Consider the following 71,931-nt stretch of genomic DNA (forward strand, 5'->3'; position numbering starts at 1 on the left):
CGTGTTTCCTGTAGATCAGTCTGTCAGTTGCTGGTCTTCTTCACCTATCCTTGACATAAAATCATGATTTCAGTCTTGGAAAATAGTTCATTCTCTTTTCCCTATTAAAATCTTAAAAAGCAAATTCTTCAAACTGTTCTCTTAAATTTCTATAACTGATCAGATCTTTACAAATGATCAATATCAATGTATTCATTATTCCTGTGTCCAGCTCCTCACTTTCAGGACAATGTAGAATTATCTTCCTAAAGTCTTTATGATTGTAGAACACACATTGGGATTTTTTTTATATGGCTATTCCTTTAAGGGTCCCTGTGTATGTATTGCATTTCATATTATTGCCTCTAATCTCACAGTAACCCTATAAAATCCTACAAACCCTACAAGCCCTACAAAGGCAGAGCAAGGACCATCATTTCTGAGGTAAAAAATGGGAAAAGTCACTTGCCTTATATCACAGAGCTAGTAATTGATAAAATTAGGTCTAATACCCAGATGGTCTGACTCCTGAATCCAAGGCATTTTTATTTAGATTTTACTGCAAGTAGATATAACTCTGGTGACTGAGGTTTGGAAAGATGTACAATTTGAGTTGCTTGTCTACCAATGGAAATAAAATGTCTTCTACAGGCAGGTCATTTTTCTTCCTAAAATAGCAGTTTCCAACTCCATTTCCCAAAAACCTATGAATAATGGCAGCTGGTTTTAAGGATTCAGGTAAATGAAGTGAGTCTTTCATTATCTCAGAGCTCTGATCTGCCACTGACCAGTTCACTTCCATTAGATATTTTTAGCATTCACTGTGTTCCTGGCACAATGCTAAGGCATTAAGAAGGTTCACCTAAAAATGTTTTTTCCTCTATGTCATGGAAAAGGCAGTCTTGCTTGGTTTCATTCACTAGTGTCACAGTTTGTGTTTTTCAAAACTGGTCATATTAGTAGCCACAGTACACCCCCCCGACCAGGAGACTTAATCAGATTCCCCATTTGAAACTCAGCAGGGGCTGTAACTGTTCTGATGAAGAGAGGATCCAGAAGTGATGGTATGTGATTTCCTGGCTAAATCATTAGAAGGATGTCATTTCCTCCTGGCTCTCTGCCTCTTTAAGGAGGCTCATTCTGGGGGAAGCCAGCCACCATGCTGTGAGGAAGACCAAACTAGCCCATGCAGACAGAACACATGGAGAAAAACTCAGCTCCCTCCTCCCCCAGTTGACAGCCAGACAGATGAATGAACAAGATTTCAGGTGAACCTAGTCCCCAGCCTTTGAGTCTTCTGGCTGAGGACCCAGACAACATGAAGCATCACAGTCTGAATTTCTGATCCACAGAATCTATGAAAAGAACATGTAGTTGTCTGTACATTAAGTTTTGAGGTAATTAGATATGCTACTTTTGACTAAACACTAAGACTAAAAACACTCTGCAAAGAGCACAAGGTACATTTTCAGTGCCTCCAAACTCTGCATCAATTTAGCTTCCTGATGAGAGCATTATAAGAAGATTATACACTTACAGAATCCTAGGAATTGAAGTAACTGAGGAATGGGTGGGTATAGCCCTCTGTTCCAACAAGTTGGAACTGAAGCAAAGATGAAGCTGAAGAGACTTAATAACAGTGTTAGCAGAGGCAAAGATGAAACTGAAGAGATTCAATAACAGTGTTAGCAGAAAACAGGATGTGTTGATGAAAAAAAAAAAAAAAAGGAAACCAGGCATTCCTAGAAGCCGCAGATGTAAGAGTTTTAAGCGTAGTCCTCCAGAGTAATAGCCAGATTTTCTGCAAAAGAACTAGACAATAAGGAGAACATCCAGGTATTTTCTGGGAAAAGACCTAATACTGTCTCTGAGAGGAAAAGAATATGTTGTGGCCAGAACCATCTCGTGTGGTTAGTTCTAGAAGACCTAACAGTGCAAGGGGATTCTCTGAAGAGGCTGACAGGTTATCTGACTTGCTAAGTGCTGGTTCCCCTGATGCATAACATTGGCAGGGGGGATGAGCTGAGGGATTATTCACTGGATGACTACAAATATTAGGCTTGATATTTTCTCATCATTTCTAATTCACAATGCAGCAAGTTTTAATTATCCTCATTTTATAGATGAGGAAACAGAAGAGAGATGAACTAAGTTGTTCAAAACTGTATCACTTGCTAACAGTTTACTTGGCTTCAAACACTGAGCTGTTTGCACCTGTGAAAATTAATGTAAAGAAATCTCATTTAAAATGGAGTCAGGAGACATATCTTGAAAGAAGTTGCTGTGGCTGATATCGAAGAGGTTACTGCCTATATTCTCCTCTAGGATTCTGATGGATTCCTATCTCACATTGAGGTCTTTTATCCATTTTGAGTTTATCTTTGTGTATGGGGTAAGAGAATGGTCAAGTTTCATTCTTCTACACATAGCTGTCCAGTTTTCCCAGCACCATTTGTTGAAGAGACTGTATTTTCTCCACTGTATATTTTTTCCTGTTTTGTCAAAGATTATTTGACCATAGAGTTGAGGGTCCATATCTGGGCTCTCTACTCTGTTCCACTGGTCTATGTGTCTGTTTTTATGCCAGTACCATGCTGTCTTGGTGATCACAGCTTTGTAGTAAAGCTTGAAATCAGGTAATGTGATGCCCCCAGTTTTATTTTTGTTTTTCAACATTTCCTTAGCCATTCGGGGTCTCTTCTGATTCCATACAAGATATGTCTCCAAAAGCAAAGGAAACAAAAGTGAAAATGAACTTTTGGGACTTCATCAAAATCAAAAGCTTCTGCACAGCAAAGGAAACAGTCAACAAAACAAAGAGGCAACCCATGGAATGGGAGAAGATATTTGCAAATGACAGTACAGACAAAAGGTTGATATCCAGGATCTATAAAGAACTCCTCAAACTCAACACACACAAAACAGACAATCATATCAAAAAATGGGCAGAAGATATGAACAGACACTTCTCCAATGAAGACATACAAATGACTATCAGGCACATGAAAAAATGTTCATCATCACTAGCCATCAGGGAGATTCAAATTAAAACCACATTGAGATACCACCTTACACCAGTTAGAATGGCCAAAATTAGCAAGACAGGAAACAACATGTGTTGGAGAGGATGTGGAGAAAGGGGAACCCTCTTACACTGTTGGTGGGAATGCAAGTTGGTGCAGCCACTTTGGAGAACAGTGTGGAGATTCCTCAATAAATTAAAAATAGAGCTTCCCCATGACCCTGCAATTGCACTACTGGGTATTTACCCCAAAGATACAGATATAGTGAAAAGAAGGGCCATCTGTACCCCAATGTTTATAGCAGCAATGGCCACGGTCGCCAAACTGTGGAAAGAACCAAGATGCCCTTCAACGGATGAATGGATAAGGAAGATGTGGTCCATATACACTATGGAGTATTATGCCTCCATCAGAAAGGATGAATACCCAACTTTTGTAGCAACATAAACGGGACTGGAAGAGATTATGCTGAGTGAAATAAGTCAAGCAGAGAGAGTCAATTATCATATGGTTTCACTTATTTGTGGAACATAACAAATAGCATGGAGGACAAGGGGGAGATGGAGAGGAGAAGGGAGTTGAGAGAAATTGGAAGGGAAAGTGAACCATGAGAGACTATGGACTCTGAAAAACAATCTGAGGGTTTTGAAGGGGCGGGGGGTGGAGGTTGGGGGATCCAGGTGGTGGATATTGTAGAGGGCACGGATTGCATGGAGCACTGGGTGTGGTGCAAAAATAATGAATACTGTTATGCTGAAAAAATAAAAAATTAAAAAATATAAATAAAATAAAAAAATAATTGGGACTTTTAGACTGCTCCTCTGAGGGACATTGCTCCAGAGGCTAAGCGGGGGGTGGAGCCCTCACAGGGACAGTGGTCTCAGGACCCTTGGGGGTCACAGAAAGATCAGGGGTGTTTGAGTGTGGCAGAGCTCCCAGGTATCACAGTGGGGAAGCCCACTGCAGAGACAGAGCCGAGAAGGTGCTCTCAGCTCGGGGTTACCTTAAACTGTGATCTGTGGCACAATCAGGCCACTGCTCTTCAGGTGGAGGCCACACAAGTGGCAGATCCAGGGAGACTCCCTCCTTTCTCCTCTGGGAGGAGTGGCACGGGAGCATGCCACAGGAATCTGTTGGGTTTGGAGACTCCAAATGGGACACGTGCCAGAGATAGAAATGCTCAGTCACAGGCTGGGTGAGCTCTGAGTGCATCTGAAGACCAGGGAGACAGGAGAGATTGACTGCTTTTCTCTGAGGGTGCACTGAGGAGCAGGGCCCAAGCTCTCAGCTCCTCCAGAGCAGCTCCTCCGGGGAGGCCACCATCTTCATTCTCCTCCTCCAAAGCCCTACGGCAAGCATTCAGGGAAGAAAATCTCCCAAGAGCAAATCCAAGCAGATTACTTAGCCTGGCCCCAGCAATGGTGATACAATTCTGCCTCAGACAAAGACCTTTGAGAATCACTGCAAGAGGCCCCTCCCCCTGATCAGCAAGATCAGCAAGAACATCCAGCCAAGCAAATTTACTAATCAAAGAGAACTGTAAAACACCAGTGCTAGGGAAATAAAACACATAGAATTCATGGCTTTTCCCCCATGATTCTTTAGTCTTTCAAAGTTAAATTTTTTTAATTTTCATTTTTTCTTTTTCTATTTTTTTAAAATTTTTCCTCTTTCCTATTTTAACCTATATTAACTATTTTATCTTATCAATACCCTTTTAAAAAATCTTTTTTAATCTTCATTTTTATAGTCATATTCTATCCCTTCATTGTATTTAACCTTATTTTTGTATACATATAAGTTTTTCCTTTCTTTAAAATTTTGAGATACAGTTTCTTCTAACAGACCAAAATACACGCTAAATCTAGCATATGGCTTTGTTCTAATCTCCAGCCTGATCACATTCTCTCCTTTTTTTCCTCCTTTTTCAACCAACTGCTTATCTTATCAATTTGTTTTTTAAAATATTTTTTAGTTTTCTTCTTTACAGTCATATTCCATCCCTTCATAATGTTTACCCATACGTATATATATGTGTGTGTATGTATGTGTGTGTGTGTGTGTGTGTGTGTTTCTTTAACATTTTAGAGGACAGTTTCTTCTAACCAAAATACACCCAAAATCAAGTGTGTGGCTCTGTTTTATTCACCAGCCTAATCATATTTTTTTTCCTTTCTTCTCCCCCCACCCATTTCAGGTCTCTTCTGATTTGGTTAGTGTATACTTTTCTGGGGTCATTGTTACCCTTTAAGCATTTCATTCTCTCATTCATCTATTCCTCTCTGGACAAAATGACAAGGTGGAAAACCTCACCTCAAAAAAAAAAAAAAAAAAAAGAACAAGGGGCAGTACTGACTGCTAGGGACCTAATCAATACAGACATTAGTAAGATGTCAGAACTAGAGTTCAGAATGACAATTATAAAGATGCTAGCTGGACCTGAAAAAAGCACAGAAGATACTAGAGAATCCCTCTCTGGAGAAGTAAAATCCCTTTCTGGAGAAATAAAAGAACTAAAATCTAACAAAGTTGAAATCAAAAAAGTTATTAATGAGGGTTGAGCCTCCATTTTTTAGTGCACCTCATTAACAGCTTTTTTTATTTTTCTAAGATTTTATTTATTTATTTGATAGACAGAGATCACAAGTAGGCAGAAAGGCAGGCAGAGAGAGAGGAGGAAGCAGGCCCCTCACAGAGCAGAGGGACCAATGCAGGGCTTGATCCCAGGACCCTGGGATCATCACCCGAGCTGAAGGCAGAGGCTTCAACCCACTGAGCCACCCAGGCGCCCCTAATAGCTTTTTTTAATTTCAACTTAGATGGCAGAAGACATGAACAGACACTTCTCCAAAGAAGACATACAAATGGCTAGCAGACACATGAAAAAATGTTCATCATCATTAACCACCAGGGAAATTCAAATCAAAACCACACTGAGATACCATCTTACACCAGTTAGAATGGCCAACATTATTGGGACAGGAAACAATGTTGGAGAAGATGTGGAGAAAGGGGAACATTCTTACACTGTTGGTGGGAATGCACATTGGTGCAGCCACTTTGGAAAACACTGTGGAGATACCTCAAAAAATTAAAAATAGAACTACCCTATGACCCTGCAATTGTACTACTGGGTATTTACCGCAGAGATACAGATGTAGTGAAAAGAAGGGCCATCTGTACCCCAATGTTCATAGCAGCAATGGCCACAATCACAAAACCGTGGAAAGAGCCAAGATCCCCTTCAACAGATGAATGGATAAAGAAAATATGGTCAATATATACAATGGAATACTACGCCTCCATCAGAAAGGATGAATACCCAACTTTTGTATCACAGGGACGGGACTGGCGGAGATTATGCTGAGTGAAATAAGTCAAGCAGAGAATGTCAATTATCATGGTTTCACTTACTTGTGGAGCATAAGGAATAACATGGAGGACATTAGAAGAAGGAAAAGAAAGATGAATTGGGGTAAACCAGAGGGGAGACAAAGGATGAGAGATTGTGGACTCTGAGAAACAAACTGAGGGTTTTGGAGGGGGGAGGAGTGAAGGATGGGTGAGCCTGGTAATGGGCATTAAGGAGGGCACATATTGCATGGAGCACTAAGTGTGGTGCATGAACCTTGGAACACTGAAAAAATAAAATAAAATAAAAAAGAAAAGGGAAAAAATGGAGGCTCTTATTGCTATGATAAATGATGCAGAAGAGAGAATTAGTGATATAGAAGACCAAATGATGGAGAATAAAGAAGCTAAGAAAAAGAGATAAATGACTACTGGATCATGAGGGAAGAATGTGAGAGATGAGAGATACCATAAGATGAAACAATATTAGAATAATTGGGATCCCAGAAGAAGAAGGGGGAGCACAAGGGATATTGGAGCAAATTATAGCAGGGAATTTCCCTAATTTGGGGAAGGGAACAAACATCACAGTTCAGGAGGCACAGAGACCCCCCTCAAAATCAATTAAAATAGATCAACACCCAATCATTTAAGAGTAAAACTTACAAGTCTCAGAGACAAAGAGAAAATACTGAAAGCAGCATGGAACAAGAGGTCTGTAACCTACAATGGTAGAAATATTAGATTGGCAGCAGACCTATCCACAGAGTCCTGGCAGGCCAGAAAGGACTGGCATGATATATTCAGAGCACTAAGTGAGGAAAATATGCAGCCAAGAATACTATATCCAGTTAGACTGTCACTGAAAATAGGAGGAGAAATTAAAATCTTCCAAAACAAACAAAAACTAAAAGAATTTGCAAACACCAAACCAGCCCTACAGGAAATATTGAAAGGGGTCCTCTAAGCAAAGATAGAGCCTAAAAGTAGTAGACCAGAAAGGAACAGAGACAATATACAGTAACAGTCACCTTACAGACAATACAATGACACTAAACTCATACCTTTCAATAGTTACCCTGAATGTAAATGGGCTAAATGCCCCAATCAAAAGACACAGGGATCAGAATGGATAAAAAACAATACCCATCAATATGCTGTCTACAAGAAACTCATTTTAGATCCAAAGACACCTCCAGATTTAAAGTGAGAGGGTGAAAAACAGTTTACCATGCTAATGGACATCAAAAGAAAGCTGGGGTGGCAATCCTTATATCAGATAAATAAGATCTTTAGGCCAAAGAATGTAATAAGAGATGAGGAAGGACACTATGTCATACCTAAAGGGTCTGTCCAATAAGAAGATCTAACAATTTTAAATATCTATGCCCCTAACATGGGAGCAGCCAACTATATAAACCAATTAATAACAAAATCAAAGAAACACATTGACAATAATACAATAATAGTAGGGGACTTTAACACCCCCCTCACTGAAATGGACAGATCATCTAAGCAAAAGATAACAAGAAAATAAAGGCTTTAAATGACACACTGACCCAGATGGACATCACAGATATATTCAGAACATTCCATCCCAAAGCAACAGAATAAACATTCTTCTCTAGTGCACATGGAACATTCTCCAGGATAGATCACATCCTGGGTCACAAATCAGGTCTCAACTGGTACCAAAAGATTGGGATCGTTCCCTGCATATTTTTGGACCACAATGCTTTGAAACTAGAACTCACAAGAGGAAAGTTGGAAAGAACTCAAATGCGTGGAGGTTAAAGAGCATCCTACTAAAGAATGAATTGGTCAACCAGAAAATTAAAGAAGAATTAAAAATTAAAGAATTAAAAATATTCATGGAAACAAATGAAAATGAAAACACAACTGCTCAAAATCTTTGGGATGCAGCAAAGGAGGTCCTGAGAGGAAAGTATATAAAAATACAATCCTTTCTCAAGAAACAAGAAAGGTCTCAAATACATAACCTAACACTACACCTAAAGGAGCTGGAGAAAGAACAACAAATAAAGCCTAAATCCAGTAGGAGAAGAGAAATAATAAAGATCAGAGCAGAAATCAATGAAATAGAAACCAAAAAACCAGTAGAACAGATCAACAAAAGTAGGAGCTCGTTCTTTGAAAGAATTAATAAGATTGATAAACCCCTGACCAGAATTATCAAAAAGAAAAGAGAAAGGACCCAAATTAACAAAATCATGAATGAAAAAGGAGACATCACACCCAACACCAAAGAAATACAATTACAAGAACATAAAATGCCAACCCTATGTCAACGAATGAGGCAGTCTTGAAGAAATGGATGCATTCCCAGAAACATCGTGTAAGGGCCTGGTTAGCCAGAGGAACTTACTTGCAAACCCCAGATCATGGGGCCAGCCCCACAGGATGGAGACATCCAATCAGTGGGGCACACATATATTTACTGTGGTAAATTGAAATTCAATTGGTCACCTGTATTGCCAACTGAGCATGACTGTGCAGTTTTCCCTGTGTATTGCAATCTCATTGGCCACCTATGCATAGCCAGGCTCAACCCCACCTCTATAAAAGTTAGTCTGTGAGGCTGAGAAGGATAGTCATTGGGAGCATCCTGTTGGGACCATCGTGGTCATCGTGGTTATCAGGAGCATCGTGTCAGGAGTGTCGTGGTTGTCATGGTCGTCGGGAGCATCACCGTTGGGACCATCATATTGGGAGCATCCTTGTCATCATAGTCGTCGGGAGCAGCGTCCTTGGGGTCGTCATCCTCATTGTCGTCACCTCCTCATAAGAGATGGCCCCGACAGGTGAGTTTGATTTTTGATGCTTGGCGCAAAATAAAGCTTTGCTTGACTTTCGCTTTGTGGCGGTCTCGTTGCTTTGATCACAGACCCTAACATTAGAAACAACCAAAACTGAGCCAGGAAGAAAAGGAAATCTGAAGGGACCCCTAATCAGCAAGGAAATTGAAGCAGTCATCAAAAACTCCCCATGAAACAAGAGCCCAGGGCCAGATGGTTCCGTAAGGGAATTCTACCAAAGATTTTTAAAGAATTAATTAATACCTGTTCTTCTGAAACTTCTCCCAAAAAATAGAACTGGAAGGAAAACTTCCAAACCCTTTTGATGAGGCCAGCATTACCTTGATCCCAAAACCAGACAAACACCCTACCCAATAGAATTACAGACCAATATCGCTGATGAATATGGATGCAAAAATTCTCATCAACATACTAGCCAATAGGATCCAACAGTACTTTAAAAGGGTGATTCACCACAACAAAGTTGGATTTATTCCTGGGCTGCAAGGGTGGTTCAACATCCACAAATCAATCACTGTGATACACTATATTAATAAGAAAGAACAAGAAACATAGGATCCTCTCATCCTCTCAATTGATGCAGAAAAAGCATTTGACAAATTACAGCATCCTTTCTTGATCAAAACTCTTCACAGTGTAGGGACAGAGGGCACATACTTCAATATCATAAAAGTCATCTATGAAAAACCCACAGCAAATATCATTCTCAATGGAGAAAAACTGAGAGCTTTTCCCCTAAGGTCAGGAACACAGCAGGGATGTCCATTGTCACCACTGCTATTCAACATACTACTAGAAGTCCTAGCCTCAGCAATCAGACAACAAAAAGAAATAAAAGGCATCTGAATCCGCAAAGAAGAAGTCAAACTCTCACTCTTTGCAGACGATATGATACTTTAGGTGGAAAACCCAAAAGATTCCACTCCAAAAGTGCTAGAACTCATAATGAAATTCAGTAAAGTGCCAGGATAAAAAAAAATCAATGCACAGAAATCAGTTGCATTTCTATACACCAACAAGACAGAAGAAAGAGAAATTAAGGCATAGATCCCACTTACAATTGCACCCAAAACCATAAGATACATAGGTATAAATCTAACCAAAGAGGCAAAAAAATCTGTACTCGGAAAACTATAGAGTACTCATGAAAGAAACTGAGGACACAAAATTGTGTCTTTGAAAGAAAGAAATCAAGGAGACACAATTGTGTCTTTGTGAAGATACAAAGAAATGTGAAAATGTTTCATGCTCATGGATTGGAATAACAAATATTGTGAAAATGTCTATGCTACCTAAAGCAATCTACACATTTAATGCAATACCTATCAAAATACTATCAATTTTTTTTTCAAAGAAATGGAACAAATAATCCTAAAATTTATATGGAACCAGAAAAGACCTCGAATAGCTAGAGGAATGTTGAAAAAGAAAGCCAAAGTTGGTTGCATCACAATTCCAGTCTTCAAGCTCTATTACAAAGCTATCATCATCAAGACAGTATAGTACTGGCACAAAAACAGACACATAGATCAATGGAACAGAATAGAGAGCCCAGAAATAGACCCTCAACTCTATGGTCAACTAATCTTTGACAAATCAGGAAAGAATGTCCAATGGAAAAAAGACAGTCTTTTCAGCAAATGGTGTTGGTAAAATTGGACAGCCACACACAGAAGAATGAAACTGGACCACTTCCTTACACCACACATAAAAAATAAACTCAAAATGGATGAAAGACTTCAATGTATGTGAGACAGGAATCCATCAAAATCCTTGAGAAGAACACAGGCAGCAACCTCTTCAACCTCAGCCACAGCAATTTCTTCCTAGAAACATCACCAAAGTCAAGGGAAGCAAAGGCAAAAATGAACTATTGGGACTTCATCAAGATCAAAAGCTTTTGCACAGCAAAGGAAACAGCCAACAAAACCAAAGACAGCTGACAGAATGGGAGAAGATATTTGCAAATGGCATATCAGATAAAGGACTAGTATCCAAGGACTAGTATCCAAAATCTATAAAGAGCTTATCAAACTCAACAAATAACAAATAATCCAATCAAGAAATGAGCAGAAGACATGAACAGACATTTCTGCAAAGAAGACATCCAAAAGGCCAACAGACACATGAAAAAGTGCTCAACATCACTCGGCATCCAGGAAATACAAATAAAAACCAGTGATATACCACCTCACACCAGTCATAATGGCTAAAATTAACCAGTCAGGAAATGAAAGGTGTTGGCCAGGACATGTAGAAAGGGGAACCCTCCTACATTGTTGGTGGGAATGCAAGCTGGTACAGCCACTCTGGAAAACAGTATGGAGGTTCCTCTTTTTTTTCTTTTCTTTTTTTTTCTTTCTTTCTTTATTTCCTTTCAGAGTTCCAGAATTCATTGAAAAGTTGAGAATAAAGCTACCCTACAACCCAGCAATGTGATCCAAAGGGGCATGTTCACCCAAATGTTTATAGAAGCAATCTCCACAATAGTCAAACTATGGAAAGAGCCTAGACATCCAACAACAGATGAATGGATAAAGAAGATGTGAGATAGAGATAGGTAGAGATAGAGATAGAGATAGAGATACAATGGAATACTATGTAGCCATCAAAAAACCTCAAAATCTTGCCATTTGTAATGACGTGCATGGAACTAGAGGATATTACGCTAAGCGAAATAAGTTAATCAGAGAAAGACAATTATCATATGATCTCACTGATATGAGGAATTTGAGAAACAAGACAGAAGATCATAAGGGAAGGGAGGGAACAATGAAACAAGATGAAGCCAGAGAGGGAGACAAACCATAAAAGACTCTTAATCTCAGGAAAAAAACTGAGGGTTGCTGGAGTGAAGGCAGGTGGGAGGGATGGAGTGGCTTGGGGAAGTATGTGCTATGGGGATGCTGTGAATTGTGTAAGACTGACAAATCACAGACCTATAGCCATGAAACAATAATACATTATATGTTAATTTTAAAAATTAAAAAAGAAGACATAAGACTTCATTTAAGATCTACTTGTAAAATTATAATTATGCATAAGAAAAGAAGTCCTCTCAATATTATGTATGCAAAAGAACCACATTTGAAAGGTACCATGCAGAAAGATTACTGCAAAGAGGGATTGGTGGCCCCATATGGATGTAAAAAGTATGGATAAAATTAGTTTCTCCAAATGAGTTCAAGTTTTTTAACCTTCGACAAATTACCTCTCAAAACTGATTTTGGAGAAAGTTAAGTTTCTTAACCTTCAACAAATTACCTCTCAAAATACTGAGACACCTTCCAAGTGAGAACCTGAAACTTTATTGGTAATATTTGAAAATTTGAAAAATCATGGGAAATCTAAGACATAAAGAGACTAGATGGGTATAAGCATCAGGGATAATTTTCATACGGTCTGAGTTGATGGAAATAAGAAATAGTATCTCTGGGTTTGAAGTGAGCATCCCAGCATTTGAAATATATGTACCAGGATTTGAATTCAAGAGCTGTTTTAGCTTGCTGATCCTTAAAATAACTTATAATGTCCTTGAAGACTTTAAACAATCTATATCTCTGCTATTGCACAATTAGCTATTATATAGCAGAGAATTTATTATTATTTGTTGCTGTTTGTAATATCATTTATAAGGCTTTCTGTATTTCAAATTACTGAGTCATCCTGTTTAGTGCCTCCTCCTCCTCTTTAAACCAGTAAATATTAACTTCATTTATACAAATCTATCCTGAGAAAGGTACGCCTGGTGCATCCATGACAGCTAGACATCCTTGCATTGAGTGACTTGCTTTTCCTTCCCCTTCTTTACTGGTAGTTTGTGAAGCTGACTCCTTTTCTGATGGTTTGAAATACTGTAAAACAGGCTACTTATGTTTATTCCTCTGGTGAGATATGTTATGAGGAAAATAATGGGATTTGATTTAAGAAAACACATCCTTGGGGAGCCAGGAGGACTCAGTTGGTTAAGTATCCAACTCTCGATTTTAGCTCATGTCATGATCTAAAGGTCATGAGATTGAGTCCTACATCAGTCTCCACACACAGCGAGAAATCTGCTTGAGGAGACTCTCTCTCCCTCTCCCTCCCCCTGACTCTAAAATAAATAAATAAATCTTTTTTAAAAAAAGGAAAGAAGAAAAGAGAATACATCCTAGTCTTTATTGCCCTTCCAAAGAAGTTAGGCTTTATGGCCACTAGTGATAGTTTGGGTTTAGCTAATGAGTATCACTAGAAATTTTTTATGCGTAAAATTCTCCATCCCCATCCTCCATTCCTGCCAACTGTTCTAATAATTGTTTATTTTCCATCTCTGAAATTTTCCACCTTTCACATTTCTTTGTTGTGTTTATAATTTGTTTTCTACCCATTATGGACATTTGAGTTGTCTTCTTTGCAAGTAAGGCATTTCCAAGTTATCACCTAAAACTTGACTCTTTTCACATATCCTTTTGTGATCTAGATTTATGTGTAGTGTGTCTTTCATAAGCTCTCATATTTTGAGGGCATTTTACATTTTACAAAATTCTTTCACATCTATCCCCACACTACTCAGGCAAGAGGCCACATTTTAAGACATTGGATATGGACCCCATCCAGGGCTGCCCTGGAGTGTTATTAAGTGGCCTTCTAAAGAGCAACATTCTGACTTTTTTGCAATAACTCTGGACTATTGTAAAATCACTATCATCAAATATTTCTTCAGCTCCATCTAGATTCAGGGCATTGCCAATAAGTTCCTGAGAAAGTAGGTTATCAGAGGAAACTCACTTCCTGGAGTCAATGGGACTATTACTGTAAGACAAACCCCTTTATTTGGGCAAACTGTGAGGTCAACAAAAATGCTTCTTTTATTTTTCTTCCATCTTTCAAACTGGGAAAACAACCAACCCTCATAAAGGGAAAGGGAACTCCAATATTAGAGCATAATAAACAGAAATCAGTAGTTTGTTCCAGGGGAGCAGAATTTGGGTGGGATAGGATACTGGGGGACAAGGGCTTTCCATTTTTTGTTCATATATTGTTTCCCTCCCACACATGAGATTTTTTTTTAAGATTTTATTTATTTATTTGACAGAGAGACACAGCAAGAGAGGGAACTCAAGCAGGGGGAGTGGGAGAGGAGAGAAGCAGGCCTCCCGCCGAGCAGGGAACCTGATGTGGGGCTCAATCTCAGGACCCTGGGATCATGACCTGAGCTCAAGGAAGACACTTAACGACTGAGCCACCCAGGTGCCCCAGCATGAAATATTTTTATCATAAAAGAAAAATGAAGATTTAGTGTTTCCTTCTGAACCAAATGGGGAAAACCTGCAACAATAAGAGAGCAAGAGATTTTAATTTCTTTTAATCTGAATAAAGAGACAACAACTACCAAAAGGAGTTTGATAAGAAGTAAATTCCTCAGTATGACACTGCTTTTTTTTTTTTTTTACATGATGCATTCATATGCACCACTCACCCAGCTAGTGAGCTCTCAACCAGCTAGTGAGCTCTCAACATGTTCGAATCTGGGAAGGAAAATCCAGGTTTATAAAAAGTGTCTATTTTCCTTAGTTGATGCCAAGACCCAGGAATGAAATAAGATCTGAATTCTGCCTCTGCAGTGTAGCACAAGGAATGTGAGGTTATGCTAGAAAGTCCCTTATTTGGTATCTGTCTTTTCAGGCAAGGCAGAATAATCAAATTGGAAAAAGTGACTAAACATTTATAAGGACAACTAGATTTTACAAGCACCTATATTCTCTAGATATGTTCATGTCTCTGTATGGTATGCACATTATAGCCCAGAGCACCAAAAGACTAGAAGTAAAACACACGTTGATATTTGAGAAATCTTACAGAACAAGCAATGCTAAATGTATTGAGACAAACAAATGTCTTTCTGTTTTCAGTTTTCTGTAGACCATGCAGCTGTAAGTTTGATCTTGCCTAAAAAACAAAACAAAACAAAAAAACCCTTTGTGAACTCCTAGAGAAAGATAGAACATAGGGCCACTTAAACCAAGTCATGTCAAAGAATTTAACTTGTTATTTTTGCTTGATTAGTTGATCAAAGAAATTCAGTAGAACATGAACCTGGATTTCAGCAGGGTAATTGAAAAGGACTCTCAATTTAGGAGGAAAGTGCAGAAGCATGGTCTGAATGGCAGATGCCAAAATATGCTCATTTCCAATGAGAACATCTTACTTCACACAATAATAATGAGCACTTGACCCCAAATTCAAGCTTAGATTCTGGATAAGAGATGTACTAGGAGGGCAGTTAAGCAGACAACTTGAGGAAGATCCACTGGGTAGTATTTTTTGTAGATACTCAAATCATGTGAAGGTTTCTAAGGAGGAGACACTATGGTTAACTCAGAGTTAAAGAGCCATATATCTGAAGTTGATATTAGACATGAACCTGAAGAACTCTCTCTTCCATGAAATGGCAGTAAGGACATCAGTATTACTGGGATAGAAATATGAACTTAGCAACAGGCATGCCAATGCAGGAGCAGGAGACATTAATAAAGAGACCAAGAAACCACTTGAGGAGTGACAGAAGTAGCCCCTAGGGAAGGACAGATGCACTCTTACCTCACTTACTCACTCAAATCCCTTAAAATTTCCTGGTGGGGGATGAGATATCTAACTCAGAGAATAGTATTTAATTACATCATCAGACAGACATGATCTAGAGAGAAAATGAACTATACTCAAAAGAGTAAGATGATTTCTACATATACTGGGCTAATTAGAAAATAACTGGATCTTGACTTGGGTTCTGATCATGCCCTTTTTAAAGGAATACTGAATAATTGAAAAGTGTCTTGAGGAAAGCAACTATCCTGGGAATGGAACTGGAATTCAAATCACATCATGAAGAATGGAGGTATCTGTGGGATGCCTGGGTGGCTCATTCAGTAAAGTATCTGCCTTTGGCTCAGGTCATGATCTCAGGGTCCTGGGATAGAACCCCACATTGGGCTCTCTGCTCAGTGGGAAGCCTGCTTCTCCCTCTCCCTTGGCTTGTTTCTCTCCCTGCTTGTGTTCTCTCTCTCTCTTTCTCTAGCAAATAAATAAATAAAATCTTAAACAAGCAAACAAAAAAAGAATGGAGATATCTGGATATAATTATCCCAGAGAAAAGATCTTTAGGAGAAGAGTGCCCCAGTGTATCTGAATATGGAAATATCTGTCTGCAGAAGACTTAGATTCTGTTGGCCTTATGGAATCAAGTAACAAGACCAATCATGGGGACTATGAATATTAATTTAGACAAAAATAAGATAAAACTCACTCTTGGAGCTGCCCAGCAATGCAGTGTTTCCTTGGGAAGTGACGCATCCCATTCTCTGAAGATGGTCAAACATAGACTAAAATAAAAGTTAAGAAGGATGTCACAGAATGATTGTGTAAATAAATGGATAATTTGGCCAATTGACTGGCAAGATTCTTTAAGCTGTTAAGATTTGATGAAGTCAATGATCACTTAGGCGTCACTATCCTAAATTTTGACCAAGGCACTAGTTGGAGTAGAAAACCTACTTCTCACATTGGCTTTGCCACTAACAATGTCATTTTTCTCTTTCCTTCTTCAAAAACTTCAGTTGCTTTGACGTTCACACCGTCAAATTCACTGCCATTATCCTTCCTTTTGGATAATTTATCCCATTCATTTCTCAAGTCTATAGATCTAGAAGAAGTGTACTTTGGAGCTATACTTAAGGAGTCCACCCAAGGAGATTCATTCATACTTGGGCCTGATTTCAGCAATGAGATTCTGGACTTTAAGCTTATGGTGTAATTAGATGATATCTGGGAGGACTTCAGTAGTGAGTGAGTATATTTAATATGTGGATCACTGGGATGATAAAAAGCAGAGTGTAGTAGACAATCTTTAAGATGACTACCAATTATCCCACCTTCTAGTATTCATTCCTTTGTGCAATACCTTTTATTTAGTGTGGGCTGGATTTACTGACTTGCCTCTAACGAAGAGAGTACAATGAATGTGGTGGGATCTCATTTCCAAGACTAGTTTGTAAAGGACCTGTGACATTCATATTAGGTATTCATTCTCTCCCTCTAGGACCATTGCTCTAAGAGAATCCAGCTGCTAGGCCGTGAGGACTATCAGCCAGTGTGTGGAGAAGCACATGTGGCAAGGAAATGATATATTTGGCCAACAGCTGGTGAGAACCTATAGTGTGCCAACAGCCACATGAGTGAGCTTGGAAGTGAATCCTTCCCTAGCCAAGTTATGAAATCAATGCAGCCCCAGCCAACACCTCCACAACTACCTCATAAGAGAAGCTGAGTTAGACGTACCTAGCTAAGCCACAGATTTCTAAACCACAGAAACAGTGAGATAATAAATGTTTGTTGTTCTCAGCCACAAACTTTTGGGGTCATTTTTTATGCAGCAATAACTACTATAATGAAACAGATCATGTATCAAAATGGAATAAAACACATATATTTTTAATTCTTAATAAAGAACTATAGTAATGATTGATATAAATCTTAATTCTTGATTTTAAAAATGTCATTCTTAAAAGCAGTAGTGAAGGAAAAAATAAGATTACATAATTTTACATTGTATATGTGAATTCTTGTATTTCCAAACCCTACTGTTATATATTAGCTACTTTATAAATATTAGTCACTGTTTATACTTTTATATAAACAGGAATTGGAAGGTTACATAAGGTTGTATCTGAGAAGGAAAGAAGGTAAATGTTGTGGAGCTGAAGACCTATACAAAAGGGATTTCAACTTTATCAATAATGTTTACTTAAATTATGCTTTTCAAAGATCTAAAGTAGATATAAGAAAATGTCCATTCTGAGAGGTGGGCATTTCTAATATTTTTCTCAAAACTTCCCTGTATTTTGCTCCCCCATTTGGGATGTAAGTGTAAATAAAGATTTACTTATAAGCATGTTCAGGCATGGCAGAACATTGTCTCTAATAGGAGGTTCAGAAGTGTTATGGACAAGTACTAGCAAGCCTGAAAGGAGCTAATAAATGCTTCATTATTTAAACTATTGCCAAGTATGGAAGAAGTGCACAGCTTCCCAGTACACTGTTTACACTTGCTATGTTTAAAATGTGGGCTTTGCATGTTGGCAGGTAGCCAGTATAAAACACTTACCAGTACAACAGAGAAATCCACAACTGGAAAGGTTTGAAAAAAAAAAAAAGGAAAAAATTAACATACATAGAGATGGGTCAAAAACTATTGCAAAATGAACTTTGAAATTCTAGCTATGTCAATAATTCTGGTATTAGAAAGCAAATTATTTGAAGAGATATAATTCCTTAAATTTATAATGTAAGAAAGTGTTGACAGTTCTGTCCAGAACTGAGGTGAGATTCATCACACCTTCCAGAGCCTCATTCTTCCTCTGGCATGACTGAAATCTCCATGGAAGATGTGGAGAGATCATTTAAATGGGGTATCCATCAAAATGTCATTTCTAGAAGACATTCTATCTATGGTCATTCTTTTGCAGTATCAAGGTTCCTCTCTTCTTCCTGTTTTTAATTTTCTTTTTGGACTTCAGTTGTAAATAATTGAGTTAATTATATTCCTTGTGGCATATTGCCATTTTCTGTCCTTGCAAGATCTCTGTCTTATTTTTTTCTTTATGTACTCATATACCAATTAATTTAATTCCTGTTCTCATTATGCCCCATTATCTTCCTATAGGCAGCTATTTTATTTTCTTTAAAGTATATCCTCCAGCAGACAGCCTTCAGACTTCATCTTCACTGTCAGCTCTCCTTGATATCTAGCCTGCTGGCCCACACTACAGATTTGGACATACCAGCCTCCAAAATCATATGAGAAAATTCCTCTTATTACATCTCTTTATATATATCCTTTTGGCTCTCTCTGGAGAACCAGACCAAGAGAGTACCTCATGGAAAGAATGACCTCTTGCTGCCTACCCACCATCCTAGTGTTGGACACAGATTTCCTTTAAAATCTGTATTATCACAGAAATGTGAGCATCCTCAACTATGCCCCCTTATAGACCCATGTAAGAATGTTCTGAGTTTCAGACTTAAATCATTTCACAGACCCAGAGCCTTTGGTTAAAGGGGAGGCCAGATCCCCTTGAGGAAGGACTCTACATAATTGCTACAAGTACACTCTGCAAACCTCCCTCTAATCTTTCCCAAAAGAAAACCAGTACAGGGTGCCTGGGTGGCTCAGTGGGTTAAAGCCTCTGCCTTCGGCTCACGTCACGATTCCAGGGTCCTGGGATCGAGTCCCGCATCAGGCTCTCTGCTCAGCAGGGATCCTGCTTCCCCACGCCCCTCTCTCTCTCTCTGCCTGCCTCTCTGCCTACTTGTGATCTCTGCAAATAAATAAATAAAATCTTTAAAGAAAAGAAAAGAAAGGAAAGGAAAAGAAAAGAAAACCAGTCCAGCCATTTCTTAAATGTTTAGTTTTGATAATTACATAATAGGACTATTTGGTCAGGTATTTCCTTAGACTAATTATTTTAAAACTGCCTCTTAAAATGTCAAAAACTTAAGCAAACAAACAACAGCCATAAATTTCAAATTTTACATTTTATTTAAATTGTCCATTAGGTGAACTGATCATTAAAACCAGGTCAAGGGGTGCCTGGGTGGTGCAGTCGTTTGTGTGTCCAACTCTTGGCTTCGGCTCTGATTGTTATCTCAGGGTTGTAGGATCCGGCTCTGTACTCAGCGTAGTCTGCTTAGGACTCCCTCTTCCTCTGCCCCTGCTCTTGCTTGCTCTCTCTCTCTTTCTCTCTCTGGAATAAATAAATAAATCTTTAAAAAAAAAAAACAGTGTTAAGTTAATCAACCCTTAGCTATTCTCAATGGCAAAAAAGCTTACTTTATTTTAGTCTATGGCTTCCCTAGACCATTTCAGTCTTTGGCTTCCCAAGTCTGTTCACTGTGGGGAAATGGAGTCTACTCAACTCAAAAGAGCTTTTGGTGATATAAAGATTGGAAGCCAGGGGATTGTTTGTCCTTTCTCCCTTCCAACTTGAGCATCTGTAATTGCAGACACTGACCACCCTTTCAGACTAAAGCAGATCCACTAATTTAGAGGGCCGAGGTCATCATGTCCAAATGTGACCTGAAGGAAATCTATGTAGGGGTATATTGAAGGGAATGAAAACATTCTGAAAGTTTTGTTCAATCACTCACATTTTTATTAGCAGTTGGCAACAAAGGAGTCCTTTTAAAGACTGGACAACACCAAAAGGAAAGAAAGAGAAAGAAAGAAAGAAAGAAAGAAAGAAAGAAAGAAAGAAAGAAAGAAAGAGAGAGAGAGAGAGAGAGAGAGAGAGAGAGAGAGAGGGAGGGAGGGAGGGAGGGAGGGAGGAAGGAAGAAAGAAAGAAAGAAAAAGGAAGACAGACTGGAGAGAAGTCCTTGCTGATGTGAAATGAATTGACAAAATGAGGAAATGCAAGTTGTAGTGTGGACCAGGCTTACAGAAATGTCCTCCTTGATGAAGAAAGATCTCTTAGTGGCTGGAAAAATTCCCTCATTGGCACCTGGTGAGAATGTGGGGCTGGACTCAAAATGAAGTTAGCACACAGATAGAATTTGCCCTCAGCCAGAAGAGAGCACCATGGGGTGGCAATGCACTTGCAGATAGTGGCAGACCACAGGGTAGATGGGAAGAGTCCTGCATCAGTGAAGTGTTGCCTTATGGAAGCTGGATTCGTGACTGGTGGTCAGGAAGTTGGCGAGCAGGTGTTGGTTTTGCAGAGACTTGGGGCAGTTGGCTGAAAGCAATTGCAGCCACTGCTGGATGATTTGCCTAAACCTGTCACACAGCAAGCTGGTTGGCAGGAAGGAGATTTGCAGCCACCTTGGTTGCAAGAAGTGGATCCATCACAAGTTGGTTGGCCAGAAAGCACAGTGCTACAGGAAACTCGTTTGCAAGGGTTGTTTACAGAACATGGGAGCTGGCAGTTAGCCACTGGCTGGCAGATGAAGGATATAGAAGACATTGGTTGGCAGTGAAGTGGCTGGCAAGGTGAGGACACACAGCATGTAGGATTGCAAGAACTTAACACACAAGTTGATGGCTGGCAGGGAACAGGCATGCAGGGAACCAACTGGCAAGTCTTGAAAATGTAGCAGATGGGTTGGTAATAAGTTGATTTGCAGAGCTGATCTTCACCATTAATGGGTTGACAAGAACCTGCCTGGCAGCAAGTTGGCTGGCATGGACTAGCTGCACAAATGGTTGGTGGGCAAGAATTTTCAATACAGGAAGTTACCTCAGAGCAGGATGGCTGGCCGGACACAGTGTCACAGCAGACCGATTGGCCACAAGCTGACTGACATGATCTGGACACAAAGATAGGTTCTTGGCAGGAGCTTTGCTGGTCGAGGCTGGCTTCACAGCAATTTGCCTGACAACTGGTAGATTCCGTGCAGGAGGGTTGGCATGAGCTAACCAGGCAAGGAGACTGACCAGTTCCAGATTCATAGCCGGCTGTACAGGAGCAAATGGGTTGGCAGACAAAACCAACGCAAGAAGTTGCTGGAAGGCAGGTAGGTTGGCAAGAAGCAGGTTCACAGACACTTGGGGTACTGCCGGATGGCTGACAATTTTCTTGGCATGTGACCAGTTGCCATGTTCTGCTCCGGCAAGAACTAGGCAAGCAAATACCATTTCGGAAGCCCCCACCATTTGAGCACACGAAAGTGGGCACGGCTGGAATGGCCATGGTGGTTCCGGGACAACAGCTGTCCCCCATGGCACTGGTGTTAACCTTGCTAGGAAGTTGCAAACTCAGTATACCTGATGTATACTGGCATACATCTAATACATGGGGGCTTTTATAGTCCTTCACTAGGGGTGTTGGTACAACTTAGAGCATCTTTCCTTGTTATTGTTTCTACTCATTTGCCTACAAACATCTGATTAGCAGGCTTCATGAGCCTGGATAGATATTGTCCCCACTTTAAAAACTTGTCGGTTGAGTTGAGAGTTCTGTTTGCTGAGTTTGGATTCCTTGATGGTTCCTGCTCTGGGATGAGCTGTCTCTTTTACAGGTTGTTCTCCAGCTGCCCTGAAGCAGGCCTTTCTCTGAACTAACCTCTCATCAGGAGGCCTCAGCCCAGCCAAAGCAGCCTGTTCTTCCTCCAGGAATGCAGTTCTGCACCATTTAGATGATCAGGAAATGAAGCCTTGACCCAGTTGAAAGAGGGTGATATACAGGATGGTGAATAGAAAACCAGGCAGTGCATCCCAAGGGCACGTCAATATCTCCACCTCTAAGAACCTTCTTCCCATTTGGTTTTCCTGAAACTCAGTTTTATTAGTACCACTAAAAATAATAGCAGCAGTAGTAGTAGGAAAGGTTACCATTCCATTTATAGCATACTTACTATATACCAAGTCTTTGACTTCATTTTTCATTGAATCTTGCAATAACCTTAAGTAGAAGGTATGATTCTCACTACTATGTTAGAGGTATAGCAAAACCAACTCAAAGAGTTTAAATCCTGTTCCCAAAATTTTGCAAGCAATAAAATGTTGAAATAAGGTCCAAACCTAGTTTAGGCTGACCCCAAAACCTCTGGTCTTAATCACCTGTTAGACCTCCTAACTTTGGAGTAGAAGAAAAAGACTATAACCCAGTGATTGAAGACTGACATTTGTATAGCAGTATGCTGACTCTTGGGCAGGTGGCCCAGGCTCTATGCTAGGGACCATTCATCCACTCCAGTGACTAGATTAAACCAGTATGAGTTCTTACCTCTACTTATCCATACACCCAAAGACAATCTTTTAATCTGGAAATTTTAATAACTACAAAATATTTTGCCAAGGATTAAATCATATTATGGAGTTCACAACATATAAATTCTATAAATATAAAACTACAACAACCAGTAGCTATATAAGGACATCACTGCAAAATAGTTTTAGTGTTAAATCACCCTCTTCCAAGAGGGACTTATGAGGCATTGGTTGTCCTAATTCTTCCCCTCTTTCTCTAGGCTCATCCCGGCTCTGTGTCACCAGCCATCTTCAGCATCCCACACTGGTCCATGTCTGATCCAGTTCACACCAGAGATTCACAACAGAATAGAAAGATCATGGCCTTGGGATCCCAATAGGGCTAGTGCCATTTTCTGGCTACTAACTCACTCTGTGGGATGTGTTAGTTCATTACCCAAGTATTCAAAGATAAACTGAGAGTTTATCAATTAACCACACTGGTGGTGCTCAGGTTATTTTTATTTTTATTAACTGCCTCACAATTACTAAAAATGTTGGAAATTCTGGAAGGTACTTTTCAAAGTACCAGCTAAAGAGTACCTTCTCCTTGGCACCCTCTTCCTTACCCTCATTTTAAAAGGAAGAAAATTTTTTCTGATCAGAATGATGCCTGGGAAATCTTCACCCTTGTCATTCAAATGCCTTTTATTTTCTACCATTGCTTTTTGCGTTACAGCACCATTTCTTTTGCCGTCCAACTCATCACTAGTCATTTTGGCACCTTGCAAACTGCAGGGATCACTGCACTCTGTTTTATTCCTATCTACATCCCAAAGCTCTCAACTTTCAGAAGAAATATTTTGGTCTCACCAAATAGGTTAGTCATAATGGGAACATGAATATATTTGAGAAACAATGTCAACCTCAACCTGGAAAAGGTATCAATTCCCATGCTCATACCTACCACTTTTATTGTTTTTTAAACAGCCCGTTTTTTAAATTAACATATCATGTATTATTTGCCCCAGGGGTACAGGCCTGTGAATCATCAGGCTTACACACTTCACAGCACTCCCCATAGCACATACCCACCCCAATGTCCATAACCTACCCACCTGCTCCCTATCTCCCTCCCCCCAGCAACCCTCAGTTTGTTTTGTGAGATTAAGAGTCTTTTGTGGTTTGTCTCCCTCCCAATCCCATCTTAAAACAACCCATTTTTACACCCATTTTTGTCTGATTTTGTCCTTGCCTTTCTTCCTTCTAAAGAAACTTCTCAAGTGGTTGGTAAATGGTATGCTGAGTGAAATAAGTCAAGCAGAAAGAGTCAATTATCATACGGTTTCACTTATTTGTGGAGCATAAGAAATAACATGGAGGACATGGGGAGCTGGAGAAGAGAAGGGAGTTGGGGGAAATTGGAGGGGGAGATGAACTATGAGAGACTGTGGACTCTGGGAAACAATCTGAGGGTTTTGGAGGGGAGGGGGGGTGGGAGGTTGGGTGAGCCTGGTGGTGGGTATTATGGAGGGCACGTATTGCATGGAGCACTGGGTGTGGTATATAAACAATGAATTCTGGAACACTGAAAAGAAATTTAAAAAATAATAAATAAATTTTTTTTAAAAATCACCTAGAAACAAAAAAAAGTGGTACAAACTTTTAGCTATAAGATGAGTATAGTATGGGGATCTTTTTTTTTTAATTTAATTTAATTTATTTATTTTTTTTAAACATATAATATATTTTTATCCCCAGGGGTACAGGTCTGTGAATCGCCAGGTTTACACATTTCACAGCACTCACCATAGCACATACCCTCCCCAATGTCCATAACACCACACCCCCTCTCCCAACCTCCCTCCCCCCATCAACCCTCAGTTTGTTTTGTGAGATTAAGAGTCACTTATGGTTTGTCTCCCTCCCAATCCCAACTTGTTTCATATGGGGATCTTATATATAACATAGTCACTCTAGCTAATAACACTGTAGTGCATAACTGAAATCTGCTAAGAGAACTTAAATGTTCTCACATGCTTCCCTCCCAAAAATATGATTTGATGGATGTGTTAATTAGACAGGAGGAATCTTTTCATGATATATTATGTATATGAAATCATCATCATGTACACTTCAAGTACCTTACAGTTTTGTCAATGAAGCCTCAATAAAGATGAAAAAAAGAAGGACATCTTTCATTTTACTGTGGCTCAAGGCACTAAAGACATCTGGTATACCACCAAGGACTGTTGTGATCACATCAAGAATCATGATGCATAAAAAACACAAACTTTGGACAGAACCCTATGTTCTGCATGTTATATATATTTAACTGGTATGTTACTTTTGTATGTTTCTCACTCCCTTTGGCTATCCTGAATTCTGTGTTTAGCATTCCCTTGTGAATATATGTTAGGTATACATTTGTATGTGTGTGTACGTATGTGTACATGTGTGTATACTCATACATATGTATATGCATATATGTATGAGTGTTGTTTTGAGGTTTAAACATATATGTGGTCTTGAAGCTTGTTTGTATCACCTCTATTCTGGTCAGGTTCACCCTTGTTTTGCATATGGCTATTGTCCAGTTGTAGGGGTTTTTTTGGCGGTGGGGGTGTTGGTTTTTTTAAGATTTTATTTATTTGTCAGAGGTAGAGAGCACAAGCCGGGGAGCAGCAGGCAGTGGAAGAAGCTGGCTCCCTGCTGAGCAAGGAGCCCAATGCAGGACTTGATCCCAGGACGCTGAAATCATGACCTGAGCCAAAGGCAGAGGCTTAACTGACTGCACCACCCAGGCATCCCTGTCCAGTTGTTTTCACTGCAGTATTGTATTTATTGTGTGACTATACCACAATTTTCTTGTCTCTGTTTTTGGGCCCTTGGATTGTTGCTCGTATTCATCTTATAAAACAGAGGGAAAGAAATCTTACTTCACGGAATTGCTATGATTCACATGAATCACTAGGACTGTGCTTGGGACAGAGATTTTTTTTTAGAGATTTTATTTATTTATTTGACACACAGAGAGAGAAATTACAAGTAGGCAGAGAGGCAGGCAGAGAGTGAGAGGGAAGCAGGTTCCCTGCTGAGCAGAGAGCCCGATGCGGGACTTGATCCCAGGACCCTGAGATCATGACCTGAGCTGAAGGCAGAGACTTAACCCACTGAGCCACCCAGGAGCCAGAACAGAGATTTAAAACCCTGGCCAACTCCCCTGGACTCTCTTAGGAGATAGAGACAAATCTCAATGGCCTGATGAGACAGTAACCCTGACACCAATGTACTGGTTAAGCTCCACCTTTGAGTTTCTCCCTCTGCCACTGTATAACCCAGTGGTTCTCAAACAGGGGCAAGTTTGTCCCCTATCCCCAGGGATATTTGCTAATGTCTGGAGACATTGTTGATCATCACACTCAGGGGATGAGTCCCCACAACAAAGTGATGGTCCCCACGACAAAGAACTATTCAGCCCAAAATGTCAATAACACTGAAGCTGAGAAGCCCTGGTCCACCCTCACCGCACCTTGAGGCCTAGGGATAGCCCTTTATGCCATGCACTAAGTGACTACTTTGAAGAGACTCAGTCCTTAAGATTGGAAGGAAGTATGAATGGAGTTTACACAAGGAGGTGCCTTGCAGAGACTAAGAGAACATAAAGTCCAAGGCGTTTTGCCCAGGCTGGGTATGTAGAAAGTCTGAGTGCAAGTTGGTTGGCAGAAGGCAGATGCAGAAGACCCTAGGTGGCAGCAGAGAGATTGGCAGGAGGTAGATGGGTAGGAAATGGGCTCACAGCACAAGAAATCCAGGTTATCCGCCTTATTGTAAGGGTGCCCTCCCACTTGTTTTTATCCCAGTGTGAACCCCAAAGCCATTGGCTTGCTCCTTATTCTCCTTACATCCAAGTCCATGTTCCTTCACTCAGTTCTCTAGACCAAGGACAGAGGGACATACCAAAACCAGGTGCTCTTCATGTCACTGCCCAGCATATGGCCCCGAAATGCCTTCATGTCAGCCCTGCACCAAACTAAAATGTCTCTGTCTAACTTACAAGGCCTGACAAGGCAGGTCACTGTCTACTTAGCTGACCTCAGAGCTCACCTGCCTCTAAGCACACCTCTGCCCAAGCCTCCATAATGAATGGTGTGCTCACAGCCCCATTCATTTCTATGTTTTCCCTGCCTGGAAAACAGCCACCTTTCGGGTTTTTAACTGGTTAATTCTTATTTGTGCTGAAAGACTCAGCTTCGGTATCACAGTCCCCAAGAACTCTTCCCTATATCTCCCCCTGCCTGCTGGGTTCAAACTGCCCTACGTTTGCCTCTCTCCAAGTACTTAGCACAAGGCAATGAAGTAATCGTCTGTCTGCCTGTCTCCCCCACCCCCATCCTGATAGTGAGCTCCCTGAGAACAAGGACTGAGACATACATCCTTTCGTTCCTACAGCCTAACACAGTCCCTGGCTAATGGCTGTCTAATAAAGCTTGTTGGATAGATCAATAAATGAAGTTGCTCTCAAAGGCAAACCAAGTTAGCTGATGAGAATATGACATTAACAGGGCAATGAGAAAAGCGCGTCACTTCAACTTAGCCACTTTATTGGACAGTTAAATATCTTTTTCTCACGGAAAAAGTCCCCAAGGAACGTGAGCACACCCAGCAAGGAAGCACATGCATGAGGACAAAAGACTTAGTGCTGGGAAAGAGACTCAAGATGATGTGGTGAAGCAGCTCTTCTCAGGTTGATGGCAGCAGCAGGCAGGAACCCAGAATGACCCCCTCACCGGGTGCCCAGGTCACCTTCATTTGGACCATTAAGAGACTGCCATTTCTGATGAGTTCTTCGAAGTGTAAGAAGATGGCGAGTGATGGTGCAGAAAGTTTTTAAGTCATTGTGAGCTTTGGGGAGGGTAGTTAAGGTTTCTTTCTAGCTGGAGGTTTGCTTTGCAGGAATCGGTGGGGTAAAGCCAGATCAGTGGTCAGCAGGCTTGGTGGCAGTTGGCGAGCTGGCTACAGCCTCACGGGTGGTTGGGCTGGTGGGTTTGGCCTCACTGGGTTGGCAGGGACTGGCATGTGAGACCTCAGCCTTGCAGGACGTTGAGTCAGTGCAATCTGGTTGGCTAGAAGTAGATTTTTTGCAATCCCGTTTACAGAAGTCAGCACAAGGCAGACGGGAGGAGATTGGACGGTAAGAGAGAGAAGTGACACAGGCCGGACGGCGCAGGATGGAGTAGCATGGGCGGTAGCAGGCAGGGCGATAGGAGATGGATGTCACATACGGCTGCCTGTAAGTGATGGGTCCAGAGCAGATTGGGCGACAGAATGGGCGGTAAGAAACCGAAGGGGTGCAAGGCGGTTTGCAGGAGCTGGGTATGTAGAAAGTCCGAGAGCAAGTTGGTTGGCAGATGGCAGATGCAGAAGACCCCGGGCGGCAGCAGAGAGGTTGGCAGGAGGTAGATGGGCAGGAAATAGGCTCACGGCAGATGGACCGGCAACGCTTAACTATGTAGCAGTTAGGTTGACATGGACTGGGCACACAGATACTTGCTGAACAAGGACTGGGCTCAGAGCAGATGGATTGGCAGATGCTGGAGATGCAACAAGAGGGTTCTTGGCAAGTGCTGGAGACACAAGGTGGCTCACAAGGGCTTGGAACACAGCAGATAGGGCGAAGACAGACAGGCTCACAGACCAGAGCCACACAAGGAGCCGGCTGGCAGTTGCTGGGCTCTGAGCAAGATGGCTCACAAGGACTGGGGTCACAGCAGACAGCCTGGCAGCTATTAGCCACAGAGCAGACAGACGGACAGCAGCTAGGTGTGGGGCAGACTGGCTGACAGCAGGTGGGCTCACAGACCACTGGTTGGCAGGAACTAGGCACAGTGCAGACAGCTGAACAGCAGCTGGGCTCACAGATGACTGGCTGGCAGCAGCTGGGTTTGCATATGATGGACTGGCAGGGAGCGGGTACACAGAGAACTGGCTGGCAGGAAGGGGCGTCAGAGCACACAGGTTGGCAGCAACTGCTCACTGAGCAAGAAGGCTCACAAATGGTGGCTTCACAGCACACGGGCTGGGCACAGCTGCTCACGGCACAGGCAGGCTCACAGATGGTGGCTTCACAACACACAGGCTGGGCACAGCTGCTCACAGCACAGGTGGGCTCACAGATGGTGGCTTCACAACACACAGGTTGGGCACAGCTGCTCACGGCACAGGCGGGCTCACAGATGGTAGCTTCACAGCACACAGGCTGGGCACAGCTGCTCCCGGCACAGGAGGGCTCACAGATGGTGGCTTCACAACACACAGGTTGGGCACAGCTGCTCAAAGCACAGGAGGGCTCACAGATGGTGGCTTCACAACACACAGGTTGGGCACAGCTGCTCACAGCACAGGCAGGCTCACAAATGGTGGCTTCACAGCACACAGGTTGGGCATAGCTGCTCACAGAACAAGAGGGCTGACAACACTGTGGGCCACAGCTAGATGATCCACAGCTACCTTCACAAGTCACCAGTTGCCATGTCTGGCTCCGGCAGGAACTGGGCAAGCAGACAGGCCCTCCACAGCTCACCTCAGTGGAGCAGAGAGAGATGCCTGGCACGGACGGGCATTTCCTAGAACAGCAGTTTCCAGACATGGTGGAGGTGCCTCTGCTCCCTTGTGAGTGCTGAGAGGGGTACTGCCTGACTGGGACAGCTCTCTGAGGCCCTCACTTTTATACCCCCCCTCACTGACATGTGCTGTTTGGAACCTCTGCATCTTTTCCTCATTGCTGTTTGAGCAGTTTTCAGAGGAACATCTTATTATATCAAGGTTTGTTGATCTGGAAGTTGTTTATCTACCCATCAAGAAGCGTTTGTTTATTGACTTGCTAAATTTGGAATCCTTGGAGCAACAGGTCATCTTCGAATAAGCATCATTGCCTTCAAACTGGATTATCTGTGTTTCTGAGCATCATGAGCAGAAAGGAACTTATAATTTATCCATCTTCTAGTCCTCTGCACCAGGTTCTCTAGGGGACACAGATGTGCCTACATGAATAGGACCCCCTCACCATTCCCACAGGTCTCACTCTCTGGTGGGCAGACACGCATCCAGGTAAACTCATTGCAATGCTATGGTAAAGTCAACAATAGATATAGGGATTAATAGAGGGGAGCAGTGGTGAGCTCTGTGGGAGAGGGGCTGTCTGGGCTGGATTTTAAATGACTGCACTTTACAGCAATAGTCTTTTTTTTAAGATTTTATTTATTTATTTGACAGAGAGATCACAAGTAGGCAGAGAGGCAGACAGAGAGAGACGGAGAAGCAGGCTCCCCGCTGAGCAGAGAACCCAATGCGGGGCTTGATCCCAGGACTCTGAGATCGACCTGAGCCGAAGGCAGAGGCTTAACCCACTGAGCCACCCAGGAGCCCCTACAGCAACAGTCTTATTTAAAACCATCAGCAATCCTCTGAAATAGGAATTCATCTCTCCCCCCCCCATTATAGGTAAAGAAGAGGAAAGAAAAGGTAGGAATCAGAAAGTTTGAGTCACTTGCTAACAATCCCACCCCACTTGCCCCCTAATCTAGGCTGCCCTCCTTCCTCCTCACCATTCTGTCTAGTCTGACCTTTCTTATCAAGGACTTTATCAAAAAAAGACTTTATAAAAGCCACATGTCATAGGCTCAGCTCACTGTGTTGTTCTCCATCCTATTCTATGAACAACCCTGCCCCAGAAAGCACTTGACCCAGACTCTCAGCTTCTCCTCCTTATTTTCCTTCCATCCACCCACACCTCAAGCATTCAGTGGCCCTCAAGAATCCCTCTTGATTTTGGTGATTTTAATAGCTTTTAAAACAAAGACACCTCCAAGACCCAAAGGATAAAGAAGAAAGACAAGAGATTTTTTGCAAAAACTTTGTGATCAAAAGCAAAGAACACAAATGCTTTCTCAAAGCATGTCAATGCTGCAGACATGAGATGAAAAATGTAACCTAGGTTTCTGAACACCAAGGCCTGACATCCTTGCTCAGTAAAGGGCTGTCTCCACTATGTGCTTTAAACATCAATGCAATTGTAGTTCTCCTTTAGAAAAGCTGAACCATTGTGCCATCTATTCATCATCTCCGCCTTCATTCATTAATTTATGCAATCACTCACTCAATTTCTCTTTCAATCATTCATTCAATTCAACCATCATTTGGTTCTGTGCAAGGGTTACAAAAAGAATGAGCCACAATTCCTGTCTCAAGGAGTCCAAGTTTAGGAGAGAAATAGACCCATCCATAGGCAATTATGGTACAGTATATGTACAAGTGCTATGACAGATGGATGCCTGGGGTCCTATGGACGCATCCAGGGGAAACACCAACATGGTTTTTAGGAAATTAAGAAAGTCTTCTCAAAAGCATGATACAACTGGGGAACAGTAAATGGTTCCATAGCCAGGATGAAAGATATAAGGGACAGGAAGGAATACCAATGGGACTTGAAGGATACTGGGTACTCAAGCATGAAAGGCCTTGTGGACCATGGTAAGTAGTTAGATTTTACACTGACACCTGGGTGTTTTAAACAGGGGAGTGACTTGGCCATGTTTGCGTTGGAAAGACCTCTCTGGCTGTGGTGCAGAGATGGGAGAAGGAGGGCAAGTCTGGAACCAGGGAGACCATTAGATGTCTGGGGCAATTACTCAAAATCTTCATAGTGACAACCTGAACTGGGCAGTGCCTTGGGCCTGGAGCAATATGAGAGGTTGTAAAGAGCCAGAATCAATAGAGCTAGTGGTTGAAAGTGGAAGATTAGGAACAAGAAGTGAAATCCTTGAGGTGTAGCTCTCAAGACAGTTGGAAAAGAAGACTTTGGGACAACTTTGCAGAGGGCAAAGCAGAGAAGAAGTCCCCAAGATCCTGATCTCCACCTTTCCGGTTCTTCTCCATGCACTTTTTCTTCTGCAGCTAAGCCAGCAATGAAATTCACATGGAGAGGGCCTTCCTCCCACTAGTCCCTTATAAACTCTCTCAGCTGAGAAATTCAACATGGCATCATCTGTTATGCTGGAATGTCATCTCAAAGAATCTTTCCCTGCTACATGGAATAAATATATGTCCACTCAAAAATTTATACATGAATGTTCATAGTAGCTTTCTTCATAATAGCCAAAAACTGGAGACAACCCAAATTTCCATCAGTAGATGAATATTTTTTCATGAACTTTATTCATACAATGTAATATTATTTAACAAAAAGGATGAACTGTTGATATCTGACACAAGGATGAATATAAATGATGTTATCCTAAGTGGAAAAGAGATCACACTGAATGATTTCATCTACATGAGATTCTAGAAATGGTGAAATATAGTGATATAAAGATCGATGGTTGACTGAGGCTGGGATCAGAGATGGGGAGGATTGCCTGCAAATGGGGCACTGGAGAATATGAGGGATGATGGCAAGTTCTATATCTTGAGTGCTGTGGTGGTTTACTTAAGTATATACAATTGTCAAATCTCATCAAACTGTCCCTTGCAATTGTGTATACTTTATTATATACAAAGTATACCTTAATACAGTTGGCTTATAAAAAACAAATATTTCAAAGGCAAAAACATAAAAATAGTATAATCCCAGTTTTATTTGTAAATATGCTTAGAAAGGAGTCTGGAAACACCTATGTCAGTAATAGATGCTGAAGCTGACGTTGAGAATCCAGGTGGCTGTTATTCCTTCTTCATATTTTTCTGTATTTTTTCCATGTTTTTAGAGATCATTGCCATGTTTATAATCAAAAAATACACTTTTGGGGCTCCTGGACAGCGCAGTGAGTTAAGCCTCTGCCTTCGGCTCAGGTCATGGTCTCAGGGTCCTGGAATCAAGCCCCGCATCGGGCTCTCTGCTCGGCAGGGAGCCTGCTTCCCCGTCTCTCTCTGCCTACTTGTGATTTCTGTCAAATAAATAAATAAACTCTTTAAAAAAATCATGTTCAGCCAGAAGTTGAATCAACTACCCTAAATTTCCACCTTCCAGCCAGACTCACGCACACGTGGTTTAGGCCCCACCTGGCAGATGAACACTCACCTCTCTCATCCCTGAGACCCAAAGAGAAGAAATACAGCTGGTTTTAGGACAAGAAAACCTAACCCAGAAGAAGGAGACTTTGCCAAAGCATTTGGCTAGAAGAAAAAACTGGAATTCCCATAACATCCATAAGCACTGTGTTCACGAAATTCTGCCAGAGGAACCTTTTCCATTCCAGATCAAGCTTGTTTTACCAAAGCCTCTTCCCAACTTTGCCAGAAAGTTCTGACCAAACCTGGAGCCCTCCTGCAGAACCATTCTAGGAGAGCTATACTGCTGAAGAAAGCTATGCCCCTTACTCAAGATTAAATCTTGGCCAGCCTCAGCATTTTCCCATTTACTGCATTTTAAAAATACAGGTTCCCAAGGCAGCCACGCTGGAGCTAATGGATAAGATCTCTAGGGGCTCCTGGGTGGCTCAGTGGGTTAAGCCTCTGCCTTCGGCTCAGGTCATGATCCCAGGGTTCTGGGATCGAGCCCCACATCCGGCTTTCTGCTCAGCAGGGAGCCTGCTTACCCCGCCCCCTGCCTGCCTCCCTGCCTACATGTGATCTCTGTCAAATAAGTAAGTAAAATCTTTTTTTAAAAAAATCTCTAATGGTGAAGCCTAAGAATCTGTATTTTTTAAAACCTCCCCAAGTGAATCTCATGCAGACCATGGAAGCTTTAGTCTACATCTGGGGTTCTTATTTAAAACAGAATTGTCAAGCTACAGCCCTGGGGCTGGGCTTCAGAATCTCCATTTTAACTGGCCTCCAGGTGATTCCAATGCAAGGAGACTCTGGTCCACAAACCACATTTCAAAAACCCAATTGTGGATGCCAGAGTAAATTTTCCTGGCCCAGTGCCCAGGAGGGAGCCAAGGAAGAGGCGGGAGAACTAATTTGGTTATGCCAGCAAGCTCGAATTTATTAAGAAGTTAACAAAGAGAAACTTTTGCACTCAAAAGCAGCAGAAAGCTGAGGAGAAGGGTCAGTCCCAAAGCCACCTTGAGTAAGAGGATGCCTTCCAGTGACAAGACATTTAAGTCCATGAAAATAAAGCCATGGGGAGTCACCCTGCGAGCTTCGGGGATCACTTTGGATGGGACCCAGTTTCCATTTTCTCACCAGCATATGGCTCTTACTCTCAGGACCTTGAAACACCAGGGCAGGCATTGGAGAACAAGCCCTCGTCTACAAATAACACGGAGGCAGGACGCTGTCTTGGGAGCCAGGAATGTCCTGGAGACAAGGAGTCTCTCCACCTGCAGCAGGTGGAGGCTTTGCTAGGGCCAGCTCCGAGGAGGGGGCAGAGGGCTTCACTTCGTCTCGCAAACAGGCGTAGGCTGGCAGCAGACAGGACCGCAGCACCCTGACGAGCCGCAGCAGCTGGACCCACAGCAGCCGCTCCCACAGCCCCCGCAGCCGGAGCCGCAGCCGGAGCCACAGCAGCCACTCCCGCAGCAGCCACTCCCGCAGCCTCCGCAGCCAGAGCCTCCGCAGCTAGAGCCCCCGCAGCCGCAGCAGGGACCACAGCAGCCGCAGCAGGAACCACAGCAGCCGCAGCAGGCAGGCTGGCAGCAGCACACTTCACAGCAGTCTTGGTCTTGAGGGCAGCAGGTGAAGCAGTCCCCTGGGCAGCACCCCATGGTCCCGACGGGTCAGGTGGTAGGTCAGGAGCGCGGCCGGAGTTCCCCACGTCTGACGGTGGCCGGTGGCCAGCAGCTTTTATAGCCCCTCACCCGAGGGTGTTGGCACGGGGGACAGGATGTTTCCTTTGTTATTATTTATGCCAGTTTCCATAAGAACGTTTCATTAGCTGCCTGTTTATTTTCCAGCTCTGAGTACCTCAACTCATAAAAAAGCCCCACTCGTCCCAACTGCTATTTGTCCAGAGGGTAAAAATACATCTTCGGAAAGACCTGTCATCATGGCCAAACACTAGCCAGCCATCATTAGCCCAGGTTGGAGAGAGCCATGGACTCTGGCTCTGGAATGGGTGCTCCCCTTCCTCATCTCCTCTGGTGGCAAGTGGGCAGCCCAGCCCTTTTATCATGAATGATCATTCTGGAAAATCAGAATAGTAAAAGCTGGATGTCCTGTGCCTCCTGCGGCAGGCAGAGACTGCAATACAATGTCTGGTCCCGTGGCTCTTCCCAGGCGGCAATGGCATCCTCGTGCCAGCCCATGTGAGCGAGGCAAACATTTGTGACTGTGTGTGGTATGTGGAGTGTGCCACACAATTGTTTGGGCTTGGTCAGTGAGCATCAGTCATGATTAATAACTGCCTTGTGAAAAGGAAAGAGACTCATCATAAAACTGCAAGAGGTGGGAGCCACGTTCTCCCTGGACCTCCTGGTGAACTGAACACTCACACTCCTCTCTAAGTGGGTGGGAAGAGCAGTGATCGGAACCCTTTCCTTGATGGAAAGAGATGGAGGGGAGATGGGGGGGAACGAGGGGAAGGAAGGGGAAAGGGAAAAGGAAGAAAGATCATTGAATATTCAAAGCAACACATGAAAATGGGAATGTTGTGTCCTTTTTTTAAGAGCTCCAACTTTACAGACCATCTGGCACAATGACGGACTAGGAGACAACCAGAGTACCATCCCAGAGGAAAAAATACCTTTGGAAAGAGGCGAGAATCCACAGAGGATTCAGGTCCATGTGTAAATTCTGAGATGGGTCAAAATTCCTATCTCTCCGTCGGGTTTGGTACCTTGTCATACTCTCGGAATGGTAATGGCAACACTGGAGACGAGGGCTCGGCCTTTGGAAGGCAGCACCCGGAGAAGGGGGTGGAGTGGGAGGTGGGGATGTGGAGGTGGCCGTGGGAGTGGAGATCCGGATGAGAAGACACCGCCCTTCTGTTTTAATTTGATGGGCCTGGAGGTACAGACAGCCTCTAAAGACAGGCTGGATGGACTGAGAAGGGTGGGGGCAGATGATGGATTGCTTGGATCTGATAGGATGCTCAGTACTTCATGGGACACGAAAAATTTTCACATTGAAGAAAATTTCACAATGAGGGAAATTTTTCACATTGAAGAAATATAGAACTGGGAGGAAGAGATCATGTGGTCCAGGGTCTCTACATCTGATTTTTACATCAGAATTGCTTGAGACAGGGGCTTTTGAAACATCCAGAACCTCCCAATCTGTACCCCAGTCCTGTTAAATCAGAATATGTGTTCGTGGGAGCCTGAGAAACTATGCATTTTAAGTTTCCCAAATGACTCAAATTCTCAAATAGGTTAGGAAACACTGATATAATTTAAAGCTACCATGACCATCACCCCCAAGCCTTTTTTTTTTCTGCAGAAGTTGATATCAAGGCCCAGAGAGGACTAATGGTAGAGTAGATTCATAGCCCAGATGTTCTGTTGCCTGGTCCTCTGTTGCTTCTGTCACTCCACATCCCCAGATGGACACCTCTGGGTAAGTACAATACAGTGGTGTCCATGACAGACACATCCTTTTCATTCTTTTTTTTTTTTTTTTAAAGATTCAGCTATTTCGTTTAGAGAAAAAGAAAGTGCAGAGGGAGAAGGAGAGAATCTCAAGTAGACTCCCTCCCCACTGAGCATGGAGCCCAACACAAGGCTCAATTTCAGGACCCTGAGTTCATGACCTGAGCTAAAATCAAGAGTCGGATGCTTAATTGACTGAGCCCCCCCCAGATGCCCCTCTTTCTTTGTAATGAGAGGTGATGAGAAAGGCACCTAAAGGTGTGCAGTGTAAAGTCTTTCCTATTTCTGTGTCCACCAGTCAGTTCTCTCACCCACCCTCCCCGCTGCTCCCAGTCTCACTTCACCCCTCTGCACCTAAATTTCCGCATCTATAAAGTGGTAATTATTATAATAATAATGCCAATCTCATAGACTGTTCTCAAGATTAAGTGAGTTATATAAAGCACTTAGAACACTTTATTGGCCACATTATTTGAAAAACATTTGATATTATTTATATACAAGAAAAACATAGAGATATAGATATATTTTTGTTCATTACATATGATAGCAGGTGTAATAGTAGCATAATAAACACACTGGTTTTAACTTTTTTTTCCCTCTGAACAAGGTATCTCAGAGCTCATTCCATATCGGTACATTAAAAAGTTCTTCAAAACCCTCAGATTGTTTGAAGGGGCGGGGGGTGGGAGGTTGGGGGAACCAGGTGGTGGGTATTGGAGAGGGCACGGATTGCATGGAGCACTGGGTGTGGTGCAAAAACAATGAATACTGTTACGCTGAAAATAAATTAAAAAAAAAAAGGAAAAAAAAGTTCTTCATACTGGTGTATTGTATTGATAATTTAATTAACCAGTCCTCTGTTGAAAGACATCTGTTTCTAATATTTCCAATGTCTTGGTGTTATGAAATTTAATTTTAAATATTTTGCTATTATGGTACTGTGCACTTACACATAGCTTGCTACATCCCTCCCATAAACTATTGGAAAAGAAACTGCAGGATCATTGAGTTTTTTCCTTTGTAATTTGAATGGATTTTGCCAAGCCACCCTTTACGTAGGTTGTAAGAATTATACTTCTATCAACAATATGTGAGAGGACCTCTCTCCTCAAACTTCAGTGACAAAATGTATAATCAAAGTTTGTGATCTTGCCAACCTGATAGAAGAAAGATAGGATCTGACAATCATTTTAAATAGCATTTCTATTATCGTGAATGAGATTAAGCAATGTTTCATATGCTTAAATTCTATTTATGTTCCCTCTTCTCTAAATTGCTTTTTATAACCATTGTCCATTTTTCTGTTTGGTTGTTGGTCTTTTCACTTTGAGAAGAGTGCTCTGTGAAATAGAAAATAAATGCTTGGTCCGTATGATGATTTATAAATATATTTTGTAAAGCATCATTAGCCTTTGATGATTTAATTAAGTAATAATAATAATAAAATAATGTTTACATTATGAATTTCATACTTGCTTATTGTGGAATTTCTGGAAAATGCAAAAAATTAAAAGCAAGAAAATAAAAATCATCTATAACCCCACAATAAAGATATCCTGCTAATATTCCCCTTTCCCTTTTTAGTGCTTTTTCTGAAGATTTGCATATAAATATTGATATGACTGCAGGCAGCTCTACATAAACAAATATACATATAAATATATGTATAGATAAAGATATAGATATCGATATCAGGTACAAATTTCTAAGTCTATGTTCCAAGGCATGTTAAAAATACTTAACTATTTTTTTCTAAGACTGTTTACGCCTATTTCCAAACTTCCTTCCAGCTTATGGGGGAAGAAAAGTCAGCTCTGTATAAATTCAGAAATCATTCAAAATTCCTCCCTCCCCATCCTTCATCTGGAAATGGCATCTGAGTTTTCTGGGGCTTGGACAATATCGCAGCATTAAAGAAAGTGGCAGTTGGTTCCTAGTGGGCATCCACTGAAAAGCACATGGTTCTCTCTTATTCTCTGCCACCAACCTCCTTCTGCTGGCACTAGCTGAGATATTTTTCTCCCCATTCTCCATAAATTCTACATCCTTCCATCCTCCCTCCAGGAGGCCCAAGGGCCCCTCTGTCTGACCACCCATTGTCCTCTGGCATAGAAGTCTATTTTGAATTGCATATACTAAGCATTGTCTTGGCTCATTCTCTCTACTTTTCCACAGTAATAACCTTACCCTGGCAGCAATGACTAGAGATGCCCAAGTCGTGAGAAAAGAATAGCAGTGAAAGAAACTTCAGAATAAATATAAGACCACTGGATACTCTAGAGTTTCATCCTAACACCTCTATTTTTGCAAAATTGAAATCATACTGTGTAAGTTGATTTGTACATCAAATATTGTGCTTCACCTAAGAAAATGCTCAGAAAGATGTTGATTATTAAATATAATGAAAATCTGAGAAAAATTGTATTTTCAAGTTATTGCAAGCCTTCCACATTACTGGATATCTAAGTGTTTCCAATTTTCCAATAAAAAGAAATTTTAATTCTCCAATTAAAAGCAAAACATTGAGCCGAGTTTCTTTGATGTGAATCTTTATGTATCTTTCTAATTAACTCCCTAAAGTAAATCCCTAGAAATATAATTACTGGATCTTCAGAATGTTAATAATTTTAAAGCTATAAATAAATATCAAAAAATCATCTTCCAAAAGGGGAACCTTCTTACACTGTTGGTGGGAATGCAAGTTGGTGCAGCCACTTTGGAAAACAGTGTGGAGATTCCTTAAGAAATTAAAAATAGAGCTTCCCTATGACCCTGAAATTGCACTACTGGATATTTACCCCAAAGATACAGATATAGTGAAAAGAAGGGCCATATGTTCATAGCAGCAATGGCCACGGTTGCCAAACTGTGGAAAGAACCAAGATGCCCTTCAACGGACGAATGGATAAGGAAGATGTGGTCCATATACACTATGGAGTATTATGCCTCCATCAGAAAGGATGAATACCCAACTTTTGTAGCAACATGGACGGGACTGGAAGAGATTATGCTGAGTGAAATAAGTCAAGCAGAGAGAGTCAATTATCATATGGTTTCACTTATTTGTGGAGCATAAGAAATAACACGGAGGACATGGGGAGATGGAGAGGAGAAGGGAGTTGAGGGAAATTGGAGGGGGAGATGAGCCATGAGAGACTATGGACTCTGAAAAACAATCTGAGGGTTTTGAAGGGGTAGAGGGTGGGAAGGTGGGTGAGCCTGGTGGTGGGTATTATGGAGGGCACGTATTGCATGGAGCACTGGGTGTGGTGCATAAACAATGAATTCCGGCACACTGAAAAGAAATTTTAAAAAATTAAAAAAAAAATCATCCCCCCAAAATATTGTTCCCATTTGCACCCATTTCACAGGTGCCTTCAACAATACCAATTAGTGTTCTTTTTTAAATCTCTTTGTCAAGAAATGTGGTTTGGAAAAAAAAAAGAAAAGAAAAAAGGAAATGTGGGGTGATACGTAGTCCAGTCATGCAAACTCATTGTAGTATTTGTGTGTATTGACTTCATTATTAGCACATTGATTCTGTAGGCCTTTTTTTCTTTTGGGGGGATTATATATCATGCCAGTTTTTTAAATGAAGCTATCATCTTTCCTAGCTTATTTATAAGAGTTTATTTTATACTAAGTGTATTAATGTTCCTTTCTCACACTTGTTGCAAAATTTGTTCCAGGGGATCATCTCCTTTTGATTGCCTCTGTGGCTTTTTTATGTACATAATTTTCTTCTTATATAGGCACATCTACGGCATTTTCCCTTCTGCTGCTTTTGTGCTTCGAAATGTCTTCCCACTAAGTGAGACACCTATTAACTTTTTTTTTTTTTTAATTTTTATAGGTGCATTTTTTTTTTACACTTACTGCTGTTATCCATCGGGAATTTATTTTGGTGTGTGGCAGATGTTGCTGACAAAAACGACCTGATTTTCCTAATTAGGGCCCGTGAGTGCCTATTAAATACGTGCTAAGTGTGCAAAAAAGAACAGAACCAGGTAGAGCGGGCAGGAGTCATAGTAACTTTCTGTTATTTCTGCTTTCTGTTTTGGCGGCCTCTAGTGTTCATTGGGTGACATTACACATGCAGTTTCTGGTGTTTCTTTTGGAGTCAAGACAAGCAGGTTCTGGCTTCACCAGAAGCAACTCAACAAAAACTTGATTTTATGTGAGAAGCTTATTATATTTATACAAAATTGATTTTAAATCATGTGTTCGATTAGCCATCTCTTGGCAAAGGAAGTACAGTAGCAGCCTTTCCCATTGTGCCAGACACTGCACTAGGTACCTTATATGTATTTTCTTGGTTAATGTTCAAGATAACTATATACAATAAACATCATGATCCTTTCATTTTTGTACATGAGAAAACTGAGGCTAATGGAGATCAATTGCTTTAACTAGAATGTGCAGAGCTTGGATTTAAACCCAGAGCTTGGATTTAAACCCAGATCTGTTGGCTTCTGGAGCCCATCGCTCTTCCTCTATGTTAGGCTTTCTGGAAGGAACCACGGAGAATTGCTTCTTTATTTTAAGGTAAGCCTTAGAGTAAGAATATCTTCTGTAATTGTATTTTCCACAACCACAGAGATCATAGCTGATTTATTCACCAGTTTACATTTAATTAAATGCTATAAGGTAGGCACTCAATAAATATTTGTTGAATAATAAAATTATAAATGAGAAATGACACCCTGTAACTCAGTTCAGTGAAAAGTGTCAACTAGAAGAGACTGGGGTCTCTGCTGCCATTCCTTATTCATCTTTCATTGTTATCAATCACTGTTTTACTCAATCTCAGGTCTGTAAGCAGCACTACCCAATAGAACTTTCTGTAATAATAGAAATGTTCTATATCTGCTCTGTGCAGTATGGACTCCACTAGACGTATATGGCCATGAAGCATATGAAATGTGGTGAAGGTGATGGAGAAACCGATTTTTAACTTTTATTTAAAGTTAATACCTTTGTATTGAAAGAGCCAACATGTGGCCAGTGGCTTCTGCATTGGACGGGATGGCTCCAGATGTTCTGTTTCAGACGGGATGGTAAGCTAGGTTATTTGGACTAACCTGCATTATGAAAACAGCTAAATGTGCTGTAGTATTTTCTAAGTTTGAATCTTCTTAAGAGCATCACAGAGCTGACAAGATAGTACAAATGACCCAATAATTATCAAAGAACTAAGAAAAATAGGTACTCAGAGAAGTGAACTGAGTACTGACACTGCTTCTCCCTCAAGAGCTTTTGCTGAATTTGACAACCTTGAATTGTAGTTTTCATGTCCTTTTTGGGAGATAGAAACAGAAAATAAAGTCCAGGACCTACCCAAAGTAGAGATTCCCCTAGGAGATGCTCCCCTCCCTTAATCTGGGACCCTCAAGGGCCACAGCTTGGTGTAATAGTGACCCAGACATCAACTCAGCCCAACCACTCCTACCATCAGGGCTCTGTAAGGAAAGTTGTCATTCACAACTGACTTGTGTGCCATAATTTGAAAGAGGCCTCTGACTGGTAGTGCTCTAGTGCACTGACAGGAACAAATGCAAATCCTTTCTGGAGGACACACCACCATCTTACCTCAACAAAGACCCAAAGATAATATTCTGAGGAACATAAGTGTGGCAATCATTTGTCATCACCAAATATTTCTGTCTCTCTCCCTTCCAGAAATATGACAGGAATGCACTTGTCCATCCCGTGTGAAGCTAAGCATGACCAAGAGACTTGCTTTGGCAAACAACTCATGAATGGAAGGGATGCATATCATATATCATTTCCAGACCAAGGCTATATGAGCTGATGCACAATTTGCCACTTTGGCTTCACCTTCCCAAACAGATTTCTGGAAGTATATCTGGAGTTGGAGCACCTGTCAGCCGGGATCCTTAAGCAAGTATGATGACTAGGCTATGTGAGACATGAGAGCACAAGCAAGAAATAAACTCTTGTTGTGATAAGATTTGGGAAATTTGGGAGTTGTTTGTTTCTGCAGTAACTGTAGCTTAGCCTACCTTGACTGGCACAGTGAACAATTTGCAGTCATACATAACTAAGCATACAAGGAAACAAGGCACAGTGAGTGAGAACCAGCAGAAACAAGAGAGCATAAACAGACCACAATTCAGATACTGGAATTTATCAAATGCAGTTTGTAATAAAGTACATTGCTATATTTAAAGGAATAAAAGACAAGCTGAAAAATATCTATAGGGATGATCTTTGGAAATATAGCTGACAAAAGAAAATCTGTTTAAAGCCCCTTAGAATTTCATGGATGCTGGAAAATCAAGGTGCAACTATCTGATGCTTTCTTTTGGTTCCCACTTCCAATGAAGACAAACCAGAGAAAGTCTTTGTTTCAGTTGCTACTGCTGCATAACAGACAACCCAAATACAGTGATATAAAACATTTTATATGATTAAAGCATTTTATTATGCTCATGGTTTCTGTGGGCCAGGAATTCTGGAAAAGAACAGTAGGATGGCTTGTCTCTGCTCTGTGATGTCTAGAGCATCATCTGGAAAGACTCTAAGCCTACTTGGGCTTCCTCAGGGCAGCCCAGGAGAATGAGGTTGAAGCTGCATTGCCTTTTATGATCTATCCTCAGAAGTCACATAGTGTCACTTCCTCTGTAGTTACAAACTCACTGAGGTTCGAGGAGAGGGTCTATGTCAATGGAAGGACTAGCACAGTCATGTTCTAAAAAGAGCATGGGAATAAGATATTATTGCATAGTCCTCTTTTCATACAGTCTTCCTCTTACTCCCGGTAATCCTTTCCCAGCATGTGGGATCCTCATGGCCTACAGTCATTGTCTTCAGCCTCTTTTCTCCCCTTTCTCCCCAACAACAAAACCAAGAGGTATCTGGCATCAGCCATTTCCTCAGGTTTACTAATAACCCTTTAACTTTGCATAGTCAGTGTATTTCTTACCTTGCCCCACCCCTCATTACCAATTAGCAAGAACCTAGGGGAATTATTTGAAGGAAGGAGGATAAGCCCTTTCAGCTAGCCATGAAGGCAAATTTAAAGCACTACCTCCAGCTTCACTGAAGTCAGAGAAGTGTGAAGACCAGAAAAGATGGTCTATATTAAAGGCACACTTGTCTCCTATTTCCAGGAAAATCTTCCCAGGCCTATATTTTGTCTGGAGCATACACACCACCACAAACTCCATTACCTGCCATCTTGGAACTCTCCCTCTATGTATAATCAGGGTTCTCCAGAGAAACAGAAACAATAAGATATATGTAGATAAATATAGATGTAGATATAGACTATAAGAAGAGATTTATTATAGAAATTGGCTCACGTGAGTATGGAGGCTAGGAAGTCCCACCATCTGCCATCTGCAAGCCAGAGAAAGCAAAAAAGCTGATATTATGATCCAGTCTGAGTCAAAAGGTCTGAGAACCATGAGCACCTATATCCAAGGGCAGGAGAGGTCAGATGTCCCAGCTCAAATAAAAAGAGCAAGTTCACCCTTCCTCTGCCTTTTTGTTCTCATCAGACCCTCAGCTGATTGGATCATGCCTACTCACCCTGGTGAGGGTAATCCTTACCCATTCTACTGATTCAAATGCTAATCTTTTCCAGAAACATCCTCACAGACACACCCAAAAATAATTTTATCCAGTATCTGGGCATCCTGCAGCCTAGTCAAGTTGACACATACAATGAACCATCATACTTCACAACTCCTCTTTTTCTTTCTACTTTTATTATAAAATTTCTGACAAAGAATGTCACTGGAAGATATTAATTAAAATCCAGGATTTGCATTTGAAAAAGAAAACTCCATTCCAGGCAGGAAAGTTTCCTAAGACAATGAATCCATGAAATCAGATACCTTAGAGAAATCTGCATACCCACAGATAGTCCCTCTTGGTAACTATACCCTTATTGATGCTTTTCCAGTTGAGAGCATTTCCATATTTGTGTTTGGATATGGTGCTTCCCAGTCCTTCACAGAGAGGGAAATACTCATTATGTATAAATACTCATTATGTATAAATCTCATACTCATTATGTATAAATACTCATTATGTATAAATCTCATGGAACTCCCATGGAGAAGAGTATACATTCAATATGCACCATCTTTTCTGGTCTTCACACTTCCCCTGACTTCAGTGAACCCTGAGGTATTGAATTAAACAACTCAGATATTGCAGGCAAAGCTAAAGCAGTTAGATCTTTTATAAAAAGCCTTTGACTCACGTGTCCCTCTGTCTCCTTATCATAGGAAGTATGAAAATCACAAATACCTTTACACACTACCTTACTGCAAGGAGCTGGACAAATGTCATCCCATCATTTTGTGACTGTGGGTGATTAGAACCAAACTCAAGGATGAATATCCTCCTGGTTACTCAACCTATCCTTAGCACCAGACATTTCCATCAGGTAAGAGGCACTACCAGCAAGACTCCAAGGTCTAATACCCAGGATTACCACAGCCACCGTTGGCTGAAATGAAGAGATTAGCTCACTTTTCCACCCAGTTCTTTTGTGTTCTGATTTATATTTTGATAACAACAAAATCCTTAAAAAAAAAAAATCTGAGCATTAAAAAAAAAAAAAAGAAAGAAAGAAACCACAACAGAGAAACTTTGTTATAAAACCCATGCTTCTCTACTCAGGATGAGTAGCAGTTAAATTTTTTTTCATATTTTCTCTTTGTTTAAAAATCAAGTAAATATGAGGGCACCTGGGTGGCTCTGTCAGTTAAGTGTCTGCCTTCAGCTCAGGTCATGATGTCAGCGTCCTGGGATAGAGCCCCACCCTGGGCTCCCTGCTCGGCGAGGAGTCTGCTTTACCTATGGCCCTCCCCCACTCATTCTCTCTCTCTCTCTTTCTCTCTCTTACTCTCTCAAATAAATAAAATATTTTTTTAAAACAAGTAAATGTAACATGAAAGATTACATAAAGAACTTTGACTTTCCTAGCCATGCATGTTCCAATCCCTTCTTCCCAAACACAGTCATGAATTTCATAAGTACATCCTGTTAGTGCTTTGTGCTTTTATAAATGTCTGTACAAGTCCAGGATTTTTTTAAGTATAGGAGTAAACATTAACTAGTATTTTTTAATCCGCTTATTTAATTGGATACGTGATTGGTATGAGTTTGAAAGAACTGGTTGTTTCAACCAAAGAGATTCACTTTTTCGCCAGGTCTTCATTTATTATTAGTCACAGCTTGATGAGAGAAAGAAAGAAAAAAGGATTCTTTAAACACACCCTGATTCTCAATTAATATCCCAAACTTTCTAGAACATATACCTCATTTTGTCACCTTTGACCAGTTTTATGTCTAGGCAAGCAATACCCAGCCCCTCTGTAGAGAGAAGAGACACAGAGGCAAGACCAAAGTTCTCAAATCTTGGCTCGGTTTACTGGGCAGTCCTGTGACATGGGCATGATGGTCACCTTTAGAGTCTCCACTTAAGCACTTCCAAAACAGAGCTGGTCAACGCTTGGCATGAATTTCACCTTTGTGCGGCTGTACCACTTTAGCTCTTAATCTCTGCTTCATGCTGGGTGTATTTCTTTTTAAATACTTTTATTTATTTATTTATTTATTTATTTGAGAGAGAGAGAGAGATCACAAGTAAGCAGAGAGGCGGGCAGAGAGAGAGAGGGAAGCAAGCTCCCTGCTGAGCAGAGAGCCCGATGTGGGGCTTGATCCCAGGACCCTAAGATCAGGACCTGAGCCGAAGGTAGAGGCTTAACCCCCTGAGCCACTCAGGCACCCCCATGCTGGGTGTAATTCAAAAGTTGCACTCCATGCCCCTGTTCTTGTCACCAATGCTCTTTCACAGCAAACGTCATGTCCAGTCCTGTGAATGTCATAGTTGTTAATGTAGGAGTGACACACTGCCTTGGCAAGGGGCACAGATGCTGCTCTTTATCTTCCATGGGACTCTACCCCTGGTGTTCTTTTGCCTGCTCAGAGCCAGCCTTCAGACTCCATCTGGGTCACTGTCCTTCCTCAACTGGTCCTCAAGTCAGATAGTTTAAATAAGAGTTTTCACATTTCTTGACTGATCTCTGTGTGCCTTTTATGGCAGACACTTAGGAAGCTGTGCTTTATCAAAGCACGGCACGCTAGGGTTAAGAGAAAGAGGAATTATTCCCTTCTCATTAGAAACTGCCAATCATGTGCCTACATGCTTCCTGTTCCTCTCGTAGTCACCCAAAGGCTTCTCCTCCCCATGAGTTAAAAGCATTTTTTGCTGTGTGGTGTTCCTCAAGCAACCTCTCGGCGCTTCATTCCTTCATCTGCCCTAAGTGGGTTATTAATTTCAGGCAGGCAAGTTATGGTTTGTTGCACGTTATAACCCCCTATCTCTTCCAGCCTCTGCATAAACTCCTTTTAGACGGTAGCTTTATGTGGGTGGTGATGAGGAGACAAAGGAGTGCTGAATCACTCACAGAAGAAGTTATCAAGAGGCCCAAGAAGCACCTGGAAAACACCCAGGAGGACATAATAGATCACATGCTGTGGAGCCCCTGTCCTGATCAGTAGGAAAGGGAGTCAGAGCACATAGATATGATTCCTCTGGGTCCTTAAGGATGTGAACAGAAATGATTTCTACTGAGCATTTAGTAAGTATTGGCCATTGAGTCCAGCACCTTTTCCAACATAATCTCATTCCACCCTTATTTGAAAGCTACAAAGTGGTCATTATTCTACCCACTTTACAGATTAAGAAACTGAGGCTCAGGCCACATAACACAACGAGGGCTAAGATTCAAGTAGAGGTTACGATTCAGATGGAAAACTAGGGCAGTCCTTTTCAAACCCAAGATTTTTCTGGGGCTTGCTTTATAGTCTTTCTCATTTCATCTTTCAGCTGTTTTTAAAATCTTAAATACTATGGTGACTAACATAGCATAATAAAAATAAACAAATAAAAATACAAAAATAAAATCATATTTTAAACACACACACATACACACACACTCCGGCTTGTCCTCGTACGTGAAAGAATGAAAAAGAAAGAGAACATTAGCTCGCACACCTGTTGTGGGCTCAGATAAGAGGCTGGCCAGGCCACAGCCAACCAACCCACGTAAAGGTGTCAACACAAGTTTTGCAATAACAAGAAACGGGCCATATCATGATCCTATCTTCCTACAGTTTTAGCAATTCTTGAAACTCTTGGCCCTTCTTGCCCAATGTTCCTGTTTTGATGAGGGATGTAAGTAGTTGCTAAATATCAGTGACACTTCTTTGAAGCAAAACAGAACAGAAAAAAGCGTTTGACCGTAACTGTCACCCACGAGCCCCAGCTTTAAATGTAATTTCGCACTCAGCCACCAAAGTGCTGCTGGGTGTTTTCCAGATGCTTCTTGGGCCTCTTGATAACTTCTTCTGTGAGTGATTCAGCACTCTTTGTCTCCTCAGCAGCACCATCTAAAAGGAGTTTATTGTGCAGGGGCTGGAAGAGATGAAGGTTGTAATGTGCATCCAGGAGGAGAAGTGGCCAGAACAACCATGCAGGCCCATGTCCCTTTTCCCTGCACTCCTGTCATTGTTTCCCCCAAGGCCTCCTTTCACACTCCATTCCCTGTGGTGCCTCTTCTCATGTCAAACCGATGCTGTACTAGGGGCTGGAATTCCATGGGTCAGTGAGGAAGAGGGGAGCCCAGAATAGTGGAAGAGATTAATCCCCTTTCCAGAACAGAAAGCTGGTCCTATACTACCCAACAGAGTTTAGGTGGAGCTCTCCAAGCTGGGAAAACAGAAGCCCGAGTTATATCCATCAAAAAGGATGTTCCACAGGAACAGACAATCTCAAGATTAGACTCTGATTGCTCAGGAATCAGTATTCAAGGTCAAAGCGTCAATGACAATAATACTAAAGCTTACATGTGGTTTTCAGAAAGTGCTTCCAGACACAGAGACCATCACAACCCCATGAGGCTGGCGTCCCAGGCATTCTCTCAGACGAAGAGTCTGGAAGTCGGAGAAGTTGAAAACTTGTCCAAAATAATGAGGCAAACATCCTGCCTCCAAAACAACCCATAATTCTTCTCCTGTAACTGTCGTCCAGTGGGTCACACTGTCATTAGCAGGTGAGGCTCAGAGCCCAGCCCCATCATTGCTTACTTCACACACAGGGCAGAGCAGGGTTAGGTGGCAGTCCCTGGGTTCTGACGCCCTTGCTTCCTTGCTGTGGGAGCGCTGTTTTCTGGGAAGACCTGGCTCTGGAACCATTGACCTCAGCGATGGTGGACTAGAGCCCAGTGGAAGAAGAAATTGATCCTAAACCTGGGAGAGCCCAGAGATGACTAGAATTCTTAGTTAGAGCTCTTCCTCTTTTCTTACCCTGCCTCTGTGTTGCTGCTGAAAGACAATTTAAGAAAAAACAACTATAAAAAAAAAGAGTTCCAGACTCATTTATTTCTCATCTTATTCTAAGCAAGCAGCACTTGTTGTTAATGAGATTACTTTCCTTTAATTGAGATCTGTATTGTAACCATGTTAATTGTTTTTAAAGTTAATAAAACTATTGTCTACTGACTCTTCTCTGGTAAAGTCTGATCAAGAATGGGGTCCTCTACTGAAAAGGGACACAGACTCTCAGATCTGCAAGAATGTCTATCCTTTGTTCTGTAGGAGTCTGCCCCCAGTTATGAGGATCCCATTACCAGAGCCTTTCAGAGACCTGGCTCTGCTCTGCACATCAGCTCTAATACAGGAGAGAGGCTGGCTTGGAGGCGCCTGGGGTGGAAAAGAGGCTGAGCAAGTGTTGAAGGTGAATTCAAGGCACCCACCCCCATCCTGCCTAGCAGACCTGGCCACTTCTCATGGCCACTAAATCCTCCACCCACCCCTGTGCTTTCCGGCTTTCTACCTCCATACTGTGTGTGTGTCTAAATATATAATAGATTAATTGATATATTATTTGTTATGTATTTAATTATATTAAATATGTATATGAATATGGAATTGAATAATATATAATATGTAAGCATACATATATGTATATAGTGTATATATGTCTGTACATATACAGTATGTATGTGGTGTGTGTATATATGTACATAAGATAGATTTATATTACCTTAGTGAAATTTTCTCTTCAATTTTACCCCAGATATTAGTTGGACTTCCATTTCTTCCCAGAGATACAGGCTTGGACTCCACCACTTCCTTAGCTTTTGAAGGTCTGAAGACATCCCAAGAATTTTTTCTTTTTTTTTTTTCTTCTAAGAATTTTTCTAATAACCAGGCACACTTTTTAAAAACATGTGCCTTGGATGGCCATGGTTGCCAAACTGTGGAAAGAACCAAGATGCCCTTCAATGGACGAATGGATAAGGAAGATGTGGTCCATATACACTATGGAGTATTATGCCTCCATCAGAAAGGATGAATACCCAACTTTTGTAGCAACATGGACGGGACTGGAAGAGATTATGCTGAGTGAAATAAGTCAAGCAGAGAGAGTCAATTTTCATATGGTTTCACTTATTTGTGGAGCATAACAAATAGCATGGAGGACATGGGGAGTTAGGAGAAGGCATTTGGGGGGAATTGGAAGGGGAGGTGAACAATGAGAGACTATGGACTCTGAAAAACAATCTGAAGGGTTTGAAGAGGTGGGGGGGTGGGAGGTTGGGGGAACCAGGTGGTGGGTATTAGAGAGGGCACGGACTGCATGGAGCACTGGGTGTGGTACAAAAACAATACTGTTATGCTGAAAAAATAAATTAATTCATTAATTTAAAAAAATGTGCCTTGGAATCATAACACACAAACAAAAAATGCACGTGTCTTCAGCATCTGACACAATGAATCTCCATCTGCTACATCTCCATACAGTGCACAAACAGTTTCTGCTTAGGTCAGAAACATCCCTCATGCTCCTTCCAACATTGCCCAAGTCTTCCTCTCTCGGGTGCACCCAGAGGGTAGCCACTCTGTGACTCCTAACAGCCCTATTACTTCTGCTAGGCACAGTCTTGTGTGCTTCTGTGTATTTACTCAATTCATCCTCCCAGTCACCCTGTGAAAACATATTATTATTGTCATCCTACTAAAGATGAGGAAATGGGAGAGCATGGTGTTTATGTTATTTGCAAGGACACAGCTCTTAAAGAGTGAAGCTGGAATCCAACCCACAGACTCTGGTTCCAGAGTCACTTTCTTCAACTGAATATCATGGCCCCAGTCAGCAGCCCAACCAATGGAGTTGGATTTGTCAAAAAATAACCATTTGCCTCTACATAGCACTTTGCAGGTAGTTTTGCACTTGCTCTAAGAGTTTGCATTTTCCAAATTGTGTCTGAGAACCCTGTGAGGAGGCATGAAGTTTGGAGAAGGGGAAGGACTTGCCCAAGGGCCAGATCTGGTAAGGAGCAGAGTCAGATTTGAGCACAGCATAGACTAGGAACCATTACTGATTTCTCCTTGTCACAAAGGACAGGAGAAACCTACGGCCAGGAGGGTCACATGAGTGGCAGTCCGTCCCTCCAAGCAAGTGGTGCTGAGCTTAAGGGAAGTCCCAGCCGTTCCATGTCTCTCAACTCCTTGTACTCTTACTGAGAACAGGACATTCACCGGGACCCAGGCAGCATCTGTAGGGAGAGGAGATAATTAGGGGGAAGAATGAGGCCCAGGTGAGCAGGACAGAGGCTCTCTGTGAATCCAGGACTCTAATGGGGTGACTTGAAGGCACTTGCTCTGCCCTGACAGCCCGGAACAACCTTGAGAGAAGGGACCATGGTATCCACTCAGTGCTTCAGACACCCAATTTCACACAGTATAAATATCTCAGGGGAATTTATATATCAAAAAAATTGTACATGTGTAAATATGCTGTTCCCTCACTGTGAAAAGGAAGGGTCTTTTTGATGGAAACAAAATGGTCTTATTTCCAACTCTTTATTCACACATGAAGCATTCTAAAGAATATCCACCCACAACTTTACACCAGCTTGAAATGACATATTTCAGTCTGTGCAGAGTGTAAGAAGTTTGGGTGATTCAGGCTCCCTAGTTGGCTGGGTTTTGGAATATTTCATCTTCTACTTCTATCAGAAGAAATGTTGAGCACATGCCTGCAATGTGTTTACTTATCAATATGCATTTTATAACATGTATATATACCACAACTGTAAAATATTACGTGTGTTATAAAACATACACTGTGTGCTACTAATAAACATTTTTAAAGGAATAAGTAGTCTATGATAAAGCTTTTTCAATTATATTCGCTGTTATTATTAAATGGGCATAAACACTTGTCCTCCCAAAAATATTGTAATTGAATGATATGACAGGTAATAGCAACATTAATAACACTTTGGTGAGAGGAGTGTGATTGAAAATAAGCCTTTTTTGACATTGTGGTTTGATCATTTATAATACATAACTTGATAGTCTAGACCTGAGATCAATGTATTTCCGCATATTTTAATAGTTATGAAATTTTAGGCACAAACATCATCATTACTCATTTGGGATGGTGATGAAGAAAACCTCTCCAATATACAAAGATAGAAGTAGAAGAAGACAGTTTTTGGCTGTTTTTTCCAGTTCTTGCTAGGATACAGTGTTTTTGTGTGGCCGAGAGGTATGGCCTTAGTCTCAACATTCACTTGCTCCTGATGAGGTCCCATTTCTGTGGTTCTCTCACCTTTTCCCTCTGCAGAGCTAGGCAGAAAATGTTTGTGGATCTTGTCGTGTGGATCTACCTTTGCTTCTGCTACCAACTTCTCCCCACACAAGAAATTTATCAACAGGTGGGTGATGTCTGGTGGAGACTTTCCCTTTGAAGGAAGTCACATGACCCCTTCATCTGATGAAAGAACACCACTTATTTTTTATTGATACAAGACACCCAGTTTGGGAATTAATGAAGAAGGACAATGATCATGTTTGTGCCAGAATAAGAGTTTATTAGGAAGTTAACAAGGGACTCTGACTGCATCTCCAAAGACCAAAAGAGGGACAAGGAAGATGTTTTTTCTCAGTATGTTCAGTTTTATGACCTGCCTAATCGGCTCACACTTTCATGTAATTATTTTGAAATCACATTTAGATAAGTATTTGTTCAAACATAACATGTTACACAAGTGTGTCATTGTGATCATAGATATTGCACAATCCTGCTGTAGATTTCTCTGTACACTCAGAAGACAGAACGAGCTGCTGAGGAGACTTTGCCATCTGAAGGATCAAGCCAGGGGATTCCGTGAAAGGGAGAGTGGACACTCAGAACCTGGTGCTGGTAGAAATTCTTCCTTTGTCCAATGTGTGGTCACGAGAGGAGATCCCTTGTATGAAGTAGGGTTGAGATGTGACTCTGGAACACTTGTCGTCCTGGCACGGGGCCCTTTAGCGCACAAAGGTGTTGCAAGGTCCACACCGAGCACGTTGGGTGCAAGGATTAGAGACACAAGGCCCAATGGGCTTGTCACAGGCATTGGTTGTGGCACATGGGTTGCAGGGGAGCCTGCAGACAGAAGACCATGAGGGACAGTTAGGGGGAAATGAGCTGAAGAGATAGGAAAATACTAAATGCACTTTATATAAGAATATAGCACTTCCTCAGACTGTCCCCAACCAAAAGCTTGAAATTATCTATTTGTTTCCACCAGGATAACTTTTCATTCCCACAGGAACTTCATGCAACCCCCAAGGGAAATAGTACTAGCTTCCCACTCACTTGCAGTCCTCACTCTCCAGCAGGCCCCGGTACGTGTTGATCTCGCACTCCAGCCGGGCCTTGACGTCCAACAGCACCTGGTACTCCTGGTTCTGCCGCTCCAGGTCACACCTGATCTCAGCCAGCTGGGACTCCACATTGGTGATCATGCATTGCAGCTGGGACAGCTGAGAGCTGTAGCGGGCCTCGGTCTCTGTCAGCGTGTTCTCCAGAGAGTCCCTCTGTGTGGGGAAGATAAGGCAGGTCACAGAGCCGCCCCTCAGGGAGCTTCTCTATGGGGTTCCAGAGAAGCCCCAGGCTTCACAAGGTCAGGAGAGTGTGGACAGTATCCTGAACAACACCCACCAGGTTGTGCTGGGCCTGCAGCTCGATCTCCAGGGCGTTGACCGTGCGTCTCAGCTCAATGATCTCCGCCTGGCAGGACTGCAGCTGCTCAGAGCTGGACACCACCTGCTTGTTCAGCTCCTCAGTCTGAAACAGCACAGGGGAGAAGACAGGGTCAGACCCTGCCTCAAGAGCCCCAAGGGCCCAAGGGTTCTGAGCGGCCATGTGCTGAGATGCCCACCTGGGTGGTGAACCATTCCTCCACGTCCCTGCGGTTGGTCTCCACCAGAGCCTCATACTGACTCCTGGTCTCGTTAAGCACACGGTTCAGGTCCACAGTGGGGGCTGCGTCCACCTCCACGTTGAGGCGGTCTCCGATCTGGCAGCGCAGGGTGTTGACTTCCTGAGGGAGGAAAGGGAAGATGGAAAGTATCACGGAGGGTTCAGATGCTCTCTTCTAAGGGATCACCGATCAGCTTGTGAGCATTCTTAAGCTTTAAGCCTCTCTGTTCCATCGGATCCTCTCATAACTGGGTTCTACGATCAGCGACTAACCTGTGTATTCCACTTGGCAAAGTGCTTTCACGCCCATGACCTCTTTCTGCCCCCCATTCGGGGTGCTACCCATCGTCTAGAGCCGCGATTTGGCCTCTACACTGAGGTGTGATAGTCCGTAATGTAAACCGTGGGCCCCAAGCACCCAGTTCATTGTTTTTGCTCATACACCACAGAGCCTCTTAGGTCTGATTCCTCACCATGACAATAAAAGGTTAGAGTCTGGCTAAAGAGGAAATAAAGAGTGCTTACTTCAAAATCTGCCATCTGGGATGGAATAGATCTAAAAGGTGATTTGTCAATTCTATCAATCTAGCTTTTTCTGAAGAAATTAAATGTCTGTTCATTTCCGGGTTATTCTCCTCACACAGCCAGCATAGCTTGGTACTTGGGCTTAGGAAGATAATCAGACTTGAATTGAGGGTCATCCCTACCACTTAGTCTATGGCTTCTAGAAGCTTCTAGAAACCTCAAGTTCTTCATCGGTAAGCTGAGTATACTTCTGGAGTTCTAAAGCACTTAGAACAATGTTTGGCACACAATAAGCTCTTGATTAATATTAACTATCACCATTTACATTGTTCTGGTATTTCAGGTTTGCATAAAATGTCCATCTTCTTTATCAACTGACCAAGCAGTGACAGTGAGCATTTTGCTCAACATTTCCTCCGGGTCACACTGAATAGCAGAGAAAACTCTGGAGGAGAAGGGGGAGAGTTGGTTTTGTTTCCTGTGGAGCCCTCTCTGCTGGGGAGCCATCTTGGCCTCTCTAGTTGCTAAATGGGGAATTGGGATACAAGATCTCTGCAGCGCGGTGTTCTCTGGCCTGGGAGTGGAAGAGGCTGTGGGTGCCGCCTGGCTGCTGGTCTTTCCTCATTCCTGGGCTTGCCAACTTCCTTTACTCTCATTCTTATCTCTGGCTGAAACCTCCTAATCTCATAACACAAGCTTTCAATTGCTCATTCTCTACAAATCCCTTTTTGTTTGGAGGACAGACCCCTCGGGTTAGTTGAGTCTCTCCCATACCCTCTGGCAGTTGGAAACAGGCCTCAGCAAGTTGGAGCCGGTTGCTCTTTGGAGAACCTCACCTGCTCGTGGTTCTGCTTGAGGCACAGCAGCTCCTCCTTCAGGGATTCCACCTGGGCCTCCAGGTCAGACTTGCACAAGGTCAGCTCATCCAGGATCCGGCGCAGGCCATTGATGTCTGACTCTACAAGCTGCCGCAAGCCCACCTCCGTCTCGTACCTGTGGTACAGGGGCGTCAGGGACCCACCAGACGGGAATGGACCTGGCCCTGACTCTGGTGTGGATTGGTTTGTCACACACCTGGAAATTGGGGTTTGTGATTTCTACAGCCTTCTGTTTCATTTAGGTGTTTAACATCAAGCCGTAGCTCCTAGAGGAAAATGCACTGGTAATCTTTTTTTTTTTTTTTTTTTTGATAAATAAGGAGCCAGTGGATTTAGGGAACAAAAGTTCATAAACTGTGAGATTTCCAAAATTAATACACTTCTCACATCCACCTGATTGCCTTCTGTGCATAGTAGAGCATCAGGGTGGGGTGGGGAGGAGGGCAGCTATGACTTCTACACTAGATTGGAGGATGTCACCTTACACAGAGGCGAGAGAGGGAGGGTCTGAATCTAGAGAAGGGAAGCTCTGAGTTCTGCAGAGCAGTGGTTCTATGGATCCTGGGGAAAACATCTAGGGAAAAGCTTTGTCTGTGTTTGTCAACGTTGAGGAGAGGTTAAAGGGAAAGAGAGAAGAGAGAGGATACCCTACTTGCCCACTCACTTGGTCCTGAAGTCATCTGAGGCCAGCTTGGCATTGTCGATCTGCACCACCAGCCTGGCGTTCTCTGCCTTGCTGCACAAGATCTAGAAGACCCCAAACAATCTAGAATGAGATTGGTTATTTTTAACCAACAGCAATTCCTACCAATTCACTTACATGGAAGGAATGGAATGAGAAATCACAGCGAATCTTATGTAAGACTATTACATGCTGTCCATGTGCCATAGGTGCTCAATAAATGTTTGAAAAATCAAACTGAAAAAAGAATATTGAAATGTGTGAGCAAGAGAGGCTGATAATAATAACTAACAATTATTTTTAAAAACCTACCATAGGTCCACACTGAGCATGCATGGAGCCTGCTTAAGATTCTCTCTCTCCCATTCCCTCTGCTTCCCCCTACCCTGGCTCATATGTGCTCATTTTCTCTCGCTAAAAACAAAACAAAGCTACCATAAATGTGGTATGGTTCTAGGAGCTGAAGATATAAAAATGAGTAAACTCTAGATCCTGCACTCAAGAAATTTCTAGTCCAGTGGGGAAGATAAATATGTAATTGGCCATTACAGGGGCTGGGTCAGGGAAGCAGCCATGCCCTTCCAGCCATCCTGGGTTGCTTAGCACCACTACCTGCAAGGTGGTTTCCACTCGCTCTGATTTTATGCCCTCGCTAGACACTGAACACCAGGAGGAGAAATCCAGAGGCATCCAGGTCAGGAATACAATCAGGATAATTAGGTGCCCAGAAGAAGACAGCAACAAGAAGTCAGGGTAGGCAAAAGTCCAGATGAAGAAAAGAGAAAATAGTCCAATTCGTACAAAATGTTCTGCTTCCTCAGCTTCCTTCTTGGGCTCAGGCCTTTTCTCTTACCTCAGGGTAATAAATCTGGAGCTTGGCAATGCATGCAAACATTTGGAAGCGGCTTTTAATTACAGCTTCTTTATGCAAAGTGCTGCTCCTGCACATAGACTAGCACTATGCAAATATTCAGGCTTAACAGTCCTGAGCCTCACACAAAATGGGTACTCAAGAAAAAAATGGAAAAGCCAGACTTTAGCTAAGAATTCGTACTGTTTCTTAATCAAATTCCAGATTCCCTCCCCACAACTTCCTGCAGGAGACAGTGTGGCAGCCATCCCCTCACCTTCTGCTGAAGCTCCTCGATGGTCCGGAAGTAGGACTGGTAGCTGGGACACACGAAGGGCACCTGCTGCTGGCACCACTCCCGGATGCGGCTCTCCATCTCCGCATTCTCCCGCTCCAGCTGGCGCACCTTCTCCAGGTAGCTGGCCAGACGGTCGTTCAGGAACTGCATGGTCTCCTTCTCACTGCCATTGAAGGAGCCCTCGCAGAACCAGCCACAGCTGCCCACATTGGCAGGGATGTTGCAGGCCCCGGGCAGGGTGCAGGTGTGGCAGCTGGGGGGCACGCAGGGCCGGGTGCAGCAGGTGGAGCGGCAGCTCACGTTGGGCAGGCAGCAGTTGTAAGGCATGGTGCAGGAGGGAGCAAGGCACCTGGCTGAACACAGAGTCCAAGTTCTCCAAGCCACAGGGCTGTGGGTCTCCTTCCCCTGGGGAGCATTTATACCCCTTCCGCAGAGGGTGTGGACGTGGAAGGCAGCCCCTTTTCAATTACTCATTTGGTGATTGTCAAAAGCCCTTCCCCCTTGGTTTGTTATGTTTCCTCAGATGAGTCCCTCACCTCATAAAAGACTTTACTTGGGCTTCTCGCTAAGTCAGGACTCCTCTTCTATGCTGTGCATCAATGAAGTAAGAGCTTCATGGAGTGGCTTCAAAGAGCTGGACTCATGAACCCCCTGGCCTTCATTAGTGGGTGTGGCAGATCCATGAACACTGTTGCTGCTATGCCTCCTGGCTTGCTGGCCCTGACTCCTTAACAATTCCCTGGCTCTTCTTGCTAAGAAGGGAAAGCACAGCTCCTGCCTGTGTATCTTTCACTAGTTCAAATTGCCAAATGCTAAATACCAAATTCATGGTTCTCAGAAAGAGGAGTAGATCCCTTCCAGAATAGTTAAAACAGCTTGGTTCCCTGTGCCCTGTTTCTTGATGTAGCAGACATCACATCCATGATAATATAAATCAACCAAATAACTGATATGCACCAGGATAAAAGTATGTACAGGGCACTGTATAGAATGGTATCATCAGAACTGTGTTCAGAAGGAGCTCACCCTTATTGTGCATTCACAGGCTCCTCTTGGTACTTGACATTTTCCACAAACATGATCTTATTCACACCTCACTATGACCCTTCAAAGTACATGGTATTATTCCCATTTTACAGATGGGAAAATGGAGGCATTTGCCCATCTGTAAAATGGTAGGTAGGGAGAAATATATTGTGAAGCCAGGATTCCAACACATATCTCTGTTCTTTCCGTCATGCCACACCGCTTCAATACAAATTAACCATCTCCTACCCTAACTTCTTCAGACGGATCATTTCTTCCTCTTCTGTGAGCTTTTATCTCACCTTGCACAGTGCCCAGCTTCTGTGTTCATCTATCTCTGTGTCTGAGTTCCCTAAAGGCAGGAAAAGGGTCTAGTTCTACCATGCACCTAGAGCTGAATAGGTGCATGGTACTGAGTAGACTGTCAATGGTGTATGTTGAGTGGGTGAAGGAATGAACATAGGATAATAATCTAAGGCAGGAGATATTAAGTGACAAGTGTAAGGTTGAGGTAATGGGGCAAGAGGGTACTGCCAGGATGGGAATTTTACAGGGTCTAGATATGTGCTGGGGCACAAGGCTTCTGCGACACAAAGGAGGAACATGGGCCCTGCACATGGAAGAATGGTGGGCACACATTGTGGGAAGGAGAGTCCAAGGTCTAGTCAGTGAGAATAGTGGCTGGGAGGAGAGAGGCATGAAGGGAGGTGGTAGAAAAGAAAGCTGTATGGTGAGTCAAGGCCATATGGTAGAAGTTCTCTATGGCAAAACTAAGGAACTTGGACTTTCCTGGAGGAGAAGTTTTAGGAAATGTTTAGTAAACATTTATCTGTTTTAGCAAAAGAAAGGTAAGGCTGAAAGCACAGGGACCAGCAAGAAGGTGATCACAGTAGTCCAGGCCAACAGTGAGGAATGACCAAGTTTAGTTGTCTGCAGAGGATGAATAAGAGAAGAAATGGTGTAAGAATCATTTTCAAAGAAGCAATTTGTTTTTGTTTCCCTACCTAACATTTATTTTTTTATTTTTTTAGTGAGTTCAATTAACCAACATAGAGTACATCATTAGTTTTTGAGGTGGCATTCAAGGATTCATTAGTTGCATATAACACCCAGCGCTCATCACATCATGTCCCAAGAAGCAATTTAAAAAATAAAAAACCAGCGGGGCGCCTGGGTGGCTCAGTGGGTTAAGCCTCTGCCTTCGGCTCAGGTCATGATCCCAGGGTCCTGGGATCGAGCCCCGCATCAGGCTCTCTGCTCAGCAGGGAGCCTGCTTCCCCTCCTCTCTCTCTGCCTGCCTCTCTGCCTACTTGTGGTCTCTCTCTCTGTCAAATAAATAAATAAAATCTTTAAAATAAATAAATAAATAAATAAATAAATAAATAACGAGCAATCATTTAGAAAGGTGATATGTGGGAGAGAATCAGGAATGAAACCAGAATTTGGCAATCAAAATATTTAAGAGAAAAACTTTACCATTCACAGAAGCACAGACTATTTTGCTCATCAAGGATGAACTAGCCCACTTCCTTTAACATACATTTTATTGAGCCCTTCCCATGTGCCTGGAAAAGAATCATGTGCTGGAGATGTACAGGTGAGCAAGAGAAACAAACCTACAGCTTAGTGAAGAATGCACACCAACCAGGTATAAGATACATCTGTGATGGGGCTAGCCCCAGCTGCTATAGGAACATGCACCAGGGGACTTAACCAGATTGAGTGGAGATCTAGAGGAAGTACACATTACATTCAGGCATGCTTCCTATTTTTCACACAAAAGCTTATATAAGAAATGATAATACTTTATGGCTTATGGGGGCAAAGTGACAGGGCTGCCTTGGCCAAACACTCCAAGGACTCAGAGCACCAGTACTGTGGACCCCCTCTAACATATTCACCACAGTAAGACTGGAAAGTCCAGTGATAGAGGAACCAAGAGAAGTTCGGTAAGCACCATGTAAGCCAGAGAGTGAAAGATGAGGGTGGAGGAGAAACAAACCCTTTCTATCATCTCATGCTGCTTAGATATAAATGACCTGGATCTTTCCCTAACTTCTGACAGATCATTTCTTCCTCCTCTGTGAGCTCTCATCTCACCTTCAGCATGGCATTGTCATGAGTTCTCTCTCTTTCTACTTGTGTTCCATTGAAAGCATGGAAGGACTTTTACGTGAAGGACTTTGTATACCTCCTTGAGGAGCTTGGGCTTTGAAGGTCAATGGGGAGCCATTGAAGGTTCTAAGGAGAAGAGTGATCTAGTTTCATTCTTGATCAGACACCTGTGAAAGAATGGTGGAATATATACAGGTAAAGGTTCATCAGGTCCTTGGAGTAGCAAGCCTAGAAGTCTTGACAGTGGTACTAAGGAAAGGTGTGATCATACTGCAGATGTGAGAATTGGAGAAATGAGCCAAGGGAGAATATACATGGAGAAGAGAAAAAAAAGGCCTAAGGACCAAACTTTGGGGAATTCCCCAAACCAGAGAGTAGGAGAAGGAAAAATAGTAACAGAAATGGAGAAATGGTGAGAGAAAATGAAGAAAGCCAGCTTATAGCATCAGAGAAGCCCAGGGAGGAGAGCTTCAAAGGGGAGGTAAAGTTCAAAAGTGTCAAGAGTGGCAAAGGGACCCTGTAAGATCAGAACCATGGAGAGGTTCTTGGATCCATGGACCGACAAATTGCCAAGACCTTTCCAGGGTCACATAGATCTGCTTACTCTATACAGTGCCTGTACTCTTCAAGAAACTTCCACTGAACATTAAGCCATTGACACTTTAAACACCCAGAATTGAGATTCCATTGTTTAAAGAAGTCCTGCCATAATCAGTTTTTACACCTGATTATAAAGCTTGTGAGCTTTGGTCTTACCAATACAGAATTTCTACAATAATTAGAGTGCTTTAAGTAGTTTAAAGATGTCAAGGTTGTTTTGATTTGATGACTCATAATCGTTCATGATTTAGGAACATCTATCCAAGAAGCATAAGCAATTAGAAATGTCCATGCATATAACTCAACTTCTGCTTTGGTGCAAGGCATAAGATTTATTTAATATCCTAAAGAGAAACTATGGGGGAAGAATTCAGTTGTGTGCCTAGATGCATTGTCTGGGGAGGGGGGTGTTCCTTATTTTTGTTCTAGCAGAGAACAGAGAAGAACTCACAGAAGTATGTTCACAGCAAGAGTCCAAGAGTCAGCTGTAGTTGTAGATCCAAAACCAGACTGCCATGCATTCAGCTCTTCCTTTCCTCTTTCCACTTCCTAATGTAGATCCTAAATGCCAAAATTGTCAGAGAAAGGGAAAACCTTGGAACAAGAGTGATATCCAATCTTTCATTCTACAGATAAAGAAATTGAGGCTCAGAATGGAGAAATGGCTTACTTAGGATCATATAATTAGAAGCCAAATCTGCTAATCCCCACTGTATTTCCAGTTCCCATCACCATAGCATAGAAATATTGAACAATCTCACAACCAATATGATCTGTCAACTACCTAGGGGCAAAATTGGAGACAATAAGAAAAAGGAAAAAAATAGAAAAAAAAACCTCACTTGTTACCCATAAAAACCCACTTGTTACCCATAGATATGTCATGTTAAAAGAAGAATAAAGGGTGAATATGGAAATGTTAGAATTCAGTGATACCAAGGTTCCTCATTGCTATTCTGATTTCGATCATTTATTTTTCAATCACTGTTTCTAAACTGATGATATAATTATGTTCCAATAGTTTGGAACAACTTAAATACAATTATATCCCATCAGTTGAAGTGACTTAGAACATAAACAATAGTGTAATTACTCAAGAACAGTATATTTACCCAAAATATAGCACACATAGTCATAACAAAATTAAAAATTATATGATTTTAACAATGAGAACAATTGAGAGAGAAAAAGAATCACACTGTAATGACGACACTGGATGCTCTTTTTTTTTAAGATTTTATTTATTTATTTATTTATTTATTTATTTATTTATTTTGGAGTGAGAGCAAGAGCAGGGGGAGGAACAGAAGGTGAGGGAGTGGGAGGGGGAAAGAATCCCAGGCAGAATCCTCACTGAGTGTGGAGCCCTATGCAGGGCTTGATCTCATGACCCTGAGCTGAAACCAAGAGTCGGACTCTCAACTGACTGAGTCACCCAGGTGCCTCAACATAGGATGCTTTTAAATGGCAGAGTTTTTAATGTTTTTCCCCCCTTCTCTGTAGCTTTCTGTTCTCTCCGAATTTTTTGAAAACTGATCTATTCCTTGTACACAGCAAAAGAAATAAAATTTACGTTAAAAAATCCAAAAGGGGGGCACCTGGGTGGCTCAGTGGGTTAAGCCTCTGCCTTTTGCTCGGGTCGTGATCTCAGGGTCCTGGGATCGAGCCCCGCGTCGGGCTCTCTGCTCAGCAGGGAGCCTGCTTCCTCCTCTCTCTCTGCCTGCCTCTCTGCCTACTTGTGATCTCTATCTGTCAAATAAATAAATAAAATCTTTTAAAAATAAGTAAATAAATAAATAATCCAAAAGGAAACTCTTATGAGTATTCTAAAAAAATAGAGTCATAAAAGGACCCAAGTAAGGCTCCTGTTCCAATATAATCACTAAATTATGCTTGAGCTTATTATTCTGGAAGTAAGACTTTGTCATGATTGTCATTCACACCCTTGTGATAATTGCTGACTTTGCCAGTTTTGAAGCAGAGCTATTAGGAAGTGATGAAGGGACACCAAGCTTCCTATGGGATCAAACAACCTGTAGTTCATAAAGTGATTGAGTTGTGGGTATGAGCTTCAGGCAAAGATGATGCCAAGAGGAGAAACACTTGGAAAAATGTTCTGCCAATTGACTGCCAGCCCATAGTCCAAGATCATGTATTAGGACCACCTCACACTGAGCCGTGTCCTAAGAATGGACTTCCCACAGAAACAAAGGATGATAAAAATTTCTCTTCTGGAAATAGTGTCTGAGTCAGATGCAGCCTAGAGTCTTAGAACGTTGGAGCCACCAAGGGCTCAAAGGGTCATCTCACCCAAATATGTTGCAAGTGGGAAAATGTTGACCCAAAAGAGGAAGCGACTTGCTTCAGGTACACAGAGAGTTAGTGAAGAGTTTAGGTTGGAAAACAGTAAATTAGAAATGAGGGTCAGGGGACGGGGCCTTCAGTCCATATGACAGAGCTGGAACTCAGACTACTGGAAAACCCTTATCTCTTAAAAGTTAGCGAAAAGGTGTACTAGAAAAAGAAAAAAGCATGCTCATTGTCACAGCAAGATTTTTTTTAAAAGCTAAACTGTTCTTATTGGGCTCTAAATGTAAAACATTATGCTATATAAAAGAAGCCAGTCAAAAAATACCACAGATTGTATGTTTGCATTCATATGCAAAGCCCAAGATAGGCAAACCTACAGACATCATCATGATTCCTAGGTCTGAGGTAGGGGTTCCAGGGGGCAACTACTGGATAATCAGTACAAAATATCTATTTGAGGTGATGAAGTGTTCTAAAATTGAGGTAATGGTTATGCAACTTTATGGATATATTAAAAGCCATTGAATTGTAAACTTCATGTGGGTGAATTTTGTGGTATATGAATCATATCTATGTTAAATGAATTATACTTCAATAAAGTTATTTTTTTAATAATCACAATAATTTTATTTTAATTTTTTTTAATTTTATTTTTTATAAACATATTTTTTTTCCCCAGGGGTACAGGTCTGTGAATCGCCAGGTTTACACACTTCACAGCACTCACCATAGCACATACCCTCCCCAATGTCCGTAACCCCAGCCCCCCTCTCCCAACCCCCCTCCCACCAGCAACCTTCAGTTTGTTTTGTGAGATTAAGAGTCATTTATGGTTTATCTCCCTCCCAATCCCATCTTGCTTCATTTACTCTTCTCCTACCCCCTTAACCTCCCCATGTTGCATCTCCTCTCCCTCATATCAGGGAGATCATATGATAGTTGTCTTTCTCCGATTGACTTATTTCGCTAAGCATGATACCCTCTAGTTCCATCCACGTCACCGCAAATGGCAAGATTTCATTTCTTTTGATGGCTGCATAGCATTCCATTGTGTATATATACCACATCTTCTTTATCCATTCATCCATTAATGGACATCTAGCTTCTTTCCATAGTTTGGCTATTGTAGACATTGCTGCTATAAACATTCGGGTGCACGTGCCCCTTCGGATCACTACGTTTGTATCCTTAGGGTAAATACCCAGCAGTGCAATTGCTGGGTCACAGGGTAGTTCTATTTTCAACATTTTGAGGAACCTCCATGCTGTTTTCCAGAGTGGTTGCACCACCTTGCATTCCCACCAACAGTGTAGGAAGGTTCCCCTTCCTCCGCATCCTCACCAGCGTCTGTCATTTCCTGACTTGTTAATTTTAGCCATTCTGACTGGTGTGAGGTGGTATCTCATTGTGGTTTTGATTTGTATTTCCCTGATGCCGAGTGATATGGAGCACTTTTTCATGTGTCTGTTGGCCATCTGGATGTCTTCTTTGCAGAAATGTCTGTTCATGTCTTCTGCCCATTTCTTGATTGGATTATTTGTTCTGTGGGTGTTGAGTTTGCTAAGTTCTTTATAGATTCTGGACACTAGCCCTTTATCTGATATGTCGTTTGCAAATATCTTCTCCCATTCTGTCAGTTGTCTTTTGGTTTTGTTAACTGTTTCCTTTGCTGTGCAAAAGCTTTTGATCTTGATAAAATCCCAATAGTTCATTTTTGCCCTTTCTTCCCTTGCCTTTGGCGATGTTCCTAGGAAGATGTTGCTGCGGCTGAGGTCGAAGAGGTTGCTGCCTGTGTTCTCCTCAAGGATTTTGATGGATTCCTCTCTCACATTGAGGTCCTTCATCCATTTTGAGTCTATTTTCGTGTGTGATGTAAGGAAATGATCCAATTTCATTTTTCTGCATGTGGCTATCCAATTTTCCCAACACCATTTATTGAAGAGGCTGTCTTTTTTCCATTGGACATTCTTTCCTGCTTTGTCGAAGATTAGTTGACCATAGAGTTGAGGGTCTATTTCTGGGCTCTCTATTCTGTTCCATTGATCTATGTGTCTGTTTTTGTGCCAGTACCATGCTGTCTTGATGATGACAGCTTTGTAATAGAGCTTGAAGTCCGGAATTGTGACGCCACCAACTTTGGCTTTCTTTTTCAATATTCCTTTGGCTATTCGTGGTCTTTTCTGGTTCCATATAAATTTTAGGATTATTTGTTCCATTTCTTTGAAAAAAATGGATGGTACTTTGATAGGAATTGCATTAAATGTGTAGATTGCTTTAGGTAGCATAGACATTTTCACAATATTTATTCTTCCAATCCAGGAGCATGGAACATTTTTCCATTTCTTTGTGTCTTCCTCAATTTCTTTCATGAGTACTTTATAGTTATCTGTGTATAGATTCTTAGTCTCTTTGGTTAGGTTTATTCCTAAGTATCTTATAGTTTTGGGTGCAATTGTAAATGGGATGGACTCCTTAATTTCTCTTTCTTCTGTCTTGTTGTTGGTGTAGAGAAGTGCGACTGATTTCTGTACATTGATTTTATATCCTGACACTTTACTGAATTCCTGTACAAGTTCTAGCAGTTTTGGAGTGGAGTTTTTTGGGTTTTCCACATATAGTATCATATCATCTGCAAAGAGTGATAGTTTGACTTCTTCTTTGCCGATTTGGATGCCTTTCATTTCTTTTTGTTGTCTGATTGCTGAGGCTAGGACTTCTAGTACTATGTTGAATAGCAGTGGTGATAACGGACATCCCTGCCGTGTTCCTGACCTTAGTGGAAAAGCTTTCAGTTTTTCTCCATTGAGAATGATATTTGCGATGGGTTTTTCATAGATGGCTTTGATAATATTGAGGTATGTTCCCTCTATCCCTACACTTTGAAGAGTTTTGATCAGGAAGGGATGCTGTACTTTGTCAAATGCTTTTTCAGCATCTATTGAGAGTATCATATGGTTCCTGTTCTTTCTTTTATTAATGTGTTTTATCACATTGATTGATTTGCGGATGTTGAACCAACCTTGCAGCCCTGGAATAAATCCCACTTGGTCGTGGTGAATAATCCTTTTAATGTACTGTTGAATCCTATTGGCTAGTATTTTGGTGAGAATTTTTGCATCTGTGTTCATCAAGGATATTGGTCTGTAGTTCTCTTTTTTGATGGGATCCTTGTCTGGTTTTGGGATCAAGGTGATGCTGGCCTCATAAAATGAGTTTGGAAGTTTTCCTTCCATTTCTATTTTTTGGAACAGTTTGAGGAGAATAGGAATTAGTTCTTCTTTAAATGTTTGGTAGAATTCCCCCAAGAAGCCGTCTGGCCCTGGGCTTTTGTTTGTTTGGAGATTTTTTATGACTGTTTCAATCTCTTTACTGGTTATGGGTCTGTTCAGGCTTTGTATTTCTTCCTGGTTCAGTTGTGGTAGTTTATATGTCTCTAGGAATGCATCCATTTCTTCCAGATTGTCAAGTTTGTTGGCGTAGAGTTGCTCATAGTATGTTCTTATAATTGTCTGTATTTCTTTGGTGTTCGTTGTGATCTCTCCTCTTTCATTCATGATTTTATTTATTTAGGTCCTTTCTCTTTTCTTTTTGATAAGTCTGGCCAGGGGTTTATCAATCTTATTAATTGTTTCAAAGAACCAGCTCCTAGTTTCATTGATTTGTTCTATTGTTTTTTTGGTTTCTATTTCATTGATTTCTGCTCTGATCTTTATGATTTCTCTTCTCCTGCTGGGTTTAGGGTTTCTTTCTTGTTCTTTCTCCAGCTCCTTTAGGTGTAGGGTTAGGTGGTGTACCTGAGACCTTTCTTGTTTCTTGAGAAAGGCTTGTACCACTATATATTTTCCTCTCAGGACTGCCTTTGTTGTGTCCCACAGATTTTGAACTGCTGTATTTTCATTATCATTTGTTTCCATGAATTTTTTCAATTCTTCTTTAATTTCCTGGTTGACCCATTCATTCTTTAGAAGGATGCTGTTTAGTCTCCATGTATTTGTGTTCTTTCCAAATTTCCTCTTGTGATTGAGTTCTAGCTTCAGAGCATTGTGGTCTGAAAATATGCAGGGAATGATCCCAATCTTTTGATACCGGTTGAGACCTGATTTAGGACTGAGGATGTGATCTATTCTGGAGAATGTTCCATGTGCACTAGAGAAGAATGTGTATTCTGTTGCTTTGGGATGAAATGTTCTGAATATATCTGTGATGTCCATCTGGTCCAGTGTGTCATTTAAGGCCTTTATTTCCTTGTTGATCTTTTGCTTGGATGATCTGTCCATTTCAGTGAGGGGACTGTTAAAGTCCCCTACTATTATTGTATTATTGTCAATGTGTTTCTTTGATTTTGTTATTAATTGGTTTATATAGTTGGCTGCTCCCACGTTAGGGGCATAGATATTTAAAATTGTTAGATCTTCTTGTTGGACAGATCCTTTGAGTATGATATAGTGTCCTTCCTCATCTCTTATTATAGTCTTTGGCTTAAAATCTAATTGATCTGATATAAGGATTGCCACTCCTGATTTCTTCTGATGTCCATTAGCATGGTAAATTCTTTTCCACCCCCTCACTTTAAATCTGAAGGTGTCTTCAGGTTTAAAATGAGTTTCTTGTAGGCAACATATAGATGGGTTTTGTTTTTTTTATCCATTCTGATACCCTGTGTCTTTTGATTGGGGCATTTAGCCCATTAACATTCAGGGTAACTAATAAAGTTATTTTTTAAAGGAATTCAGAAATGGAAAGGAATTCAGAAATGGAAAGGAATTCAGAAGTGGAAAATAGAATAGGGCAGAATTAATATTCAAAAAATACAATGGCTGAGAATTTTCCACTGGTATTAAAAGGCATGAATCAATTCAAGAAGAACATCAATTCTAATTAGGAAAACAAAACCACCCCTACACATAATATAGTGAAGCCACATAACACTTAAAGACAAAGAGACAATCTTAGAAACAAAGAGAGAGAAAAAAATAAACAGATTACCAAAATGGAACCACATTTAGATTGGCAATATGCTTTTCAGTGTTGACAACAAAAACACAAAAGACAATGGTATAATATCTTCAAAATGCTGAAGAAAAATAGCTATTGGAATTCCACACCAAACTAAATCATGGTTCAGGAGGAACCACTAAGGAAACATGTTTTCACACAATAACTGAAAGAAGTTATCACTTACAGGTTCCATAAGAACTGCCAAAGAATGTATGTCAGAAAACAAGAAATTAAAACCAGAGAGGAGCAAGAAAGTATGAGAAACATTGTAAGCAAACAAACCGGTGAACATGCAGGATAGTCTAAAAATAACAGTAACAATTACCAAATTTTGGAGTGTAAAAACAAGGTAGAACTTAAAATATAAACCAGATAAATCGAAACTTCTTTACACCTTGTTTTATATGCAGGAGGAGAAATGAGTTGAAATTAGATAGTGTTAAAACCGCACATTTAAAAGTTAAGAATAAAATCAACAAAGAAAAGAAGATCTTTCCAATAGTTGTCAGGAAAGGAGAAAGCAATAAGCAAAGAAAAAAAAAATAATCGTGATTACTAGAAAGCACAAAATAAGATTTTTTAAATAAATCCAAAAGCATCCGTAGTAAAATTAAATAGAAATAAACAAACTCTACTTTTCTTCATCAAACATTCAGTGCCTTGACCAGCCTATCTGAAAGGCTTCATCCCCCATCCTCTCTGTCTGGTTGCCCCGTGTCTCAGTCCCTTCCAGCTGCTGTAGCAAAACACTATAGACTGGGTGGTTATAAACAACAGAAATCTATTTGCCACAGTCTAGAGGCTGGGAAGTCCAATATCAAAGCTCCTGCACATTCACTGTTTGGTTAGGGCCCATGTCCTGGTTTGTAGGTAGCAGTATTCTCACTGTGTCTTCTCATGGCAAAAGGGGTGAGGGAACTCTCTGGGATCTCTGTTTATAATGCCTCTAACCCCCATTAATGAAGGCTCCACCTCAGAACTAATCAGCTCCCAAAGGCTCGTTTCCCAATACCATCAGAGCGAGGGCTAGGATTTCAACATGAGAATTTGAGAGACACAGTCGGTAGCACCTGGCTTTATTTTTCCTCTTAGCACCTACCACTTGACACAGTCATGTTTGTCTGACCCTTTTTACTGCCTGTCTCCCCACCTGAAAGTAAGCTTCTTGAGAGCAGGTCTTCGTTTTCACTACCCTGGCCTGACCCCTAGGACTGTTTTAGGACATTGTAGGCATGCCACGATTCTTGAACTGAATTTACAGAAAAGAAACCTGAATGACCAATAAAAACTTATTTTTTTAATGCTTACTTTCACTAGGAACAAGAAAACTGCTAACTAAAACAAGATGCCATTACACCCACGTGTATTTGCTAAGTCTAATGGCTCCTCTCAAATTTGAAAGTGAAAGAGATCTCTGGGGGTAAAACTTGATGCTTTTATATGCGTATGCATACATTGTGGAAGGATCACCACAACCAAGCTAAATGACTTATCCATCACCTCTTGGTTACCTTTGGGTGTGTGTGGGCATGCGTGCTGAGATTTAAGATTTATCTTCTTAGAAATTTTCCAAAAAATACAAGGCAGAATTATTAACTGTCATCATCCCACTATACATTATATCTCCAAAATGCATTCATCCTCTATAACTGTAACTTCACCTTTGACCAACATCACTCCATCTTCCTCACTCCACCAGTCCCTCTCTGCTTTTTTTTTAAGAATTTATTTATTTATTTGACAGAGAGAGAGAGAGATCACAAGTAGGCAGAGAGGCAGGCAGAAAGGGTGGGGGAAGCAGGCTCCCCGCTGAGCAGAGAGCCCAATGCGGGGCTCGATCCCAGGACCGTGGGATCATGACCTGAGCCAAAGGCAGAGGCTTAACCCACTGAGCCACCCAGGTGCCCTGCTCTCTGCTTTTTGAGTTCAACTTTTTTTAGATTTCACACGTAAGAGATCATGCAGAAACTATGCAACATTGTGTGTCAACTATACTCAAAAGATTTGCCTCCATCAGAAAGGATGAATACCCAACTTTTGTAGCAACATGGATGGGACTGGAAGAGATTATGCTGAGTGAAATAAGTCAAGCAGAGAGAGTCAATTATCATATGGTTTCACTTATTTGTGGAGCATAACAAATAGCATGGAGGACAAGGGGAGATGGATAGGAGAAGGGAGTTGAGGGGAATTGGAAGGAGAGGTGAACCATGAGAGACTATGGACTCTGAAAAACAATCTGAGGGTTTTGAAGGGGCCAGGAGTGGGAGGTTGGGGGAACCAGGTGGTGGGTACTAGAGAGGGCACAGATTGCATGGAGCACTGGGCGTGGTGCAAAAACAATGAATACTGTTACGCTGAAAAGAAATAAAAAAAAAAAACTAGAGAATGGAAAATAAATAAATAAATAAATTTTTTAAAAATGTCTAAAACATGGGGCACCTGGGTGGCTCAGTGGGTTAAAGCCTCTGCCTTCGGCTCAGGTCATGATCTCAGAGTCCTGGGATGGAGCCCCACGTCGGGCTCTCTGCTCAGCAGGGAGCCTGCTTCCTCCTCTCTCTCTCTGCCTGCCTCTCTGCCTACTTGTAATCTCTGTCTGTCAAATAAATAAATAAAATCTTAAAAAAAAATGTCTAAAACATAGATCAAGCAATATTTGTCTTTCTGTGTCTGGCTTATTTCACTTAGCATAATGTGCTCCAAGTTTGTCCACATTATCACAAATGACAAGATTACCTTCTTTTTTGATGAAATCTTACCATTTACAGCTAGGTGGACGGAACTGGAGGATATTATGCTGAATGAGATAAGTCAATCAGAAAAGGATAATTATCACATGGTTTCACTCATTTGTGGAATTCAAGAAACAAAGCAGAGGATCATAGGGGAAGGGAGGGAAAAATAAAATAAAACGACATCAGAGAGGGAGAAAAACCATAAGAGACTCTTAATCATAGAAAACAAACTGAGTGCTACTGGAGGGGAGGGGGATGGGGGGTGGGGTAACTGGGTGATGAAATTAAGGAGAACACATGATGTATGAGCACTGGGTATTATATGCAACTGAGGAATTACTGAGCTCTACATTTAAAACTGATGATATATGTTAACTAATTGAATTCAAATAAAATAAGTTTAAAAAAGGTCACCTTTTTTTGACCTTCTATTATATATTTTTTTCTTTATTCAGTTATACATATCTATAGACATCTGTTTCCATATCATGGCTATTGTGAATAATGCTGTACTGAACATGGCAGTGCAGATATCTCTTTGAGGCAGTGACTTCATTTCCTTTGGATACATATGCAGAACTTTTTTACAATGTTGTAAAACAAAATAAAACAAAACAAAACAAAAACAGATTTGCTGGGCCCCACCTGCAGAGTTTTAGAATTAGTAAGTCTGGGGTAGGACTGGATAATTTGCATTTCTAACAGTTTCCCAGGTTCCCAGGACACACTTTGAGAACCACCGCTTTAGAGACTCACTCACACAGGTACATAGAGAGACATTGGGAAGGATGTTCTTGCAACCCTGTTTATAATGATGAAAGGAAAGAAGGGAGGGAGGGAGAGAGGATGGAAGGGAGGGAGGAAGAAGGAAGAAAGAAAGAAGGAAAAAGGAAGGAAGAAAGAAAGAAGGTAAAAAGAAGGAAGGAAGGAAGAAGGGAAAAGGAAGGAAGGAAGGAAAAGAAAGAAAGAAAGAGATGGGGAGAGAGGGAGGGAGGGAGGAAAGAAGGAAGAAGGGAAAAGGAAGGAAGAAAGAAAGAAGGAAAAAGGAAGGAAAGAAGGAAGGAGGGAAGGAAGGAAGGAAGGAAGGAAGGAAGGAAGGAAGGAAGGAAGGAAGGAAAAGAAGGAAGGGAGGAAGGAAAGGCCTGGGTGGCTCAGTCTGTTAAGCTGCT

At 41.7% G+C, this 71,931-nt stretch overlaps 4 protein-coding genes across 4 annotated transcripts; all 4 read right to left on the reverse strand.

Moving 5' to 3' along the window:
- Window positions 1-20,908: 20,908 nt before the first annotated feature.
- On the reverse strand, window positions 20,909-21,943 carry KRTAP29-1 (keratin associated like protein 29-1). Its single transcript, XM_032871811.1, has one exon. It carries the CDS (start codon window positions 21,941-21,943, stop codon window positions 20,909-20,911), a length of 1,035 nt encoding a protein of 344 aa, XP_032727702.1.
- A 5,946-nt stretch (window positions 21,944-27,889) lies between these two features.
- LOC116875977 (keratin-associated protein 16-1) lies at window positions 27,890-29,560 on the reverse strand. Its single transcript, XM_032871812.1, has 2 exons — window positions 29,346-29,560; window positions 27,890-29,240 (listed from the first exon to the last, which is right to left on the reverse strand). The coding sequence occupies exons 1-2, from the start codon at window positions 29,558-29,560 to the stop codon at window positions 27,890-27,892; spliced, it is 1,566 nt and encodes a 521-aa protein (XP_032727703.1).
- A 4,729-nt stretch (window positions 29,561-34,289) lies between these two features.
- On the reverse strand, window positions 34,290-34,619 carry LOC116875947 (keratin-associated protein 17-1). Its single transcript, XM_032871789.1, has one exon. It carries the CDS (start codon window positions 34,617-34,619, stop codon window positions 34,290-34,292), a length of 330 nt encoding a protein of 109 aa, XP_032727680.1.
- Window positions 34,620-52,808: 18,189 nt separating this feature from the next.
- LOC116875948 (keratin, type I cuticular Ha3-I) lies at window positions 52,809-57,305 on the reverse strand. Its single transcript, XM_032871790.1, has 7 exons — window positions 56,958-57,305; window positions 55,813-55,895; window positions 55,107-55,263; window positions 53,705-53,866; window positions 53,485-53,610; window positions 53,140-53,360; window positions 52,809-52,926 (listed from the first exon to the last, which is right to left on the reverse strand). Exons 1-7 carry the CDS (start codon window positions 57,303-57,305, stop codon window positions 52,809-52,811), a joined length of 1,215 nt encoding a protein of 404 aa, XP_032727681.1.
- Between the last annotated feature and the right edge of the window lie 14,626 nt (window positions 57,306-71,931).

The sequence above is a fragment of the Lontra canadensis genome, unplaced genomic scaffold, assembly GCF_010015895.1.
Source record: "Lontra canadensis isolate GAN:19392208 unplaced genomic scaffold, GSC_riverotter_1.0 scaffold43, whole genome shotgun sequence".
In the NCBI taxonomy this organism is placed as follows: Eukaryota; Metazoa; Chordata; class Mammalia; order Carnivora; family Mustelidae; genus Lontra; species Lontra canadensis.

Bases quoted from the DNA above. Each gene is read 5' to 3' on its own strand.
- LOC116875977 (XM_032871812.1), bottom strand. From the start codon at position 29,560: ATGTCTGGAAACTGCTGTTCTAGGAAATGCCCGTCCGTGCCAGGCATC. The intron at 29,241-29,345 runs GTGCTGTGAAGC...TGCTTTGAGCAG, and splicing joins AGCAGCTATGCCCAACCTGT to CTGTGCCCAACCTGTGTGTT.
- LOC116875948 (XM_032871790.1), bottom strand. From the start codon at position 57,305: ATGCCTTACAACTGCTGCCTGCCCAACGTGAGCTGCCGCTCCACCTGC. The intron at 53,611-53,704 runs GTGGGCATCTCA...GTGCTGTTTCAG, and splicing joins AGGAATGGTTCACCACCCAG to ACTGAGGAGCTGAACAAGCA. The intron at 53,361-53,484 runs GTGGGTGTTGTT...TTCCCCACACAG, and splicing joins TGCAGGCCCAGCACAACCTG to AGGGACTCTCTGGAGAACAC.
- LOC116875947 (XM_032871789.1), bottom strand. From the start codon at position 34,619: ATGGGGTGCTGCCCAGGGGACTGCTTCACCTGCTGCCCTCAAGACCAA.
- KRTAP29-1 (XM_032871811.1), bottom strand. From the start codon at position 21,943: ATGGGGGACAGCTGTTGTCCCGGAACCACCATGGCCATTCCAGCCGTG.